The sequence below is a fragment of the Dendrobates tinctorius genome, unplaced genomic scaffold (genome assembly GCF_039654945.1).
Source record: "Dendrobates tinctorius isolate UK_male_01 unplaced genomic scaffold, ASM3965494v1 ptg000201l, whole genome shotgun sequence".
Classification (NCBI taxonomy): Eukaryota; Metazoa; Chordata; class Amphibia; order Anura; family Dendrobatidae; genus Dendrobates; species Dendrobates tinctorius.
In genome coordinates, this window is record NW_027361868.1 from 10,265,961 (window position 1) to 10,338,049 (window position 72,089).

Here is a 72,089-nt window from a genome sequence, read left to right on the forward strand (position 1 = left end):
AATATCAACTCAGGGTGCAAAAAGTAAGGTTTCACCCAGCCTAATGAGGGTTACCCCAAAATATGTGACTATTAGGAAAAGTACTTACCGGGTTGGAAGGTATGCATGGGCAAGGAATCATGGCGCTGGATGTTGATAGGCGCGCCTTCTACAGATGCTAATAGCAAACTCACGATTAGAAGAAATCGAAAGAGCATTTTAGCTTGGAGAAATATCGCTGAATGTGTTACACTCAGTGAGTCTTTTCAGACAAAGCCTCTTCCTGCAGCGTCACTCCGTATAATCACACATTCCGTGATGTCACAATGGAGATCTCATTGTGACATCACGAGGAGCGGAACACAGTGATGTCACAATGGGCCAGATAACTGCAACTACTCAACATGGAGCAGCTCCATCCATCTATCTATGATTAATATAATATTAATGTATAAGGACCAAGCCGCATTAGAGGATGTTATGAATGTATGGGGGCGACACAGAGAGACATTATTCATGGGTTGGGCCACAGTGAGACATTACTATTACTGGGCCACATAGGGTGGCAATATTAACTCATGATGAACACATAGGTGGACTGTTTTACCAGATGAGTGACACATTGGGGCCAATATTAATGTCCCTTTTTATATGGGGGCCAGGAAAGGGACAATATTACTGTATATGGGTCACATAGGAGGAAATGATTAATATTAGGGGCACATAGAGGGACAATATTAATTTATGTGGGCCACATGGGAGGACATTGTTATTAAGTGGGGTACACATATGATGAGATTTTTAATGTATGAGGGCCACAATTTGGAATGTTACTACTATATTGGGGGTCATAAAGAGGAATTCCACATCTGTATGAAGGCATAATAGTTGGACATTACTGCTGTGTGGGTGCCATGTTGGGGCAATTCTACTGTATTTGGGCAAACAGGGGACCTAATTGCTACTGAATGGGGACACAGAGGGGCATCATTGCTGTATTGTATTTTATTTTGGGGGATACTGTTACCATATAATAAAAGGGAGGTACTATTTTTGTAGAATTGGAGGAAAAGAGGCAATGGTGACCAGGAAGCAATAATCCATAGATGTCTGTGTGTTACATTCTGAAGAGACGAGCCCTGACAGGGAGAAGTCAGAGCAGTCTGCGCTGGATGAAGAAAAGAGAACATTAATTACTTCAATTGGAGACATCACTGGGGAGTATCTTGAGCTCCCTATACTATCTATACTGATACCTTCCAATATTCGGTCATTATATGGGGGTACCAGTAGTGTTAGTTAGTTGACTCTGAGCTTTCCTTTGTCCCCCACATACGATCACTGGCTCGCTCTTGTTATCTGCACCTCAAAAACATTTCTAGAATTCGACCTTTCCTTACTTTTTTTGACTCCACAAATACTCTTACTGTTTCTCTTATTCTTTCTCATCTCGACTATTGTAACTCTCTTCTAATCGGTCTCCCTCTTACCAAACTCTCCCCTCTCCAATCTGTCTTGAATGCTGCTGCCAGGATTATATTCCTCACCAATCGTTACCCCGATGCCTCTACCTTGTGCCAGTCATTACACTGGCTACCCATCCACTCCAGAATTCAGCATAAACTTATTATCCTCACCCACAAAGCCCTCCATGGCTCAGCACCACCCTACATCTCCTCCCTTGTTTCAGTATACCATCCTACCCGCGCCCTCCGTTCTGCTGATGACCTGAGGTTAGCATCCTCAATAATCAGAACCTCCCACTCAAGTCTACAAGACTATACACGTGCTGCACCAATTCTTTGGAATGCACTTCCCAGGTCAATGCAATTAGTCCCCAATCCCCACAATTTTAAGCGTGCCCTGAAAACTCATTTATTCAGACTGGCCTACCGTCTCAACACATTAACCTAATCTATCCCTGTGTGGCACAGCCAAAAGTTTTATCATAACCAGGTTCCCCGCATCATGATCCCACATGCTTTATGCATCCATTAGCCCTCTGTGTCTGTACTGTTACACACTTAACATTATGGCTGGTCCATACAATCAGGGCAACTGTTACCACCCACCTTTCGTGCCTACCTTTTTTCCTCATAGATTGTAAGCTTGCGAGCAGGGCCCTCATTCCTCTTGGTATCTGTTATGATCTATGTGATTATTGTTATGCTGTAATGTCTATTGTCTGTACAAGTCCCCTCTGAAATGTAAAGTGCTGTGGAATATGTCTGCGCTATAGAAATAAAATGTATTATTATATTATTATTATAGTGATTCCTATTAATAATCACTATAATGATATGATTTGGTCACTATTTGCTGGTCATGGTGTAGCTGCATAATTTGTTTCTTGTATGTGGTAGTATTGGTACACTGTGTGCAAAACTATTAAAGGGGTTGTTTGGGACTTTAACACTGATGGGATAGCCTTAGGATAGGTCATCAATGTTTGATGGTTGAGGGTGCATCACATGGCACCCCCGCCGATCAGCTGTTCCTCGTGTCAGTTAAGGAGCTGCGGCTGAGTACTGCACATCCACCAGCAATTCAAATCAGTAATAAAAAAGAAAATCCAACCAGCTCTCCTGATGCAGCTCGTGGTGTGTGGGAGCACGGAAAACACATAGTCCAGCGTGCCTTCAATCAGAGAAAGAAGAAAGGAAATTCCAGCTTCCAAAAAGATCCATGTTTTATTTATAAAAATAGCAAAAAAATCATGACAGCAATTCACATGAGTTATCCAGTAGCGACGCGTTTCGAACACTAAGCCTGTGTTCTATTCCAAAAAGCTATGTGTCACAAGTACATGGGAGTATTTTATGCACAAATTTAGCCAATGAACAGCAAAATACACACATGTCTTGCATGAAATTGATTAAAATTAAACAAAAAGGTGATAAAATACAAAATCATGAAACACATAAAAAAAGACATACAATAATGTACCATAAATAGAAAAAGCAGAAAAGAAAAAAATAATTACAAAAAAGACAAGATTTCTTTATATATATATAAGTTGCACACAAATAGTGATACATGATTTCTCTGCGTGCGTTAAGACCAGCTGGAGCGCACGTTCCCAGACATAACATCCAATATGCTTCACGTGTTAATAGTGTTTTTTTGATATTTCCTCCTCTTGGTTGTACAACAATTCTCTCAATGCCAATAATTTTCAACGAGTCAGTATTTCTCTGGTGATGAAAAATAAAATGCTTAGAAACAGAAGATAAATTGCGATTAGAACTACCTATAGAGATAATATCAGTTATATGTTCTGAAATTCTGATTTTCAAATGCCGGGTAGTACATCCCACATAGCAGAGATTACAGATTGTGCAGCTAATTAGATAAACTACATTTTTGGAGTTGGAATTGGTGTACTGAGATATTTTATAATGTTTCAAATTATCGCAATTTTGAAAACTGTCGGTAATGGCAGAGTGTGCACAAGTTCTACAGCGCAGAGTACCACATTTATAGAAACCATAATGATTTATCCAAGTTTTTTGTATCTTGCTTGAACTAAATAAACTAGGAGAAATCAAATTACCAGTAGTACCGTATTTTTCCGACCATAAGATGTACTTTTTTCCCTCAAAATTTTGGGGGAAAGTGGGGGGTACGTCTTATGGTCGCAATACACGGTACTAACCTGGTGGCAGCGGGCGGCGCTCTGCGGTGCAGTGGTGGCAGCAGGCTGCGCTCCGGTGCAGGGGAGGCGGCTCCGCCGTCATTTCTTCGCAGCCCGGAGGCCTCCGCACTTCCCTTGCTGGCCACCGCCATGATGCGGTGGCCTCCGGGAGCACGGACGCCGGGAATATGGCAGCCGGTCCGGGGACGGCGCATGCGCAGCTTCAGATCTCGTCCCGAGATCTCGGGGGACGAGATCTCGTTGCCGAGATTTGAATCTCGTCCCCCGAGATCTCGGGACGAGATCTGATCCCACGCATGCGACGTCCCCGGACCGGCGGCCATCTTTCCGGCGTCCATGCTCCCGGAGGCCACCGCAACATGGCGGCGGCCAGCAAGGGAAGTGTGGGGGCCTCCGGGCTGCGAAGAAATGTCGGCGGAGCAGCCGCCCCTGCACCGGAGCACAGTCCGCTGCCACCACCGCACCGCAGAGCGCCGCCTGCTGCCACCACCGCAGAGCCCACCTGCCCCAGCCCCAGCACAGCTGCCCCTGCCTCAGCACTGCTGCCCCTGCCCCAGCACTGCTGCCCCTGCCCCAGCACAGCTGCCCCTGCCTCAGCACAGCTGCCCCTACCCCAGCACAGCTGCCCCTACCCCAGCACAGCTGCCCCGCCTCAGCACAGCTGCTCCAGCAATGCTGCCCCTGCCCCAGCACAGCTGCCCCAGCCCCAGCACAGCTGCCCCACCCCAGCGCAGCTGCCCCAGCACAACCAACCTGCCCCAGCACAGAGCTGCCACCGCACGAGCCTGGACCACTGAATGACCCCTGTGACTACTTCTCCACCTGTGCCGGATCCCTTCCCAGGTAAGCTGAATTCGGACTGTAAGACGGACCCCCATTTGACACATTATTTTTTTTTCCCTATTTTCCTTCTGAAAATTGTGGTGCGTCTTGTGGTCCGGTGCGTCTTATAGTCCGAAAAATACGGTAATTGCTTTATTTTTTTGCAACAATGTGACAACCAGATGAAAGAATAGAAGATAAAATGTCATCTTCCTACAGTATGGGAAGTTGTTTCTGAATAATAGACTTAATAAATAGAAATTGAGGACTATATTGTATGGATAATACCATTTTCTGTTCAGACTTATTGTTAAAGCGATTGTTTTTAGACGCAAAAAAACGCATCTATTTTATTGCTGAACCATATGGACGTCTCTTTTCAGAGACCAATCCGGATAGCCTCCCTTTTTTTCAATTTTTTACATGTTTCCATTTCATTTTTTAGGTGTAACGGATTATTGCAATTTCTTGAAATTCTGGTTAATTCTCCAACTGGAACAGATTTAATTGTGTGATGTGAGTGACTGCTACTTGCATGCAAAATACTGTTATCAGACATAGGCTTTAAGTAAGTGGAAGTGGAAATGAATAAACCAACGTTGCCTCATAACACCAAGTCCAAAAAGGCAATTGAAAAAGGATCAAACCTATACGTAAACGGCATATTAAAATGGTTGGAATTCAAATAATCCACAAATTCTGGTATGGCAGATACCGCACCCGTCCAAATGAGGAGTGTGTCATCAATATATCTGCCATAACAGAATATGGAAGCCAAAAATGGATTACCAGAGAGTTAGGCTGGCGGAACGCACCAAATAATAAAATAATGAGGTGCGTTCGCAGCCTGGGGTCCACCGTGCAGAGATGGTATACTGCTGCTAGGTAATGGCGGAGTTCTATCTGAACACCGGCAGGTAACGACTGACCCGATGCATATAGGGGAGAACTCTGTTATTTCACAGAGCCACTGTAAGTAACGCCAGAGCCTGTTAACCTCACAGGACTCGGCTGGGGGAGCGCTGCTATACGGTCACAAGACCCTGCCCCAGAGACAAGGGAAAGGGTCCCTCCAGACCAGCAGCGCTCGGCGCCACAATTGCGGTGAGAGCGAGACATGCAAGTATGCATGGCGCCTCACTGGCATGTGCCACTATTCGCCCAAGGTTGGGTTAAACAGCGCACAACTTGCTCATGGCGCTGCACTGGCACGTGCTGACTTGGCACGATACGGCAGTGCCTTGTACAGGATGACACCACCGGACGCTAGTGTGTGACAATGCTATGAGCACAGTGGCGGAAAGATAGCCACCCGTTGGCGCTGACTCAGATACCCTAACACATGCATATCAAAGGAGGGGGGTAATATAATGAGTCATTCACCAGATTCATGCATCCATCATCACACATACATCACTAAGTTAGCAACAGAAAGAAAATGCTTACCACCCATCGACACTTCCCTGCATTGTGATGAAATTGATGCCACTTTGGTGGTGTCTGCACAAAATTTTTGGAAATATGGACACTCCTTGTTGAGTGTCCATCTGCTGATTTGGGTGTAATGAAAGACCTGTCGGTCCCTGTTCTATTTCTATTGTGGTGAAATTGATGCCAATTCTGTGGGGTAAGGCTACTTTCACACTTGCTTTGTTTTGCAGCGCGTTTTTCCCGCAAAAAAAGCATGGAAAAAACGCATACAAACGCATACAAATGCTGTGTTTTTTTCAAGCATTTTTATGAGCATGCATGAAAAAAACGCAGCGTTTTTATGTGTTTGTATGCGTTTTTAGTGCGTTTTTACCGCGTTTGCGTTTTTTTCCAACATTAGTTGGCCCCTCACACTAACCCAAACCATGACTTTACTAACCCTAACCCTTAACCAAACCATACCCTAACCCTAACCCTTAACCAAACCATACCCTAACCCTAACCCTTAACCAAACCATACTAACCCTAACCCTAACCCTTAACCAAACCCTACTAACCTTAACACAAACCCTAACCCTAAACCATAGCTAACCCTAAACCCTAACCAAACCATACTAACCCAAACCCGAACCCTAAACCCCCTTAGCTAACCCTAACTCTAACCCAAACCCCTAATTTCCATTGTCTAACCAATGGTCAACAAAAAAACGCATGCACAAAAAAACGCATACATGAGCATGCCAATGCGCACATATACACACCCATAGACTTATAATGGGTGTCTTGCTGTAAAAAAACCGCATTGCGCGCATGCGTTTTTTTGAGGCAAGTCGGACGCCCAAAAAATGCAACAGGATGCATTTTGTGCGCCCGAGCGCACACCACAAAAAAACGCATGTGCGTAAAAACGCATACAAACGCATGTGTATGCGCACATAAGCACATCCCATGCAAAATATAGGAAAAAAAATGCATGCGTTTTTTAGCGCTAAAATACAGCACAAAAAACCGCAAGTGTGAAACCAGCCTAAGGCCCCCAATTCTTTAAATGTGAATACTCCTTGTTGATTGTCCATCTGCTGGTTTGGATATTGTGAAAGACCTGTCGGTCCCTATTCTACTATTCCTAGTGTGGTGAAATTGATGCTACTTCTGTGGTGTAAGGCTCTCAATTCTTTAAATGTGAACACGCTTGTTGAGTGTCCATCTGCTGGTTTGGGTGTTGTGAAAGACCTGTTGGTCCCTATTCTACATTTCTACTGTGGTGAAATTGATGCCAGTTTGGTGGTGTCTGCCCAAAATTTTTGGAAATATGGACACTCCTTGCTGAGTGTCTATTTGCTGGTTTGGGTGTAGTGAAAGACCTGTTGGTCCCTATTAAACTATTACTACTGTGGTGAAATTGATGCCACGTCTGTGGGGTAAGGCCCTCACTTCATTAAACATGAGCACTGCTTTTAGGTTGTCCATCTGCTGGTTTGGGTGTTGTGAAAGACCTGTCGGTCCCTATTCTACCATTTCTAGTGTGATGAAATTGATGCCACTTTGGTGGGGTAAGGCCCTCAATTCTTTAAATGTGAATACTCCTTTTGAATACTCCTTGTTGATTGTCCATCTACTGTTTTGGGTGTTGTGAAAGACATGTCGGTCACTATTGTATTTCTATTGTGGTGAAGTTTGTGACACTTCTGTGGGGTAAGGCCCTCAATTCTTTAAATGTGAACATTCCTTCTTGAGTGTCCATCTACTGGATTAGGTGTAGAGAAAGATATGTGGGTCCCTATTATACTATTTCTACTGTGGTGAAATTGATGCCACTTTCTGTGGTGTAAGGCCCTCAATCCTTGAAATGTGAACCATCCTGGTTGGGTGTCTATCTGCTGGATTGGGTGTAGTGGAAGAACTGTCGGTCCCTATTCAACTATTTCTACTGTGGTGAAAATGATGCCACTTTGGTAGTGCCTGCCAATAATTTTAGGAAATGTGAACACTCCTGTTGGGATGTCCATCTGCTGGATTGGGTATAGTAAAAGACCTGTCAGTCCATATTCTACTATTTCTAGTGTTGTGAAATTGATGCATTTATTTATGCATGTTGCCTGTAGCAGTAGGCCTCTGAGACGGTCAGACCTCCACTTTCTTGCACTCAACTACCCGTGTTACTATACTTAAATTTTTCTGACAATGGTAGTCTAGAAAACTGATATTTGTGCTACCTGAGTGTGGCTCAGCATGACAGGAGGTAGAGTTGTTGTCTGTGTTATCAGGGCTCCCAGCAAAGGGGCCCTACACCGATCCCTCACTCACCTTGTCTTACTGTGACGTTCATTGGAAAGCTGTAAATGCTGTCCCAGACCGCGATACTTCATGCCTAGCTGATTGCTGCTGTTCCATGCTGCAATTTGTACTGTGGGTAAATTGAGGCCACTTTCCTGGTGTCTGGCCCTCATTTTATGTGTTTTGGCAGCATTTGGGGCCGTTCTAAGGTGTTGTGTATGCGTTTGGTTTTGCCTCCCATTGACTATAATGGCATTCGTTAATGTTCGACAAATATTTGTCGAACAATTAGGTGAATATTACAAGTTTGGCGAATATAATCCGAATCCAACATTGAAATATTCCCTCATCTTTAGTCATAAGAATTCAGACCCTTTGCTCACTATTGAGTAGAAGCACCTTTTGAGCTAGTACAGCTATGAGTCTTCTTGGGAATGATGCAACACCTTTTTCTCCCCTGGATGGGGATCCTCTGCCATTCTTCCTTGCAGATCCTCTCCAGTTCTATCAGGCTGAATGGTGAACATTGGGGAACAGCCATTTTCAGGTCTCTCCAGAGGTGCTCAATTGGGTTTTGGTCAGGGCCCTGGCTGGGCAAGTCAAGGATGGTAACAGAGTTGTTCTGAAGCCACTCCTTTGTTATTTTAGCTGTGTGTTTAGGGTCATTGTCTTGTTGGAAGGGGAACCTTTGGCCAAGTCTAAGGTCCAGAGCATCTGGAAGAGGTTTTCATCCAGGATATCTCTGTACTTGGCCGCATTCATGTGGCTAGTTTTCTCCACACATTCCGCATAGAATTAACACCAAAACGGTTTATCTTCATCTCATCAGGCCAGAGAATCTTTTTTCTCATAGTCTGGGAGTCCTTCATATGTTTTCATATGTCTTGCACTGAGAGGCTTCCGTCGGGCCACTCTGCCATAAAGAAAAAACACAAACATTGAGCTTGATTTGAGTTGGTACACATGCAGCATGCATGTTTATTTTACTTATTTATATTTCCCCTTTTCCCTGTAAAGCGCCATGGAATAAATGGCGCTATATAAATGTATAATAATAATAATAATAATAATAATAATAATAATAATAATAATGCAGCACATAATCGCATGTTCATATTAGCCATAAAACACATAAAACCTACAAGAGAAAAAATGAGCAAAAACCCTGTTGTAATTAAATAAATAAAAAGCAAAAGTGCTTTTAAATAACACAGAATTTGTAGTAATAGTTTTTGATCAAAAATAGCATAAAAGCCATCCCACCCTGACAAGGTAATTCTGATCGGGACAGTCCTACACTGTCTAATATTAAACAACTTACCATGTGTCAAAGTTGACGTCAGTGTGTGAATAATGGCAGACAAAAGGACTGGGCCCAACCAGTGAAACACCAGTCTGGGAAAGCCTTATATAAAATTTCCAGCTTAGGAGAGGGAGGCCACACCCAAGCTTGCACAGAATGCAATAATACAAAGAAAAAATAAAAAATGAGCTTGATTTTAGTTGGTACAAATGTAGCACTCTGCCATAAAGGCCCAACCGATGGAGGGCTGCAGTGATAGTTGACTTTGTGGAACTTTCTCCCATCTCCCTACTGCATCTCTGGAGCTCAGCCACAGTGATCTTCGGGTTCTTCTTTACCTCTCTCACCAAGGCTCTTCTCCCACGATTGCTCAGTTTGGCTGGACGGCCAGGTCTAGGAAGACTTTTGGTGGTCCGAAACTTCTTCTAATTAAGGATTATGGTGGCCACTGTGCTCTTAGGAACCTTGAGTACTGAAGAAACTCTTTTGTATCCTTGACCAGATCTTTACCTTGCCACAAATCAATCTTTGAGCTCCTTGGCCAGTTCCTTTGACCTCATGATTCTCATTTGGTCTGACATGCACTGTGAGCTGTGAGGTCTTATATAGACTGGTGTGCGCCTTTCCAAATCGATTCCTATCAGTTTAATTACACACAGCTGGACTCCAATGAAGGAATAGAACCATCTCAAGGAGGATCACAAAGAAATGGACAGCATATGACTTAAATATGAGTGTCTGAGCAAAGGGTCTGAATACTTATGACTATGTGATATTTTGTTTTCTCTTTTTTAATAAATTTGCAAAAATTTCTACATTTCATTTTTTTTTCGTCGATTGGGTGCAGAATGTACATTAAAATGAACTTTTTTGAATTTACCAATGGCTGCAATGAAACAAACAGTTAAAAAATTTTTTTTAAGGGGTCTGAATTCTTTCCGTACACACTGTACATGGCTCCTGCAGCATGTCATGAAGGGGTTAACGTGCGTCACTCTCAATACTAGCCCTGTCACCGTTGTATTCTCTTTAAGCACCTCTGAACGCTACATTGGCCGGATAGGGATCACCGATATTTAAAGCTAGGCCACAAGTCCTAAATATGTGAGTGCCAAAACTGTAGGAAAAAAGACATAGACCACACATTCAAAAATCATACGTTGATTTATTTCCGCTAGGCAAAGATTTACAAAACTGAGCATGAGGTTCTAAGTTTAACATTCTGATTAGACTTTATGAAGCCCACTACCATGTCACGGTGAACCTCTCAGTGGGTCCCTAGCCTAAAAGGTGCAGCATGTTGTTCAAACCACCATTGCAGCGACGATACACCAGCACGGCGGGCAACCTGGTGTCTCACAGCACCCATGCTGCGAGGCTGAGTCCCCATGACTTCAGGCCACAACACCCGACAAGCACAACACCACAGCAACAATGGCCACCACACAGCACAAACCCCAGTGATTAGCTGTAAAAAAAACTCACGTTCCACAAGCTCTCAGATTGTGGAGTAAAAATAGGCGGAACTCCTCTTGCAGTCTCCTGTTAATTTAAAAACGCCTACACTTTTGGCCTAAATATATGAGTTACTTTGTACACAGCGCACTCCTCGAACAGGCCATCTTTCTTCCATTAAGCATGACCCCTGCTCACACCCTGCACCATATGTCTGAACTGGAAGTAACGACTCAGGGTCTTCTTTTAGGAATGACAGGAGTTTTTCTCTGGACGGCGATCAACATCTGACTTTTATGGCTTGATCTACGAAGTCTGTCTTCAATGCTTTACCTAAGAAGTCGGTCTTCTGTGCTTAAACTACATAGTCGAGACATCCCCAGGATCAGACTGCTCTGAGGTACAATGAGTACAATGTCGTCTACGAGCCTGCTCTTTTGCCCTGACTTGTGCTTTGCCGTCCCGGCCTTTTATATTTAGCAACTGTGCTACAGATGTCACTTGACGCGGTGTCCCCCTCAAATTACTCCCTCTAGGGAACACACTCTCCGTCCTTCACTTCCTGCCTTTCCAGTGCAACCAGAAGATGACGACACTTACTTGCAGGTGCTGTGCAATGTTGACCGAATGCATCTTCCATTTGTCCCACTTTACAACTGAATGCAGATTTGATAGAATTTTGATTGAATTGAGATGGAAAGATCAGTCCAGGGGGAGATGTACATTTCTCTGATAAGATATATTGCATTTTCATGTGTACTATTGATTAACAAAATAAAAATTAAAATGACGGTTACTGTTTGAATACTGTGCAACTTATGTTCTAGCAACATTCAAGTGTATAATGCCACCTAGATTGATCTACATTTTGTATGCCACTTTTAAATCTTCTTTAATCATCTTTATTTTTTAACACAATACAAATGTACCCCAATTTACATCTTTGTAACAAAAGATGCTTATACACAGCCATGTGTGTAATGACTATATGAAATTACCCCTGGTCACAATACATAGGTATATTCTGGTGTGTTATAAAGATCCATAGAGACTCAAATACACTGCTACATATTATTCACTGACTTATTAACTTTATTCAAGATGTCTGAAGTAAAAGTACTCATAGAAGCCAGGGCAATATATTTAAAATGTGGCCCTGATGATGATGACAAGGGGCCCTTGACTCGAGAAGACTCAACCTTCAACACTCAGGAGAGGAAAAACCCCCAGTGGAGGAAACCTCTAGAGAACCATGGATGAAGGACTGCCTTTCCCTTAGGCTTTGGAATCTGCCTCGTTGTGCAGTGGGAATCTCGCTTGTTCAGTGAGTTCGCCTAGCTGCAAAAATGTCCAATAATGTCATATTCAGTGGTGGAGAACAGAGACCAAGTCTGGAATCTGTCTCATTGTGCAGTAGAAAATTCACTTGTTTAGTGAGTGCGACTAGCTGCGGATGTCCAGTAATGTCGTATTGAGTGGTAGAGAGCAGAGACCGGGTCTGGAATCTGCCTCATTGTGCAGTAGGAAACTCACTTGTTCAGTGAGTACTCCTTTGCTGCAGAAATGTCCTGTAACGTCATATCCAGTAATGTCATATCCAGTGGGGGAGAACAGAGACCGAGCCCGGAATCTGCCTCGTTGTGCAGTAAGAAACACACTTGCTCAGTGAATGCATCTAGCTGCTAAATGTCCAGTAATATCATATCCAGTGGTGGAGAACAGAGACCGAGTCTGGAATCTGCCTCATTGTGCAGTAACAAACTCACTTGTTCAGTGAGTCCGTCTAGCTGCAGAATATCCAGTAATGTCATATCCAGTGGTGGAGAACAGAGACCGAGTCTGGAATCTGCCTCATTGTGCTGTAGGAAACTCACTTGTTCAGTGAGTCCATCTAGCTGCAGAATATCCAGTAATGTCATATCCAGTAGTGTCATATCCAGTGGTGGAGAACAGAGACCGAGCCCGGAATCTGCCTCTTCTTGCTGATGTAAAGTCGTCACCAGCCGCTTCCCATGTTCATTATGGGTTCATAGTGAGACCCCCCTCTGCCTTACCTGCAATATAAATGTCACAACATTAGCAAAACAGTAAAAATGACTATGTGGATATGGAGACAGATTATAATGAGCAAGGCAGCTGGAAAAGTTTGTCATTCATTATTTCCAGAATATATAGCTTGTAGAGATCAACAAGTTGGCATAGGGAGACTTAAAGGCCATGCAATGCTTCTTGGGGAATTTGAATGAGTAAATAGCCTCTTCAGAGAGGAAGAGGACAAGAACGCTCTCAAATTCCCAGGGAAGAATTGCCTACAAGAAGAAACCTAAACCCATAAACTCCATGTCAGATGTCTCTCATGCAGGAAAATCAGATCTCCTGCTTTACACTGATTAGAAGCAAACACCCCAAAACACTTATCTGCAATGGGAATTTCTGCTTTGGCTTCTTATCCTAAGTTATGTGGTTCTTTAAAGAGTTGATATTGACTTTTAAAATTGCTACTTTAAATAGGTGGCACGTGGTACTACTGTTCATGTCCTCCGTCTCTCTGAGGAGGCTTCTTACATTATATTACAGCACTACTCTTTACACGTAGTGAACTGATCGGCGGCATTTATCATGGTCGTGTCAGAAACGCGTCACTAATCCCGCCAATCAGCGCGCCCATCACATGACTTCGAGGTGCCAATGGGTTAGCATGACAACCTGGGGTCTGCTAGAGACCCCTGTGGTTGTCATTGCTGATCTGCTAGGAGCGCCACCTTAAGGCCGGCGCTCGTAGCAGATGATCAGTTCTGCTGCAGATAGCAGGGCTGAAGCAAACAGATGATTGCAGCTTTAATTCTCGTAAATAGACTATTGAAGCAAGTAAAAAGTAGAAAAAAAAGTTTTTAAAGATATTAAAAGAATTAAAATAATAAAATTTCAAATCACCCCCAGAAACGCCTGATCTATCAAAATATAAAAATAATTAATCCGATCGGTAAACGGTGTAATGAGAGAAAAAAAAATCAAAACTCTAGAATTAAATTCTTGGGTCACCGCAACATTGCAATAACAGGCAATCAAAAGATCGTATCTCCACCAACATGATATCAATAAAAACATCAGGTCGGCGCCATTGTTTTTTTTCTATTTTTTCTTTTTTTACAAAGTTTAGATTTTTTTCACCAGTTACCATAAATAAAAAGAACCTAGACATGTTTGGTGTATGAAAACTCATAATGAGCTGTAGAGTCATAACGGCAGGTCAGTTTTAGCATTTAGTGAACATGGTAAAAAAAATTTGTGGAATTGCACTTTCTAATTATTGTCCTGTTTTACAGTACACCATATGGTAAAACCAAACTTGTTGATCAAAAGGACAATTTTTTTTATTTTTTGGCCAATATGGCCATGTGAGCATGGCCATATTGGCCAAAAAATTAAAAAAATTACAGCTCTGGGAAGAAGAGAAAAAACAGAAACACAAAAACAGAAAACCCCAATGTCTTAGGCTAGGTTCACATTTGCAAGGAAATAATGGATTAAAAACACATGTAACATGCACAAATGTGAACATGGTTTGGGAGATCCCCACCCCTCTCTTGTGTGGCATGCACATAAAGAGCCATCTTACACCACGTGCCCACACCAGGAAGCGCCTGTCTGAATCCTGCTCATTTAGGTACTGTTCACATGTTCATGTTTTAAATACATTAGATAGGGACTGCTCTGTTAAGGGTTACCGTGACAAGGTGGAGTAGCTTGATATACATTTTTTGCAAAAAACGTATCGACTAAATACCCTGTATTTGTTATCATCTTTTACTAGCACTAGCTGACTACTGTTATATTTTTTATTGCAGAGTATTTTTGCACGTTTGTCATTCTGTGTTCTCTTTTTGTGTTGGGTTCACATTTGCGTATGGAGGATCTGCGGCCGTCTGTGGACTTCCTCCGTGAAGCTCTGCCCATGGCCGCACCTCCTCCGGCCAGCTCCGCCTATGTCCGCATACTTCTGCATGCGGCCTCCGTACCCTATCTTTAACATTGGGTATGCAGGTCATGCGGATGTAGGCGGATCCCTCCGCATGCGTCGGGTGACCCGCGTCAAATGCATCATGTTGGAATTTTACGTGGGCGACGCATCGTCAATAGTCTTATAGAAGACTATTCACCGCAAATTTTTCCTGTTGTACTGGACACATGATGTAATATTGGCAGTAAAGTGGAATAAAAGGTTTTTTTTCTTTAAATTTGCCTCTCAGTTACGTAGATATTAGTAATCAAAATACTTGTCATTACTGAGGTAACTTTTGTGAAATCAGAGTGGGAATTGCCAGAGAGTTTTCACTAGAGGGGTGTACTTCTTTTCCCTCTATGATGCTGGCCACATCTAGAATACAGGATCCAGTTTTAGGCTGCACGTTTTAAAAAGGATATTCAGAAATTAGAGTTGATTCAAAGGCGGGAAACAAGATTATTACATGGGATGGAAGGCCTCTCAAATGACGAAAGGTGGAAAAGTTGACCTTCTTACATGAGATCTCATTAACATCTATAAATATTTGTGAGGTCAGTACAATGGTCTAGCAAATGACAGTCCTTGCAAGGACCATATTTTGGACCAATGGGCACTCATTACGGGTGGAAGAAAGGCAATTCTGGCAGCTAAATAGGAAAGGGTTCTTTACAGTTAGAGCAGTCAGACTGCGGAGTGCCCTATCACAAGAGGTAGTAATGACAGACACTATAACAGCTTTTAAAAAAGAGCTGGATGATTTCCTCAATACACATAACATTGCGGGTTATAGTTAATTAAGTGACAAAATGCACAATTGGTGGAGAAAGGTTGAATTTGATAGACCTAAGTCATTTTTCAACCTATGAAAAAAAAGCGTAAGCAAAAAGCAACATAGCAGTTAAAAACCATGACCCACAATAGCTTAGAGCCGGTTTCTCATTGTGTGAGATGTGAGGATACAGCCCTGATCTCCTGGTCTAACCTTCTGCATGAGTCAGTGTGGAGTCAGAGGCAGCACAACTGTGTTTATCTGTGTCACATTACAAACCCTTCTATCAGCTTTCATCCTTCTTTGATAGCACAGTCACCATCTCTGCTGTCCTGCCTCTTCCCCACACTGTCTGTCCAGAGATGCATCAGTCATCACACTAATGTCTGATGCAAAACTAAAAAATAACAAAATCATTTTATTTCTCTCTGAATATTGAAATTAGTTTAAAATCCCACCAAAGACATTTGCAAGGAGTTTGCGTAGGTTTCCTCGGGGTTCCTCGCACACTCCAAAGACATATTGATGGGGATATTTGATTGTTATCACTGTCCCCATTGGGGCTTGCAATGTGCAGTAAGTAAAGTTGTGGAATTAATGGCGCTACATACAGGGGGGAAAATAAGCATTTGACACACTGCCAATTTTACAAGTGTACCCATCTACAAAGAATGGAGAGGTCTGTAATTCTAAAAGCAGCACGAATAATAGGACCGAGAAGAAAACTGATGCTTGGAGCTGCCCCATAGATTAACATTCGTCCGAGTGATATGCAATTTTTTTTCTCTCATAGCACTCGTCCGTATTTCTCTCCAGTGTGACTCCAGCCTTAGTGTCAGATTGGTTAGATTGTACTTACCAATAGGTTTAGCACAAGTCTCTTTATTTCCATCAGTAGATTGTTGAGATTCATCATCGCTCCTGGGTTTATCCTTTTTCAGATGTCTTTAAAATAGTAAAATAGAAGGTATATTGTGAATTACAAAGTAACAGATCTTTATTCTATGGAATGAAATATAGACTCATATGTTTCTTCATTCATTTTGTCTTTTACACTCTGTAGAAACATTGGCAATAAGTAAAATTTTGGTAATTATCAACAATTTTTCATCTACATGAAATTTCAATATGTGTGGATCGTACTGGATTGTAGGTAATATGAAGATTAGACAGGAGTGGATTTATTTGAGTGGAATTGAATTCTGCTCATATTTACAAAACTAGGGATTTTGGAGAACACAGATTTTTTGTAATTCACTCCACGCGAATAAAGCAAAGTGGAAGCTAGCGGCAGCCGCCAGCTTGCAGAAGAGTAGAGGGCTGGTAGAAAGTTGAGCTCTCCTCTCTGACCGACTTCCGCTGCTTTATGCCCGATGGCCAGTTTTCCACACTACCATCATGCCGCACCTCTGGCCAAGTGTTCCCTTTGGGCTTAAACTTTGGCTACAAGCGGTCCCGAAAGGTCTCTGCCCATGCAAGTCCCAACCAAGAGTCAACACTGGGCCGGAATTGTGAGCAGAGATCAGTAGGGGCTTCCGGAGAGGGGCTTGGTGACATATGAACTTTATTTTCTTCTTACAACCTCCATTTATTATGATCTGGGACTGGGGAGACCCCAGAGCATAAAAGGGAACAATCAATATGTGAAGAATAATTTTGCTGTGAATTAAATCTCTCTAAGCAAAGTCTGCATGATTTGGCAGAATTTTGTCAGAGCCTCTCATCTGTAATAAAGATGTCTTTTTTTTACAGACTCCCATGCACAATATAAATCATCCTTTACAATACTTACCTACGTATGGTGTTACAGAAGACACCAATGAATGTTCCAAAGAGGAATATGGAGATGGTGAAAACTACAAAACATATGATGACTTTATTCGAAGGGATCTTTGAAGTATCAATACCATCTTCTAAAAAAACTGAAAAAGAAGAAATAATATATATATTATATACTGTATATATCCAATAACTTGTCTGTAATTCACTATGCCATTATTATCGAAGCAGTCCTATAAAGGGAATCTGTCACCAGGCTTTTGCCATCTTATCGGAGAGAACCATAATGTAGAAGCATAGACCTTTACTATAGCGATGTGTCAATTACTGGACTGTTTTAATAGAATCCATGTTTTACCAGCAATTGATTATCACTTCAGGACAACTGGTCTTGTGCCTCCTAGTCCAGCCAGGCCTCCAGCAATGTACAATGTAAACACAAAGCTGTGGCGGGGTTATACACAGCTCAAAAACCGAGCTCTGCTCAATCTGTAGCAGAGAAAACTGTGACTATTCTATATTCTATTGGACTGTAGGACCCAGCAAGACGATTAAAAATATGGGACTTTAGTTTTGCTAAATTATGTCTCAGGGATGATGTCATATTAATATATAAAAGATATAATGGACAATATAGAGATCTATCTAGTGGCTTAGGTAGAGGCTGATGTATTATGGTAAAATTTTTTGACCTGGGCTCCCACCTGAATATTTGTCAGATGTATGGTCCTTTGTAACAATCCAGATCCTATGAGGACATACTTGTTTGCCCTCTCATGTAAAATGTCCCCATCCTGTAATAAAGTCCCAATTTCTGACCCTTAATGTAATAATATCACCCATCCTGGTCCCTTCCTGTAATAATGTCCTCCATCCTAACCCATTCCTGTAAAAATGTTCCCCATCCAGGTCCTCATTTAGTAATAATATCCACCATCTTGATATAAAGTCTTTATCCTTGGCCCCTTCCTGGTATAATGTCCTCCATCCTGAGCCTCTTCCTGATATAATGTCCTCCATCTCCATCCTGGGCCCTTTCCTGTTAAGATGTCTCTTTTTCCTGGTATAATGTCCTCCATCCTGGACCTCTTACAGATATAATATCCTCCATCCTGAACCCTTTCCTGGTATAATGTCCTCAATCCTTTGCCTCTTCCTAGTATAATATCCTCCATCCCGGGCCCTTTCCTGGTATAATGTCTCCCTTTCCTGGTATAATGTCCTCAATCCTTTGCCTCTTCTTGGTATAATGTCCCCTTCCTGGTCCACTTGCAGTAATATATGTCCTCCATCCTGGTATATTTTTCTAATTTTTCTAGTAATAATATCCCTGCTCTGCAGTTCTTCTCTAACATAAGTAAAAAAAAAAAATGAAATGATTCTATTCACATTCCCCCACTCCCACTAATTTCAGCATCGTCTTCCATAGCCGGAGCAGAAGCCGGCAGTTGACTGCAGCACGTAAGCGACAGGAAGCGCATGACGTCACTCCCATGCGCCACTCGGCGGATATTTGTGTCTGGAGGTCCCACCCACCCGGGCCTGGTCGCACTCACTGTGACCTCGATCGTTACGCCCCCCGATCTATCTTTCTATATCCAGGCACATAAATATATCAAAAGGGCCTGTGTGTCTAGAGGAAGAAAGTTTAAGACATCTGGAGGCTTTTCAATAAATAACGTAACTATGTGACTTACATCCACAATCCTCAGGTCCTTCGCACTGTTCCGTGCGGAGAAGACACTTGTCCTGTCCCTGTGGGCAGCCTCTGGTTCTATAGACCAACCTGGTACCAATGCCTGAAAAAATGAGACATCAATTAGTTGTAGGAAAACTCTGTAGGAACTTTTCTCAATGTATCAGTGTAATTCTCGGTAGTCTTCTAGTGGAGGATGAGATGTCTACAGCTACTAACATATCCATTATTCACTGCACCTAACTTACTTATCCAGACCTAGGACCATTTCTTATGAGTAACTCTAGGACTGCACAGATCACAATTATAGGAAAGCCCAACATGTTGGACAAATTATTCCCCGTTAGTCATAAAACTGTATAATTTCCCCAGTGGTAATGATGGAATCACACGACTGAAGATCACAGACACAAGTGACTCCATTATTCCTTACAGGAGGATCTACATTTACTCTTATAGTGCGAGAGCCTAGAATAGGGAATACAGGATGGGAGGGAGTAACACATGAAGACTCCTCCATGAAATGTATCATGTGACCTATTAACAATGTGCGAATATTCGGTGTCTCTAATGAAGCGGAGTCTGACACCCATCATATTACGCTGGGTCCTATTAGTGATTGTCAGTAGGTTCTGGTGCCAGATGTGAAATGTTGTATGTGAAGGTTATATCTTAATTGTGAGTTACTTACCGCATGTTTTGGAGCACGGACCAAAGATCAGGTGATCAGTGTTGCCTAGAAAATAAAAGAAGACATTAAAGATGATCTCTGCTGACAAAATGAGAAGTGACATGTATTTCCTATAAATCCCTTCTGTTATATGTACAAGTTATTGTATCCAGCCCGCAGTATTACACCTCTATGTCTTATCTATAAATTATTTGACTAAATGCTTGTATCAGTCCCTGGCTGTGTATTTAGCATTATATCCTTCATGACCTTTGACGTACATGTAAGTCAAAGGTCGTGTCCTTGTCTTTAATGCCGTTCGCACGTTGAGCCTATCCACTCAACGTTGAGTTTATCCACTGCTATGTATAGCACAATCAACCACACAATTGCAGCTTCAAGTCCCTAAAGAGGACTATTGAGTGCAGCAAAAATACAGTAAAAAGTGAAAAAAGTTCATTTAAAATTAAACGCTTAAAAAAAAAAAATTCAAAATACACCTTTGTTACTGCTACATTTGTAAAAAGTTCGATCTATCAAAATCTAAACTAAATTTATCTGATCAGTAAACAGCATAACGAGAAAAAAAATCGAAATCGCCAGAATAAAATTTTTTGGCAGCAGCAACATTGCAATAAAAGGCGAAAAAAAACCCCATAGTATCTACCCCAAAATGGTATCAGTAAAAATATCAACTCAGGGTGCAAAAAGTAAGGTTTCACCCAGCCTAATGAGGGTTACCCCAAAATATGTGACTATTAGGAAAAGTACTTACCGGCTCGGATCGTATGCGTGGGCAAGGAATCATGGCGCTGGATGTTGATAGGCGCACCTTCTACAGACGCTAATAGCAAACTCACGATTAGAAGAAATCGAAAGAGCATTTTAGCTTGGAGAAATATCGCTGAATGTGTTACACTCAGTGAGTCTTTTCAGACAAAGCCTCTTCCTGCAGCGTCACTCCGTATAATCACACATTCCGTGATGTCACAATGGAGATCTCATTGTGACATCACGAGGAGCGGAACACAGTGATGTCACAATGGGCCAGATAACTGCAACTACTCAACATGGAGCAGCTCCATCCATCTATCTATGATTAACATAATATTAATGTATAAGGACCAAGCCGCATTAGAGGATGTTATGAATGTATGGGGGCGACACAGAGAGACATTATTCATGGGTTGGGCCACAGGGAGACATTACTATTACTGGGCCACATAGGGTAGCAATATTAACTCATGATGAACACATAGGTGGACTGTTTTACCAGATGAGTGACACATTGGGGCCAATATTAATGTCCCTTTTTATATGGGGGCCAGGAAAGGGACAATATTACTGTATATGGGTCACATAGGAGGAAATGATTAATATTAGGGGCACATAGAGGGACAATATTAATTTATGTGGGCCACATGGGAGGACATTGTTATTAAGTGGGGTACACATATGATGAGATTTTTAATGTATGAGGGCCACAATTTGGAATGTTACTACTATATTGGGGGTCATAAAGAGGAATTCCACATCTGTATGAAGGCATAATAGTTGGACATTACTGCTGTGTGGGTGCCATGTTGGGGCAATTCTACTGTATTTGGGCAAACAGGGGACCTAATTGCTACTGAATGGGGACACAGAGGGGCATCATTGCTGTATTGTATTTTATTTTGGGGGATACTGTTACCATATAATAAAAGGGAGGTACTATTTTTGTAGAATTGGAGGAAAAGAGGCAATGGTGACCAGGAAGCAATAATCCATAGATGTCTGTGTGTTACATTCTGAAGAGACGAGCCCTGACAGGGAGAAGTCAGAGCAGTCTGCGCTGGATGAAGAAAAGAGAACATTAATTACTTCAATTGGAGACATCACTGGGGAGTATCTTGAGCTCCCTATACTATCTATACTGATACCTTCCAATATTCGGTCATTATATGGGGGTACCAGTAGTGTTAGTTAGTTGACTCTGAGCTTTCCTTTGTCCCCCACATACGATCACTGGCTCGCTCTTGTTATCTGCACCTCAAAAACATTTCTAGAATTCGACCTTTCCTTACTTTTTTTGACTCCACAAATACTCTTACTGTTTCTCTTATTCTTTCTCATCTCGACTATTGTAACTCTCTTCTAATCGGTCTCCCTCTTACCAAACTCTCCCCTCTCCAATCTGTCTTGAATGCTGCTGCCAGGATCATATTCCTCGCCAATCGTTACAGCAATGCCTCTACCTTGTGCCAGTCATTACACTGGCTACCCATCCACTCCAGAATTCAGCATAAACTTATTATCCTCACCCACAAAGCCCTCCATGGCTCAGCACCACCCTACATCTCCTCCCTTGTTTCAGTATACCATCCTACCCGCGCCCTCCGTTCTGCTGATGACCTGAGGTTAGCATCCTCAATAATCAGAACCTCCCACTTAAGTCTACAAGACTATACACGTGCTGCACCAATTCTTTGGAATGCACTTCCCAGGTCAATGCAATTAGTCCCCAATCCCCACAATTTTAAGCGTGCCCTGAAAACTCATTTATTCAGACTGGCCTACCGTCTCAACACATTAACCTAATCTATCCCTGTGTGGCACAGCCAAAAGTTTTATCATAACCAGGTTCCCCGCATCATGATCCCACATGCTTTATGCATCCATTAGCCCTCTGTGTCTGTACTGTTGCACACTTAACATTATGGCTGGTCCATACAATCAGGGCAACTGTTACCACCCACCTTTCGTGTCTACCTTTTTCCTCATAGATTGTAAGCTTGCGAGCAGGGCCCTCATTCCTCTTGGTATCTGTTATGATCTATGTGATTATTGTTATGCTGTAATGTCTATTGTCTGTACAAGTCCCCTCTGAAATGTAAAGTGCTGCGGAATATGTCTGCGCTATAGAAATAAAATTTATTATTATATTATTATTATAGTGATTCCTATTAATAATCACTATAATGATATGATTTGGTCACTATTTGCTGGTCATGGTGTAGCTGCATAATTTGTTTCTTGTATGTGGTAGTATTGGTACACTGTGTGCAAAACTATTAAAGGGGTTGTTTGGGACTTTAACACTGATGGGATAGCCTTAGGATAGGTCATCAATGTTTGATGGTTGAGGGTGCATCACATGGCACCCCCGCCGATCAGCTGTTCCTCGTGTCAGTTAAGGAGCTGCGGCTGAGTACTGCACATCCACCAGCAATTCAAATCAGTAATAAAAAAGAAAATCCAACCAGCTCTCCTGATGCAGCTCGTGGTGTGTGGGAGCACGGAAAACACATAGTCCAGCGTGCCTTCAATCAGAGAAAGAAGAAAGGAAATTCCAGCTTCCAAAAAGATCCATGTTTTATTTATAAAAATAGCAAAAAAATCATGACAGCAATTCACATGAGTTATCCAGTAGCGACGCGTTTCGAACACTAAGCCTGTGTTCTATTCCAAAAAGCTATGTGTCACAAGTACATGGGAGTATTTTATGCACAAATTTAGGCAATGAACAGCAAAATACACACATGTCTTGCATGAAATTGATTAAAATTAAACAAAAAGGTGATAAAATACAAAATCATGAAACACATAAAAAAAGACATACAATAATGTACCATAAATAGAAAAAGCAGAAAAGAAAAAAATAATTACAAAAAAGACAAGATTTCTTTATATATATATAAGTTGCACACAAATAGTGATACATGATTTCTCTGCGTGCGTTAAGACCAGCTGGAGCGCACGTTCCCAGACATAACATCCAATATGCTTCACGTGTTAATAGTGATTTTTTGATATTTCCTCCTCTTGGTTGTACAACAATTCTCTCAATGCCAATAATTTTCAACGAGTCAGTATTTCTCTGGTGATGAAAAATAAAATGCTTAGAAACAGAAGATAAATTGCGATTAGAACTACCTATAGAGATAATATCAGTTATATGTTCTGAAATTCTGATTTTCAAATGCCGGGTAGTACATCCCACATAGCAGAGATTACAGATTGTGCAGCTAATTAGATAAACTACATTTTTGGAGTTGGAATTGGTGTACTGAGATATTTTATAATGTTTCAAATTATCGCAATTTTGAAAACTGTTGGTAATGGCAGAGTGTGCACAAGTTCTACAGCGCAGAGTACCACATTTATAGAAACCATAATGATTTATCCAAGTTTTTTTTATCTTGCTTGAACTGAATAAACTAGGAGAAATCAAATTACCAGTAGTACCGTATTTTTCCGACCATAAGATGTACTTTTTTCCCTCAAAATTTTGGGGGAAAGTGGGGGGTACGTCTTATGGTCGCAATACACGGTACTAACCTGGTGGCAGCGGGCGGCGCTCTGCGGTGCAGTGGTGGCAGCAGGCTGCGCTCCGGTGCAGGGGCGGCGGCTCCGCCGTCATTTCTTCGCAGCCCGGAGGCCTCCGCACTTCCCTTGCTGGCCACCGCCATGATGCGGTGGCCTCCGGGAGCACGGACGCCGGGAATATGGCAGCCGGTCCGGGGACGGTGCATGCACAGCTTCAGATCTCGTCCCGAGATCTCGGGGGACGAGATCTCGTTGCCGAGATTTGAATCTCGTCCCCCGAGATCTCGGGACGAGATCTGATCCCACGCATGCGACGTCCCCGGACCGGCGGCCATCTTTCCGGCGTCCATGCTCCCGGAGGCCACCGCAACATGGCGGCGGCCAGCAAGGGAAGTGCGGGGGCCTCCGGGCTGCGAAGAAATGTCGGCAGAGCAGCCGCCCCTGCACCGGAGCACAGTCCGCTGCCACCACCGCACCGCAGAGCGCCGCCTGCTGCCACCACCGCAGAGCCCACCTGCCCCAGCCCCAGCACAGCTGCCCCTGCCTCAGCACTGCTGCCCCTGCCCCAGCACAGCTGCCCCTGCCCCAGCACAGCTGCCCCTGCCTCAGCACAGCTGCCCCTACCCCAGCACAGCTGCCCCTACCCCAGCACAGCTGCCCCGCCTCAGCACAGCTGCTCCAGCACTGCTGCCCCTGCCCCAGCACAGCTGCCCCAGCCCCAGCACAGCTGTCCCACCCCAGCGCAGCTGCCCCAGCACAACCAACCTGCCCCAGCACAGAGCCGCCACCGCACGAGCCTGGACCACTGAATGACCCCTGTGACTACTTCTCCACCTGTGCCGGATCCCTTCCCAGGTAAGCTGAATTCGGACTGTAAGACGGACCCCCATTTGACACATTATTTTTTTTCCCTATTTTCCTTCTGAAAATTGTGGTGCGTCTCGTGGTCCGGTGCGTCTTATAGTCCGAAAAATACGGTAATTGCTTTATTTTTTTGCAATAATGTGACAACCAGATGAAAGAATAGAAGATAAAATGTCATCTTCATATAGTATGGGAAGATGTTTCTGAATAATAGACTTAATAAATTGAAATTGAGGACTATATTGTATGGATAATACCATTTTCTGTTCAGACTTATTGTTAAAGCGATTGTTTTTAGACGCAAAAAAACGCATCTATTTTATTGCTGAACAATATGGACGTCTCTTTTCAGAGACCAATCCGGATAGCCTCCCTTTTTTTCAATTTTTTACATGTTTCCATTTCATTTTTTAGGTGTAACGGATTATTGCAATTTCTTGAAATTCTGGTTAATTCTCCAACTGGAACAGATTTAATTGTGTGATGTGAGTGACTGCTACTTGCATGCAAAATACTGTTATCAGACATAGGCTTTAAGTAAGTGGAAGTGGAAATGAATAAACCAACGTTGCCTCATAACACCAAGTCCAAAAAGGCAATTGAAAAAGGATCAAACCTATACGTAAACGGCATATTAAAATGGTTGGAATTCAAATAATCCACAAATTCTGGTATGGCAGATACCGCACCCGTCCAAATGAGGAGTGTGTCATCAATATATCTGCCATAACAGAATATGGAAGCCAAAAATGGATTACCAGAGAGTTAGGCTGGCGGAACGCACCAAATAATAAAATAATGAGGTGCGTTCGCAGCCTGGGGTCCACCGTGCAGAGATGGTATACTGCTGCTAGGTAATGGCGGAGTTCTATCTGAACACCGGCGGGTAACGACTGACCCGATGCATATAGGGGAGAACTCTGTTATTTCACAGAGCCACTGTAAGTAACGCCAGAGCCTGTTAACCTCACAGGACTCGGCGCGGGGAGCGCTGCTATACGGTCACAAGACCCTGCCCCAGAGACAAGGGAAAGGGTCCCTCCAGAAAAGCAGCGCTCGGCGCCACAATTGCGGTGAGAGCGAGACATGCAAGTATGCACGGCGCCTCACTGGCATGTGCCACTATTCGCCCAAGGTTGGGTTAAACAGCGCACAACTTGCTCATGGCGCTGCACTGGCACGTGCTGACTTGGCACGATACGGCAGTGCCTTGTACAGGATGACACCACCGGACGCTAGTGTGTGACAATGCTATGAGCACAGTGGCGGAAAGATAGCCACCCGTTGGCGCTGACTCATTCACCAGATTCATGCATCCATCATCACACATACCAATCACATAATGAGTCTATACTAGCGCATGGCCGAGTCGCCATGCGAACCTTTTATAGCGGGGTCCTTCCGGGACCTTCCTGATGGACCAATCCGAGCTGGAGAAGGACCTGAGCGTGTGACCTCCGATCTCCAATGAGAGTTCGTCCCACGGGCATGCTCAGTGGACCAAAAAGAGGACTTAGCCCCTGGAGTAGCTCGCTGCTGACCAGCAGGCGTTGTTATAGCTGGACCAGAGGTGGCAGCAGCAACCAAACCCACAGTGCTAGTCTGAGCAGCCTCCTCTGCGGCCGGAGAGGAATGGGAAGAACGCCGAAGGCAAGGCTCGGGATTCCTGCTGTGCAGCGACAGAAACCCGACGCTTAGCATACAGGAATAGAGAAATTTCTCCTCCCAATAAGACATCACTAAGTTAGCAACAGAAAGAAAATGCTTACCACCCATCGACACTTCCCTGCATTGTGATGAAATTGATGCCACTTTGGTGGTGTCTGCACAAAATTTTTGGAAATATGGACACTCCTTGTTGAGTGTCCATCTGCTGATTTGGGTGTAATGAAAGACCTGTCGGTCCCTATTCTATTTCTATTGTGGTGAAATTGATGCCAATTCTGTGGGGTAAGGCTACTTTCACACTTGCTTTGTTTTGCAGCGCATTTTTCCCGCAAAAAAAGCATGGAAAAAACGCATACAAATGCATACAAATGCTGTGTTTTTTTCAAGCATTTTTATGAGCATGCATGAAAAAAACGCAGCGTTTTTATGTGTTTGTATGTGTTTTTAGTGCGTTTTTACCGCGTTTGCGTTTTTTTCCAACATTAGTTGGCCCCTCACACTAACCCAAACCATGACTTTACTAACCCTAACCCTTAACCAAACCATACCCTAACCCTAACCCTTAACCAAACCATACCCTAACCCTTAACCAAACCATACCCTAACCCTAACCCTTAACCAAACCATACTAACCCTAACCCTAACCCTTAACCAAACCCTACTAACCTTAACACAAACCCTAACCCTAAACCCTAGCTAACCCTAAACCCTAACCAAACCATACTAACCCAAACCCTAACCCGAACCCTAAACCCCCTTAGCTAACCCTAACTCTAACCCAAACCCCTAATTTCCATTGTCTAACCAATGGTCAACAAAAAAACGCATGCACAAAAAAACGCATACATGAGCATGCCAATGCGCACATATACACACCCATAGACTTATAATGGGTGTCTTGCTGTAAAAAAACCGCATTGCGCGCATGCGTTTTTTTGAGGCAAGTCGGACGCCCAAAAAATGCAACAGGATGCATTTTGTGCGCCCGAGCGCACACCACAAAAAAACGCATGTGCGTAAAAACGCATACAAACGCATGTGTATGCGCACATAAGCACATCCCATGCAAAATATAGGAAAAAAAATGCATGCGTTTTTTAGCGCTAAAATATAGCACAAAAAACCGCAAGTGTGAAACCAGCCTAAGGCCCCCAATTCTTTAAATGTGAACACGCTTGTTGAGTGTCCATCTGCTGGTTTGGGTGTTGTGAAAGACCTGTTGGTCCCTATTCTACATTTCTACTGTGGTGAAATTGATGCCAGTTTGGTGGTGTCTGCCCAAAATTTTTGGAAATATGGACACTCCTTGCTGAGTGTCTATTTGCTGGTTTGGGTGTAGTGAAAGACCTGTTGGTCCCTATTAAACTATTTCTACTGTGGTGAAATTGATGCCACGTCTGTGGGGTAAGGCCCTCACTTCATTAAACATGAACACTGCTTTTAGGTTGTCCATCTGCTGGTTTGGGTGTTGTGAAAGACCGGTCGGTCCCTATTCTACCATTTCTAGTGTGATGAAATTGATGCCACTTTGGTGGGGTAAGGCCCTCAATTCTTTAAATGTGAATACTCCTTTTGAATACTCCTTGTTGATTGTCCATCTACTGTTTTGGGTGTTGTGAAAGACATGTCGGTCACTATTGTATTTCTATTGTGGTGAAGTTCGTGACACTTCTGTGGGGTAAGGCCCTCAATTCTTTAAATGTGAACATTCCTTCTTGAGTGTCCATCTACTGGATTAGGTGTAGAGAAAGATATGTTGGTCCCTATTATACTATTTCTACTGTGGTGAAATTGATGCCACTTTCTGTGGTGTAAGGCCCTCAATCCTTGAAATGTGAACCATCCTGGTTGGGCGTCCATCTGCTGGATTGGGTGTAGTGGAAGAACTGTCGGTCCCTATTCAACTATTTCTACAGTGTTGAAAATGATGCCACTTTTGTGGTGTCTGCCAATAATTTTTGGAAATGTGAACACTCCTGGTTAGGTCTCCTTTATGCATGTTGCCTGTAGCAGTAGGCCTCTGAGACGGTCAGACCTCCATTTTCTTGCACTCAACTACCCGTGTCACTATACTTAAATTTTTCTGACAATGGTAGTCTAGAAAACTGATATTTGTGCTACCTGAGTGTGGCTCAGCATGACAGGAGGTAGAGTTGTTGTCTGTGTTATCAGGGCTCCCAGCAAAGGGGCCCTACACCGATCCCTCACTCACCTCGTCTTACTGTGACGTTCATTGGAAAGCTGTAAATGCTGTCCCAGACCGCGATACTTCATGCCTAGCTGATTGCTGCAGTTCCATGCTGCAATTTGTACTATGGGTAAATTGAGGCCACTTTCCGGGTGTCTGGCCCTCATTTTATGTGCTTTGGCAGCATTTGGGGCCGTTCTAAGGTGTTGTGTATGCGTTTGGTTTTGCCTCCCATTGACTATAATGGCATTCGTTAATGTTCGACAAATATTTGTCGAACAATTAGGTGAATATTACAAATTTGGCGAATATAATCCGAATCCAACATTGAAATATTCCCTCATCTTTAGTCATAAGAATTCAGAACCTTTGCTCACTATTGAGTAGAAGCACCTTTTGAGCTAGTACAGCTATGAGTCTTCTTGGGAATGATGCAACACTTTTTTCTCCCCTGGATTTGGGGATCCTCTGCCATTCTTCCTTGCAGATCCTCTCCAGTTCTATCAGGTTGAATGGTGAACATTGGGGAACAGCCATTTTCAGGTCTCTCCAGAGGTGCTCAATTGGGTTTTGGTCAGGGCTCTGGCTGGGCCAGTCAAGGATGGTAACAGAGTTGTTCTGAAGCCACTCCTTTGTTATTTTAGCTGTGTGTTTAGGGTCATTGTCTTGTTGGAAGGGGAACCTTTGGCCAAGTCTAAGGTCCAGAGCATCTGGAAGAGGTTTTCATCCAGGATATCTCTGTACTTGGCTGCATTCATGTGGCTAGTTTTCTCCACACATTCCGCATAGAATTATCACCAAAACGGTCTATCTTCATCTCATCAGGCCAGAGAATCTTATTTCTCATAGTCTGGGAGTCCTTCATGTGTTTTTTAGCAAACTCTATGTGGGTTTTCATATGTCTTGCACTGAGAGGCTTCCGTCGGGCCACTCTGCCATAAAGAAAAAACACAAAAATTGAGCTTGATTTGAGTTGCTACACATGCAGCATGCATGTTTATTTTACTTATTTATATTTCCCCTTTTCCCTGTAAAGCGCCATGGAATAAATGGCGCTATATAAATGTATAATAATAATAATAATGCAGCAGCACATAATCGCATGTTCATATTAGCCATAAAACACATAAAACCTACAAGAGAAAAAATGAGCAAAAACCCTGTTGTAATTAAATAAATAAAAAGCAAAAGTGCTTTTAAATAACACAGAATTTGTAGTAATAGTTTTTGATCAAAAATAGCATAAAAGCCATCCCACCCTGACAAGGTAATTCTGATCGGGACAGTCCTACACTGTCTAATATTAAACACCTTACCATGTGTCAAAGTTGACGTCAGTGTGTGAATAAGGGCAGACAAAAGGACTGGGCCCAACCAGTGAAACACCAGTCTGGGAAAGCCTTATATAAAATTTCCAGCTTAGGAGAGGGAGGCCACACCCAAGCTTGCACAGAATGCAATAATACAAAGGAAAAACAAAAAATGAGCTTGATTTTAGTTGGTACAAATGTAGCACTCTGCCATAAAGGCCCAACCGATGGAGGGCTGCAGTGATAGTTGACTTCGTGGAACTTTCTCCCATCTCCCTACTGCATCTCTGGAGCTCAGCCACAGTGATCTTCGGGTTCTTCTTTACCTCTCTCACCAAGGCTCTTCTCCCACGATTGCTCAGTCTGGCTGGACGGCCAGGTCTAGGAAGACTTTTGGTGGTCCGAAACTTCTTCTAATTAAGGATTATGGAGGCCACTGTGCTCTTAGGAACCTTGACTACTGAAGAAACTCTTTTGTATCCTTGACCAGATCTTTACCTTGCTACAAATCAATCTTTGAGCTCCTTGGCCAGTTCCTTTGACCTCATGATTCTCATTTGGTCTGACATGCACTGTGAGCTGTGAGGTCTTATATAGACTGGTGTGCGCATTTACAAATCAAGTCCTATCAGTTTAATTACACACAGCTGGACTCCAGTGAAGGAGTAGAACCATCTCAAGGAGGATCACAAAGAAATGGACAGCATATGACTTAAATATGAGTGTCTGAGCAAAGGGTCTGAATACTTATGACTATGTGATATTTTGTTTTCTCTTTTTTAATAAATTTGCAAAAATTTCTACATTTCATTTTTTTTTCGTCGATTGGGTGCAGAATGTACATTAAAATGAACTTTTTTGAATTTACCAATGGCTGCAATGAAACAAACAGTTAAAAAATTTTTTTTAAGGGGTCTGAATTCTTTCCGTACACACTGTACATGGCTCCTGCAGCATGTCATGAAGGGGTTAACGTGCGTCACTCTCAATACTAGCCCTGTCACCGTTGTTTTCTCTTTAAGCACCTCTGAACGCTACATTGGCCGGATAGGGATCACCGATATTTAAAGCTAGGCCACAAGTCCTAAATATGTGAGTGCCAAAACTGTAGGAAAAAAGACATAGACCACACATTCAAAAATCATACGTTGATTTATTTCCGCTAGGCAAAGATTTACAAAACTGAGCATGAGGTTCTAAGTTTAACATTCTGATTAGACTTTAGGAAGCCCACTACCATGTCACGGTGAACCTCTCAGTGGGTCCCTAGCCTAAAAGGTGCAGCATGTTGTTCAAACCACCATTGCAGCGACGATACACCAGCACGGCGGGCAACCTGGTGTCTCACAGCACCCATGCTGCGAGGCTGAGTCCCTATGACTTCAGGCCACAACACCCGACAAGCACAACAACACAGCAACAATGGCCACCACACAGCACAAACCCCAGTGATTAGCTGTAAAAAAACCTCACGTTCCACAAGCTCTCAGATTGTGGAGTAAAAATAGGCGGAACTCCTCTTGCAGTCTCCTGTTAATTTAAAAACGCCTACACTTTTGGCCTAAATATATGAGTTACTTTGTACACAGCGCACTCCTCGAACAGGCCATCTTTCTTCCATTAAGCATGACCCCTGCTCACACCCTGCACCATATGTCTGAACTGGAAGTAACGACTCAGGGTCTTCTTTTAGGAATGACAGGAGTTTTTCTCTGGACGGCGATCAACACCTGACTTTTATGGCTTGATCTACGAAGTCTGTCTTCAATGCTTTACCTAAGAAGTCGGTCTTCTGTGCTTAAACTACATAGTTGAGACATCCCCAGGATCAGACTGCTCTGAGGTACAATGAGCTTGATGTCGTCTACGAGCCTGCTCTTTTGCCCTGACTTGTGCTTTGCCGTCCCGGCCTTTTATATTTAGCAACTGTGCTACAGATGTCACTTGACGCGGTGTCCCCCTCAAATTACTCCCTCTAGGGAACACACTCTCCGTCCTTCACTTCCTGCCTTTCCAGTGCAACCAGAAGATGACGACATTTACTTGCAGGTGCTGTGCAATGTTGACCGAATGCATCTTCCATTTATCCCACTTTACAACTGAATGCAGATTTGATAGAATTGAGATGGAAAGATCAGTCCAGGGGGAGATGTACATTTCTCTGATAAGATATATTGCATTTTCATGTGTACTATTGATTAACAAAATAAAAATTAAAATGACGGTTACTGTTTGAATACTGTGCAACTTATGTTCTAGCAACATTCAAGTGTATAATGCCACCTAGATTGATCTACATTTTGTATGCCACTTTTAAATCTTCTTTAATCATCTTTATTTTTTAACACAATACAAATGTACCCCAATTTACATCTTTGTAACAAAAGATGCTTATACACAGCCATGTGTGTAATGACTATATGAAATTACCCCTGGTCACAATACATAGGTATATTCTGGTGTGTTATAAAGATCCATAGAGACTCAAATACACTGCTACATATTATTCACTGACTTATTAACTTTATTCAAGATGTCTGAAGTAAAAGTACTCATAGAAGCCAGGGCAATATATTTAAAATGTGGCCCTGATGATGATGACAAGGGGCCCTTGACTCGAGAAGACTCAACCTTCAACACTCAGGAGAGGAAAAACCCCCAGTGGAGGAAACCTCTAGAGAACCATGGATGAAGGACTGCCTTTCCCTTAGGCTTTGGAATCTGCCTCGTTGTGCAGTGGGAATCTCGCTTGTTCAGTGAGTTTGCCTAGCTGCAAAAATGTCCAATAATGTCATATTCAGTGGTGGAGAACAGAGACCAAGTCTGGAATCTGTCTCATTGTGCAGTAGAAAATTCACTTGTTTAGTGAGTGCGACTAGCTGCGGATGTCCAGTAATGTCGTATTGAGTGGTAGAGAGCAGAGACCGGGTCTGGAATCTACCTCATTGTGCAGTAGGAAACTCACTTGTTCAGTGAGTGCTCCTTTGCTGCAGAAATGTCCTGTAATGTCATATCCAGTAATGTCATATCCAGTGGGGGAGAACAGAGACCGAGCCCGGAATCTGCCTCGTTGTGCAGTAAGAAACACACTTGCTCAGTGAATGCATCTAGCTGCTAAATGTCCAGTAATATCATATCCAGTGGTGGAGAACAGAGACCGAGTCTGGAATCTGCCTCATTGTGCAGTAGGAAACTCACTTGTTCAGTGAGTCCGTCTAGCTGCAGAATATCCAGTAATGTCATATCCAGTAGTGTCATATCCAGTGGTGGAGAACAGAGACCGAGTCTGGAATCTGCCTCATTGTGCAGTAGGAAACTCACTTGTTCAGTGAGTCCATCTAGCTTCAGAATATCCAGTAATGTCATAGCCAGTAGTGTCATATCCAGTGGTGGAGAACAGAGACCGAGCCCGGAATCTGCCTCTTCTTGCTGATGTAAAGTCGTCACCAGCCGCTTCCCATGTTCATTATGGGTTCATAGTGAGACCCCCCTCTGCCTTACCTGCAATATAAATGTCACAACATTAGCAAAACAGTAAAAATGACTATATGGATATGGAGACAGATTATAATGAGCAAGGCAGCTGGAAAAGTTTGTCATTCATTATTTCCAGAATATATAGCTTGTAGAGATCAACAAGTTGGCATAGGGAGACTTAAAGGCCATGCAATGCTTCTTGGGGAATTTGAATGAGTAAATAGCCTCTTCAGAGAGGAAGAGGACAAGAACGCTCTCAAATTCCCAGGGAAGAATTGCCTACAAGAAGAAACCTAAACCCATAAACTCCATGTCAGATGTCTCTCATGCAGGAAAATCAGATCTCCTGCTTTACACTGATTAGAAGCAAACACCCCAAAACACTTATCTGCAATGGGAATTTCTGCTTTGGCTTCTTATCCTAAGTTATGTGGTTCTTTAAAGAGTTGATATTGACTTTTAAAATTGCTACTTTAAATAGGTGGCACGTGGTACTACTGTTCATGTCCTCCGTCTCTCTGAGGAGGCTTCTTACATTATATTACAGCACTACTCTTTACACGTAGTGAACTGATCGGCGGCATTTATCATGGTCGTGTCAGAAACGCGTCACTAATCCCGCCAATCAGCGCGCCCATCACATGACTTTGAGGTGCCAATGGGTTAGCATGACAACCTGGGGTCTGCTAGAGACCCCTGTGGTTGTCATTGCTGATCTGCTAGGAGCGCCACCTTAAGGCCGGCGCTCGTAGCAGATGATCAGTTCTGCTGCAGATAGCAGGGCTGAAGCAAACAGATGATTGCAGCTTTAATTCTCGTAAATAGACTATTGAAGCAAGTAAAAAGTAGAAAAAAGTTTTTAAAGATATTAAAAGAATTAAAATAATAAAATTTCAAATCACCCCCAGAAACGCCTGATCTATCAAAATATAAAAATAATTAATCCGATCGGTAAACGGTGTAATGAGAGAAAAAATATCAAAACTCTAGAATTAAATTCTTGGGTCACCGCAACATTGCAATAACAGGCGATCAAAAGATCGTATCTCCACCAACATGATATCAATAAAAACATCAGGTCGGCGCCATTGTTTTTTTCTATTTTTTCTTTTTTTACAAAGTTTAGATTTTTTTCACCAGTTACCATAAATAAAAAGAACCTAGACATGTTTGGTGTATGAAAACTCATAATGAGCTGTAGAGTCATAACGGCAGGTCAATTTTAGCATTTAGTGAACATGGTAAAAAAAATTTGTGGAATTGCACTTTCTAATTATTGTCCTGTTTTACAGTACACCATATGGTAAAACCAAACTTGTTGATCAAAAGGACAATTTTTTTTATTTTTTGGCCAATATGGCCATGTGAGCATGGCCATATTGGCCACAAAATTAAAAAAAATTACAGCTCTGGGAAGAAGAGAAAAAACAGAAACACAAAAACAGAAAACCCCAATGTCTTAGGCTAGGTTCACATTTGCAAGGAAATAATGGATTAAAAACACATGTAACATGCACAAATGTGAACATGGTTTGGGAGATCCCCACCCCTCTCTTGTGTGGCATGCACATAAAGAGCCATCTTACATCACGTGCCCACACCAGGAAGCGCCTGTCTGAATCCTGCTCATTTAGGTACTGTTCACATGTTCATGTTTTAAATACATTAGATAGGGACTGCTCTGTTAAGGGTTACCGTGACAAGGTGGAGTAGCCTGGTATACATTTTTTGCAAAAAACGTATCGACTAAATACCCTGTATTTGTTATCATCTTTTACTAGCACTTGCTGACTACTGGTTATATTTTTTATTGCAGAGTATTTTTGCACGTTTGTCATTCTGTGTTCTCTTTTTGTGTTGGGTTCACATTTGCGTATGGAGGATCTGCGGCCGTCTGTGGACTTCCTCCGTGAAGCTCTGCCCATGGCCGCACCTCCTCCGGCCAGCTCCGCCTATGTCCGCATACTTCTGCATGCGGCCTCCGTACCCTATCTTTAACATTGGGTATGCAGGTCATGTGGATGTAGGCTGATCCCTCCGCATGCGTCGTTTTGACGAAGCGGTGACCCGCGTCAAACGCATCATGTTGGAATTTTAAGTGGGCGCCGCATCGTCAATAGTCTTATAGAAGACTATTCACCGCAAATTTTTCCTGTTGTACTGGACACATGATGTAATATTGGCAGTAAAGTGGAATAAAAGTTTTTTTTTCTTTAAATTTGCCTCTCAGTTACGTAGATATTTAGTAATCAAAATACTTGTCGTTACTGAGGTAACTTTTGTGAAATCAGAGTGGGAATTGCCAGAGAGTTTTCACTAGAGGGGTGTACTTCTTTTCCCTCTATGATGCTGGCCACATCTAGAATACAGGATCCAGTTTTAGGCTGCACGTTTTAAAAAGGATATTCAGAAATTAGAGTTGATTCAAAGGCGGGAAACAAGATTATTACATGGGACGGAAGGCCTCTCAAATGACGAGAGGTGGAAAAGTTGATCTTCTTACATGAGATCTCATTAACATCTATAAATATTTGTGAGGTCAGTACAATGGTCTAGCAAATGACTTAGTCCTTGCAAGGACCATATTTAGGACCAATGGGCACTCATTACGGGTGGAAGAAAGGCAATTCTGGCAGCTAAATAGGAAAGGGTTCTTTACAGTTAGAGCAGTCAGACTGCGGAGTGCCCTATCACAAGAGGTAGTAATGGCAGACACTATAACAGCTTTTAAAAAAGAGCTGGATGATTTCCTCAATACACATAACATTGCGGGTTATAGTTAATTAAGTGACAAAATGCACAATTGGTGGAGAAAGGTTGAATTTGATAGACCTAAGTCATTTTTCAACCTATGAAAAAAAAGCGTAAGCAAAAAGCAACATAGCAGTTAAAAACCATGACCCACAATAGCTTAGAGCAGGTTTCTCAATGTGTGAGATGTGAGGATACAGCCCTGATCTCCTGGTCTAACCTTCTGCATGAGTCAGTGTGGAGTCAGAGGCAGCACAACTGTGTTTATCTGTGTCACATTACAAACCCTTCTATCAGCTTTCATCCTTCTTTGATAGCACAGTCACCATCTCTGCTGTCCTGCCTCTTCCCCACACTGTCTGTCCAGAGATGCATCAGTCATCACACTAATGTCTGATGCAAAACTAAAAAATAACAAAATCATTTTATTTCTCTCTGAATATTGAAATTAGGTTAAAATCCCACCAAAGACATTTGCAAGGAGTTTGCGTAGATTTCCTCGGGGTTCCTCGCACACTCCAAAGACATATTGATGGGGATATTTGATTGTTATCACTGTCCCCATTGGGGCTTACAATGTGCAGTAAGTAAAGTTGTGGAATTAATGGCGCTACATACAGGGGGGAAAATAAGCATTTGACACACTGCCAATTTTACAAGTGTACCCATCTACAAAGAATGGAGAGGTCTGTAATTCTAATCGCAGCACGAATAATAGGACCGAGAAGAAAACTGATGCTGGGAGCTGCCCCATAGATTAACATTGGTCCGAGTGATATGCAATTTTTTTTCTCTCATAGCACTCGTCCGTATTTCTCTCCAGTGTGACTCCAGCCTTAGTGTCAGATTGGTTAGGTTGTACTTACCAATAGGTTTAGCACAAGTCTCTTTATTTCCATCAGTAGATTGTTGAGATTCATCATCGCTCCTGGGTTTATCCTTTTTCAGATGTCTTTAAAATAGTAAAATAGAAGGTATATTGTGAATTACAAAGTAACAGATCTTTATTCTATGGAAAGAAATATAGACTCATATGTGTCTTCATTCATTTTGTCTTTTACACTCTGTAGAAACATTGGCAATAAGTAAAATTTTGGTAATTATCAACAATTTTTCATGTACGTGAAATTTCAATATGTGTGGATCGTACTGGATTGTAAGGTAATATGAAGATTAGACAGGAGTGGATTTATTTGAGTGGAATTGAATTCTGCTCATATTTACAAAACTAGGGATTTTGGAGAACACAGATTTTTTGTAATTCACTCCACGCGAATAAAGCAAAGTGGAAGCTAGCGGCAGCCGCCAGCTTGCAGAAGAGTAGAGGGCTGGTAGAAAGTTGAGCTCTCCTCTCTGACCGACTTCCGCTGCTTTATGCCCGATGGACAGTTTTCCACACTACCATCATGCCGCACCTCTGGCCAAGTGTTCCCTTTGGGCTGAAACTTTGGCTACAAGCGGCCCCGAAAGGTCTCTGCCCATGCAAGACCCAACCAAGAGTCAACACTGGGCCGGAGTTGTGGGCAGAGATCAGTAGGGGCTTCCGGAGAGGGGCTTGGTGACATATGAACTTTATTTTCTTCTTACAACCTCCATTTATTATGATCTGGGACTGGGGAGACCCCAGAGCATAAAAGGGAACAATCTATATGTGAAGAATAATTTTGCTGTGAATTAAATCTCTCTAAGCAAAGTCTGCATGATTTGGCAGAATTTTGTCAGAGCCTCTCATCTGTAATAAAGATGTCTTTTTTTTACAGACTCCCATGTACAATATAAATCATCCTTTACAATACTTACCTACGTATGGTGTTACAGAAGACACCAATGAATGTTCCAAAGAGGAATAGGGTGATGGTGAAAACTACAAAACATATGATGACTTTATTCGAAGGGATCTTTGAAGTATCAATACCATCTTCTAAAAAAACTGAAAAAGAAGATATAATATATATATTATATACTGTATACATCCAATAACTTGTCTGTAATTCACTGCCATTATTATCAAAGCAGTCCTATAAAGGGAATCTATCACCAGGCTTTTGCCATCTTATCGGAGAGAACCATAATGTAGAAGCATAGACCTTTACTATAGCGATGTGTCAATTACTGGACTGTTTTAATAGAATCACTGTTTTACCAGCAATTGATTATCACTTCAGGACAACTGGTCTTGTGCCTCCTAGTCCAGCCAGGTCTCCAGCAATATACAATGTAAACATAAAGCTGTGGCGGGGTTATACACAGCTCAAAAACCGAGCTCTGCTCAATCTGTAGCAGAGAAAACTGTGACTATTCTATATTCTATTGGACTGTAGGACCCAGCAAGACGATTAAAAATATGGGACTTTAGCTTTGCTAAATTATGTCTCAGGGATGATGTCATATTAATATATAAAAGATATAATGGACAATATAGAGATCTATCTAGTGGCTTAGGTAGAGGCTGATGTGTTATGGTAAAATTTTTTGACCTGGGCCCCCACCTGAATATTTGTCAGATGTATGGTCCTTTGTAACATTCCAGATCCTATGAAGACATACTTGTTTGCCCTCTCATGTAAAATGTCCCCATCCTGTAATAAAGTCCCAATTTCTGACCCTTAATGTAATAATATCACCCATCCTGGTCCCTTCCTGTAATAATGTCCTCCATCCTAACCCATTCCTGTAAAAATGTTCCCCATCCAGGTCCTCATTTAGTAATAATATCCACCATCTTGATATAAAGTCTTTATCCTTGGCCCCTTCCTGGTATAATGTCCTCCATCCTGAGCCTCTTCCTGATATAATGTCCTCCATCTCCATCCTGGGCCCTTTCCTGTTAAGATGTCTCTTTTTCCTGGTATAATGTCTTCCATCCTGGACCTCTTACAGATATAATATCCTCCATCCTGAACCCTTTCCTGGTATAATGTCCTCAATCCTTTGCCTCTTCCTAGTATAATATCCTCCATCCCGGGCCCTTTCCTGGTATAATGTCTCCCTTTCCTGGTATAATGTCCTCAATCCTTTGCCTCTTCTTGGTATAATGTCCCCTTCCTGGTCCACTTGCAGTAATATATGTCCTCCATCCTGGTATATTTTTCTAATTTTTCTAGTAATAATATCCCTGCTCTGCAGTTCTTCTCTAACATAAGTAAAAAAAAAAATGAAATGATTCTATTCACATTCCCCCACTCCCACTAATTGCAGCATCGTCTTCCATAGCCGGAGCAGAAGCCGGCAGTTGACTGCAGCACGTAAGCGACAGGAAGCGCATGACGTCACTCCCATGCGCCACTCGGCGGATATTTGTGTCTGGAGGTCCAACCCACCCGGGCCTGGTCGCACTCACTGTGACCTCGATCGTTATGCCCCCCGATCTATCTTTCTATATCCAGGCACGTAAATATATCAAAAGGGCCTGTGTGTCTAGAGGAAGAAAGTTTAAGACATCTGGAGGCTTTTCAATAAATAACGTAACTATGTGACTTACATCCACAATCCTCAGGTCCTTCGCACTGTTCCGTGCGGAGAAGACACTTGTCCTGTCCCTGTGGGCAGCCTCTGGTGCTATAGACCAACCTGGTACCAATGCCTGAAAAAATGAGACATCAATTAGTTGTAGGAAAACTCTGTAGGAACTTTTCTCAATGTATCAGTGTAATTCTCGGTAGTCTTCTAGTGGAGGATGAGATGTCTACAGCTACTAACATATACATTATTCACTGCACCTAACTTACTTATCCAGACCTAGGACCATTTCTTATGAGTAACTCTAGGACTGCACAGATCACAATTATAGGAAAGCCCAACATGTTGGACAAATTATTCCCCGTTAGTCATAAAACTGTATAATTTCCCCAGTGGTAATGATGGAATCACACGACTGAAGATCACAGACACAAGTGACTCCATTATTCCTTACAGGAAGATCTACATTTACTCTTATAGTGCGAGAGCCTAGAATAGGGAATACAGGATGGGAGGGAGTAACACATGAAGACTCCTCCATGAAATGTATCATGTGACCTATTAACAATCTGCGAATATTCGGTGTCTCTAATGAAGCGGAGTCTGACACCCATCATATTACGCTGGGTCCTATTAGTGATTGTCAGTAGGTTCTGGTGCCAGATGTGAAATGTTGTATGTGAAGGTTATATCTTAATTGTGAGTTACTTACCGCATGTTTTGGAGCACGGACCAAAGATCAGGTGACCAGTGTTGCCTAGAAAATAAAAGTAGACATTAAAGATGATCTCTGCTGACAAAATGAGAAGTGACATGTATTTCCTATATCTCCCTTCTGTTATATGTACGTTATTGTATCCAGCCCGCAGTATTACACCTCTATGTCTTATCTATATATTATTTGACTAAATGCTTGTATCAGTCCCTGGCTGTGTATTTAGCATTATATCCTTCATGACCTTTGACGTACATGTAAGTCAAAGGTCGTGTCCTTGTCTTTAATGCCGTTCGCACGTTGAGCCTATCCACTCAACGTTGAGTTTATCCACTGCTATGTATAGCACAATCAACCAGACAATTGCAGCTTCAAGTCCCTAAAGAGGACTATTGAGTGCAGCAAAAATACAGTAAAAAGTGAAAAAAGTTCATTTAAAATTAAACGCTTAAAAAAAAAAAATTCAAAATACACCTTTGTTACTGCTACATTTGTAAAAAGTTCGATCTATCAAAATCTAAACTAAATTTATCTGATCAGTAAACAGCATAACGAGAAAAAAAATCGAAATCGCCAGAATAAAATTTTTTGGCAGCAGCAACATTGCAATAAAAGGCGAAAAAAACCCCCATAGTATCTACCCCAAAATGGTATCAGTAAAAATATCAACTCAGGGTGCAAAAAGTAAGGTTTCACCCAGCCTAATGAGGGTTACCCCAAAATATGTGACTATTAGGAAAAGTACTTACCGGGTCGGAAGGTATGCGTGGGCAAGGAATCATGGCGCTGGATGTTGATAGGCGCGCCTTCTACAGACGCTAATAGCAAACTCACGATTAGAAGAAATCGAAAGAGCATTTTAGCTTGGAGAAATATCGCTGAATGTGTAACACACAGGGAGTTATCGCTGAATGTGTAGCACACAGGGAGTTATCGCTGAATGTGTAACACACAGGGAGTTATCGCTGAATGTGTTACACTCAGTGAGTCTTTTCAGACAAAGCCTCTTCCTGCAGCGTCACTCCGTATAATCACACATTCCGTGATGTCACAATGGAGATCTCACTGTGACATCACGAGGAGCGGAACACAGTGATGTCACAATGGGTCAGATAACTGCAACTACTCAACATGGAGCAGCTCCATCCATCTATCTATGATTAATATAATATTAATGTATAAGGACCAAGCCGCATTAGAGGATGTTATGAATGTATGGGGGCGACACAGAGAGACATTATTCATGGGTTGGGCCACAGGGAGACATTACTATTACTGGGCCACATAGGGTAGCAATATTAACTCATGATGAACACATAGGTGGACTGTTTTACCAGATGAGTGACACATTGGGGCCAATATTAATGTCCCTTTTTATATGGGGGCCAGGAAAGGGACAATATTACTGTATATGGGTCACATAGGAGGAAATGATTAATATTAGGGGCACATAGAGGGACAATATTAATTTATGTGGGCCACATGGGAGGACATTGTTATTAAGTGGGGTACACATATGATGAGATTTTTAATGTATGAGGGCCACAATTTGGAATGTTACTACTATATTGGGGGTCATAAAGAGGAATTCCACATCTGTATGAAGGCATAATAGTTGGACATTACTGCTGTGTGGGTGCCATGTTGGGGCAATTCTACTGTATTTGAGCAAACAGGGGACCTAATTGCTACTGAATGGGGACACAGAGGGGCATCATTGCTGTATTGTATTTTATTTTGGGGGATACTGTTACCATATAATAAAAGGGAGGTACTATTTTTGTAGAATTGGAGGAAAAGAGGCAATGGTGACCAGGAAGCAATAATCCATAGATGTCTGTGTGTTACATTCTGAAGAGACGAGCCCTGACAGGGAGAAGTCAGAGCAGTCTGCGCTGGATGAAGAAAAGAGAACATTAATTACTTCAATTGGAGACATCACTAGGGAGTATCTTGAGCTCCCTATACTATCTATACTGATACCTTCCAATATTCGGTCATTATATGGGGGTACCAGTAGTGTTAGTTAGTTGACTCTGAGCTTTCCTTTGTCCCCCACATACGATCACTGGCTCGCTCTTGTTATCTGCACCTCAAAAACATTTCTAGAATTCGACCTTTCCTTACTTTTTTTGACTCCACAAATACTCTTACTGTTTCTCTTATTCTTTCTCATCTCGACTATTGTAACTCTCTTCTAATCGGTCTCCCTCTTACCAAACTCTCCCCTCTCCAATCTGTCTTGAATGCTGCTGCCAGGATCATATTCCTCGCCAATCGTTACAGCAATGCCTCTACCTTGTGCCAGTCATTACACTGGCTACCCATCCACTCCAGAATTCAGCATAAACTTATTATCCTCACCCACAAAGCCCTCCATGGCTCAGCACCACCCTACATCTCCTCCCTTGTTTCAGTATACCATCCTACCCGCGCCCTCCGTTCTGCTGATGACCTGAGGTTAGCATCCTCAATAATCAGAACCTCCCACTTAAGTCTACAAGACTATACACGTGCTGCACCAATTCTTTGGAATGCACTTCCCAGGTCAATGCAATTAGTCCCCAATCCCCACAATTTTAAGCGTGCCCTGAAAACTCATTTATTCAGACTGGCCTACCGTCTCAACACATTAACCTAATCTATCCCTGTGTGGCACAGCCAAAAGTTTTATCATAACCAGGTTCCCCGCATCATGATCCCACATGCTTTATGCATCCATTAGCGCTCTGTGTCTGTACTGTTGCACACTTAACATTATGGCTGGTCCATACAATCAGGGCAACTGTTACCACCCACCTTTCGTGCCTACCCTTTTTCCTCATAGATTGTAAGCTTGCGAGCAGGGCCCTCATTCCTCTTGGTATCTGTTATGATCTATGTGATTATTGTTATGCTGTAATGTCTATTGTCTGTACAAGTCCCCTCTGAAATGTAAAGTGCTGCGGAATATGTCTGCGCTATAGAAATAAAATTTATTATTATATTATTATTATAGTGATTCCTATTAATAATCACTATAATGATATGATTTGGTCACTATTTGCTGGTCATGGTGTAGCTGCATAATTTGTTTCTTGTATGTGGTAGTATTGGTACACTGTGTGCAAAACTATTAAAGGGGTTGTTTGGGACTTTAACACTGATGGGATAGCCTTAGGATAGGTCATCAATGTTTGATGGTTGAGGGTGCATCACATGGCACCCCCGCCGATCAGCTGTTCCTCGTGTCAGTTAAGGAGCTGCGGCTGAGTACTGCACATCCACCAGCAATTCAAATCAGTAATAAAAAAGAAAATCCAACCAGCTCTCCTGATGCAGCTCGTGGTGTGTTGGAGCATGGAAAACACATAGTCCAGCGTGCCTTCAATCAGAGAAAGAAGAAAGGAAATTCCAGCTTCCAAAAAGATCCATGTTTTATTTATAAAAATAGCAAAAAAATCATGACAGCAATTCACATGAGTTATCCAGTAGCGACGCGTTTCGAACACTAAGCCTGTGTTCTATTCCAAAAAGCTATGTGTCACAAGTACATGGGAGTATTTTATGCACAAATTTAGCCAATGAACAGCAAAATACACACATGTCTTGCATGAAATTGATTAAAATTAAACAAAAAGGTGATAAAATACAAAATCATGAAACACATAAAAAAAGACATACAATAATGTACCATAAATAGAAAAAGCAGAAAAGAAAAAAATAATTACAAAAAAGACAAGATTTCTTTATATATATATAAGTTGCACACAAATAGTGATACATGATTTCTCTGCGTGCGTTAAGACCAGCTGGAGCGCACGTTCCCAGACATAACATCCAATATGCTTCACGTGTTAATAGTGTTTTTTTGATATTTCCTCCTCTTGGTTGTACAACAATTCTCTCAATGCCAATAATTTTCAACGAGTCAGTATTTCTCTGGTGATGAAAAATAAAATGCTTAGAAACAGAAGATAAATTGCGATTAGAACTACCTATAGAGATAATATCAGTTACATGTTCTGAAATTCTGATTTTCAAATGCCGGGTAGTACATCCTACATAGCAGAGATTACAGATTGTGCAGCTAATTAGATAAACTACATTTTTGGAGTTGGAATTGATGTACTGAGATATTTTATAATGTTTCAAATTATCGCAATTTTGAAAACTGTCGGTAATGGCAGAGTGTGCACAAGTTCTACAGCGCAGAGTACCACATTTATAGAAACCATAATGATTTAACCAAGTTTTTTGTATCTTGCTTGAACGAAATAAACTAGGAGAAATCAAATTACCAGTAGTACCGTATTTTTCCGACCGTAAGATGCACTTTTTTCCCCCAAAATTTTTGGGGAAAGTGGGGGGTGCGTCTTATGGTCGCAATACACGGTACTAACCTGGTGGCAGCAGGCGGCGCTCTGCGGTGCGGTGGTGGAAGCGGGCTGCGCTCCGGTGCAGGGGCAGCGGCTCCGCCGGCATTTCTTCGCAGCCCGGAGGCCTCCACACTTCCCTTGCTGGCCGCCGCCATGTTGCGGTGGCCTCCGGGAGCACGGACGCCGGGAATATGGCCGCCGGTCCGGGGACGGCGCATGCACAGCTTCAGATCTCGTCCCGAGATCTCGGGGGGCGAGATCTCGTTGACGAGATTTGAATCTCGTCCCTCGAGATCTCGGGACGAGATCTGATCCCGCGCATGCGCCGTCCCCGGACCGGCGGCCATCTTTCCGGCGTCCATGCTCCTGGAGGCCACCACAACATGGCGGCGGCCGGCAAGGGAAGTGCGGGGGCCTCCGGGCTGCGAAGAAATGCCGGCGGAGCAGCCGCCCCTCCATCGGAGCACAACCCGCTGCCATCACCGCACCGCAGAGCGCCGCCCGCTGCCACCACCGCAGAGCCCACCTGCCCCAGCCCCAGCACAGCTGCCCCTGCCTCAGCACTGCTGCCCCTGCCCCAGCACTGCTGCCCCTGCCCCAGCACAGCTGCCCCTGCCTCAGCACAGCTTCCCCTGCCCCAGCACAGCTGCCCCTGCCCCAGCACAGCTGCCCCTTCCCCAGCACAGCTGCCCCGCCTCAGCACAGCTGCCCCAGCACTGCTGCCCCTGTCCCAGCACAGCTGCCCCAGCCCCAGCACAGCTGCCCCAGCACAACCAACCTGCCCCAGCACAGAGCCGCCACCGCACGAGCCTGGACCACTGAATGACCCCTGTGACTACTTCTCCACCTATGCCGGATCCCTTCCCAGGTAAGCTAAATTCGGACTGTAAGACGGACCCCCATTTGACACATTATTTTTTTTCCCCTATTTTCCTACTGAAAATTGTGGTGCGTCTTATGGTCCGGTGCGTCTTATAGTCCGAAAAATACTGTAATTGCTTTATTTTTTTGCAACAATGTGACAACCAGATGAAAGAATAGAAGATAAAATGTCATCTTCCTATAGTATGGGAAGATGTTTCTGAATAATAGACTTAATAAATTGAAATTGAGGACTATATTGTATGGATAATACCATTTTCTGTTCAGACTTATTGTTAAAGCGATTGTTTTTAGACGCAAAAAAATCGCATCTATTTTATTGCTGAACCATATGGACGTCTCTTTTCAGAGACCAATCCGGATAGCCTCCCTTTTTTTCAATTTTTTACATGTTTCCATTTCATTTTTTAGGTGTAACGGATTATTGCAATTTCTTGAAATTCTGGTTAATTCTCCAACTGGAACAGATTTAATTGTGTGATGTGAGTGACTGCTTCTTGCATGCAAAATACTGTTATCAGACATAGGCTTTAAGTAAGTGGAAGTGGAAATGAATAAACCAACGTTGCCTCATAACACCAAGTCCAAAAAGGAAATTGAAAAAATATCAAACCTATACGTAAACGGCATATTAAAATGGTTGGAATTCAAATAATCCACAAATTCTGGTATGGCAGATACCGCACCCGTCCAAATGAGGAGTGTGTCATCAATATATCTGCCATAACAGAATATGGAAGCCAAAAATGGATTACCAGAGAGTTAGACTGGCGGAACGCACTAAATAATAAAATAATGAGGTGCGTTCGCAGCCTGTGGTCCACCGTGCAGAGATGGTATACTGCTGCTAGGTAATGGCGGAGTTCTATCTGAACACCGGCGGGTAACGACTGACCCGATGCATATAGGGGAGAACTCTGTTATTTCATAGAGCCACTGTAAGTAACGCCAGAGCCTGTTAACCTCACAGGACTCGGCTGGGGGAGCGCTGCTATACGGTCACAAGACCCTGCCCCAGAGACAAGGGAAAGGGTCCCTCCAGACCAGCAGCGCTCAGCGCCGCAATTGCGGTGAGAGCGAGACATGCAAGTATGCACGGCGCCTCACTGGCATGTGCCACTATTCGCCCAAGGTTGGGTTAAACAGCGCACAACTTGCTCATGGCGCTGCACTGGCACGTGCTGACTTGGCACGATACGGCAGTGCCTTGTACAGGATGACACCACCGGACGCTAGTGTGTGACAATGCTATGAGCACAGTGGCGGAAAGATAGCCACCCGTTGGCGCTGACTCAGATACCCTAACACATGCATATCAAAGGAGGGAGGTAATATAATGAGTCATTCACCAGATTCATGCATCCATCATCACACATACCAATCACATAATGAGTCTATACTAGCGCATGGCCGAGTCGCCATGCGAACCTTTTATAGCGGGGTCCTTCCGGGACCTTCCTGATGGACCAATCCGAGCTGGAGAAGGACCTGAGCGTGTGACCTCCGATCTCCAATGAGAGTTCGTCCCACGGGCATGCTCAGTGGACCGAAAAGAGGACTTAGCCTCTGGAGTAGCTCGCTGCTGACCAGCAGGCGTTGCTATAGCTGGACCAGAGGTGGCAGCAGCAACCAAACCCACAGTGCTAGTCTGAGCAGCCTCCTCTGCGGCCGGAGAGGAATGGGAAGAACGCCGAAGGCAAGGCTCGGGATTCCTGCTGTGCAGCGACAGAAACCCGACGCTTAGCATACAGGAATAGAGAAATTTCTCCTCCCAATAAGACATCACTAAGTTAGCAACAGAAAGAAAATGCTTACCACCCATCGACACTTCCCTGCATTGTGGTGAAATTGATGCCACTTTGGTGGTGTCTGCACAAAATTTTTGGAAATATGGACACTCCTTGTTGAGTGTCCATCTGCTGATTTGGGTGTAATGAAAGACCTGTCGGTCCCTATTCTATTTCTATTGTGGTGAAATTGATGCCAATTCTGTGGGGTAAGGCTACTTTCACACTTGCTTTGTTTTGCAGCGCGTTTTTCCCGCAAAAAAAGCATTGAAAAAACGCATACAAATGCTGCGTTTTTTTCAAGCATTTTTATGAGCATGCATGAAAAAAACGCAGCGTTTTTATGTTTGTATGCGGTTTTAGTGCGTTTTTACCGCGTTTGCGGTTTTTTTCCAACATTAGTTGGCCCCTCACACTAACCCAAACCATGACTTTACTAACCCTAACCCTTAACCAAACCATACCCTAACCCTAACCCTTAACCAAACCATACCCTAACCCTTAACCAAACCATACCCTAACCCTGACCCTAACCCTAACCCTTAACCAAACCATACTAACCCTAACCCTAACCCTTAACCAAACCCTACTAACCCTAACCCAAACCCTAACCCTAAACCCTAACTAACCCTAACCAAACCATACTAACCCTAACCCAAACCCTAACCCTAACCCTAAACCCCCTTAACTAACCCTAACTCTAACCCAAACCCCTAATTTCCATTGTCTAACCAATGGTCAACAAAAAAACGCATGCGCAAAAAACCGCATACATGAGCATGCCAATGCGCACATATGCGCACCCATAGACTTATAATGGGTGTCTTGCTGTAAAAAAAAAATGCATTGCGCGCATGCGTTTTTTTGAGGCAAGTCGGACGCCCAAAAAATGCAACAGGATGCATTTTGTGCGCCCGAGCGCACACCACAAAAAAACGCATGTGCGTAAAAACGCATACAAATGCATGTGTATGCGCACATAAGCGCATCCCATGCAAAATATAGGAAAAAAAACGCATGCGTTTTTTAGCGCTAAAATACGGCGCAAAAAAACACAAGTGTGAAACCAGCCTAAGGCCCCCAATTCTTTAAATGTGAATACTCCTTGTTGATTGTCCATCTGCTGGTTTGGATATTGTGAAAGACCTGTCGGTCCCTATTCTACTATTCCTAGTGTGGTGAAATTGATGCTACTTCTGTGGGGTAAGGCTCTCAATTCTTTAAATGTGAACACTCAATGTTGAGTGGCCATCTGCTGGTTTGGGTGTTGTGAAAGAACTGTCGGTCCCTATTCTACATTTCTACTGTGGTGAAATTGATGCCAATTCTGTGGGGTAAGGCCCTCAATTCTTTAAATTTGAACACTACTTGTTGAGTGTCCATCTGCTGGTTTGAGTCTTATGAAAGACCTGTTGGTTCCTATTCTACTATTTCTAGTGTGATGAAATTGATGCCACTTTGGTGGTGTCTGGCCAAAATTTTTGGAAATATGGACATTCCTTGTTGAGTGTCCATCTGCTGGTTTGGGTGTTGTGAAAGACCTGTCGGTCCCTATTCTACTATTCCTAGTGTGGTGAAATTAATGCCACTTCTGTGGGGTAAGGCCCTCAATTCTTTAAATGTGAATACTCCTTGTGAATACTCCTTGTTGATTGTCCATCTACTGTTTTGGGTGTTATGAAAGACATGTCGGTCACTATTGTATTTCTAGTGTGGTGAAATTCATGCCACTTATGTGGGGTAAGGCCCTCAATTCTTTAAATGTGAATATTCCTTCTTGAGTGTCCATCTGCTGAATAAGGTGTAGAAAAAGACATGTCGGTCCCTATTATACTAATTCTACTGTGGTGAAATTGATGCCACTTCTGTGGTTTAAGGCCCTCAAATCCTTGAAATGTGAACTCTCCTGGTTGGGTGTCCATCTGTTGGTTTGGGTGTAGTGGAAGAACTGTCGGTCCCTATTGTATTATTTCTACTGTGGTGAAAATGATGCCACTTTGGTGGTGTCTGACAATAATTTTTGGAAATGTGAACACTCCTATTGGGGTGTCGATCTGCTGGATTGGGTATAGTGAAAGACCTGTCAGTCCCTATTCTACTATTTCTACTGTGGTGAAAATGATGCCACTTTGGTGGTGTCTGACAATAATTTTTGGAAATGTGAACACTCCTGGTTAGGTCTCCTTTATACATGTTGCCTGTAGCAGTAGGCCTCTGAGACGGTCAGGCCTCCACTTTCTTGCACTCAACTACCCGTGTCACTATACTTAAATTTTTCTGACAATGGTAGTCTAGAAAACTGATATTTGTGCTACCTGGGTGTGGCTCAGCATGACAGGAGGTAGAGTTGTTGCATGTCTACACCAGCAAGCTAGAAAAATACTTGAAATAAAACTAATCTACTTTATTCAAAATTAGATTTAAAAAGGACTTAGTCCATTCATAAAATATGCACATGTACAAAAAGACAAACACTTACAAGAAAAAACCGCTCAGTCAGATGCGGTAAGACCAAACTTTCAAACACCTTTCCGGTATACCCTTAGTGTCGTTATCCAACTATACATAGACACCCCCTCAGAGTATCCGCTTAGTGTAAATTTCTTTTGAAAAAGCACACTCTCATGGTGCTAAAAAATGTCTTTTACAGATCCATTGTTCTAAATTTATGTGCCACTACTGTGTAACATACATCATCATCACTAACAATGATCCTAGACAAATTTCATAGTAACAGCCTAATTTCAATAATCACCTAAAAATAAAGAATGGCATAGTATACAGTCTGTAATTATGAAACCAGGGTGTGAACCTAAACATTCCTCTTTAGATCATGCAGTTCACCACCTTTACAGATTTTTTATGTCATCTTGTATATCATGGAAAGATCTCACCCAAATCTTTACATTCATGGGTTCCTCCATGTGACGCTCCCTTCTCCCTACGCGTTTCACCAACCAGATCATCAGGGGAGTACTGAGTACAGCGTTATGCCTACATGAGAAAAATGCCATCACTGGGCTGTTCATTTACCCGCTTTTTATAGCATGCACTCTTTAGTGTGTTCCCGCCTCATAAAGATGGGCGGGTGTATGCCCGTGACCACTTCCTGTTTCTATGTTACTATAGTGACAAGCCCGTTACTCATATATTCCTTCACATCACTTACTAACTTACTCACAACGCATATTAATAGTATGTGATTACACATGATCGTGCGCGCTCTTTTCTCCTTCATTCAATTTATCGGGTTGCATAGTAACGCACTGACGTCACCTTTCTTTAACGCATGCGCATTCTTCTATGTCACGTCCAACCCTCTTTCTTACGTCAAGGCGCCTATTCCCTTCCATCATTATATCAGCATCAGGGGAATTCCCGCGCCTGCGCACTCCAAACCATAGCCGCTTCTTTGCAGGCTTTAACTTCTAAATGCACGCAGTCCCATACCGCGCCTGCGCACTCCACAAACAGCCGCTTCTTTGCAAGCTATAATTTCTAAATGCACAAAAGTCCCTCCTATCACAGGATTATCTTATGGGAGCACTTATAAATTTATATCCCCTTAACATGCACGTCTTTTAACAGTTCTTTCTCATCTGTCAAATGAATGGGATTAGTATTATTTTACAGGACGATGATGCATAGGGGCTTTAGTGTTTTTTTAAAAAAATTTTAGCTGATCAATATCAATCTATACACACATATAGTTATGATTAATATCTACCGCCATCAGATGATAAATGGCATATAAATACTTCACATTGTAGTCACTAGTTGTAACTGAAATGCTCACTATCCAATCCTCAAGTATACATGTGGGCATAAATCTTACCCTTGTACAAGAATAGGTTTCACAGTCATTTTGGGCATATTTCAATATTTACTATCCAGTTTTGGGACTTTTAGGATACTAAAAATATTCAACTCCATTAAGTATTCCTTAAAAAAATCCTCTCAACTATCCCGAGCGATCACTTAAGACAATGTACAGTGCTTGACTCAGACTCGATACATTCTCTTTATCTTCTTCTATTTTATTCTAAGGTTTTAACTCCGCATTTAGACAAACAAAAAAAGGGGGGAATAACCCATTAGAGAAGTATAACTCCTTTGGATTCCCTCCTGAGTAACCACACTACCCTTTAACCCCTATACAGGGATCTGGTTTTACGTGGGGCACAATGGAGCTTGTCCTCCGGGGCTCACATCTCATTGCATATGGGTCAGTAAATTACAAAAAAGCCGTAAAAGATAGTTGGTCATTCAGGCCTGTTGGTTGGAGTGTTCTCAGCCAGAAAATCCATCTACATTCCCTTTGGAGGATCGCTTTGTCCCAATCTCCCCCTCTATGGGGGTAAGGAACTTTCTCGATCCCAACAAATTGAATTTTGCTATGATCACCCTGATGTATCCTATTGATGTGGTTCGCTATAGCTGTGTCTCTTCGGTTCACCACATCACCAACATGTTCGCGTATTCTCTTCCTGAATTCCCTTCTTGTTTTCCCTATGTATTCAATCCCACATATGCACGTTGCCTTATAAATCACTCCAGTAGTACGACAATTTATAAACTGTCTGATGGTGTAAACTTTCTTGTTGTTCGTACTCCTAAAGGTTTTCCCTTGTGTTACTGACTGACATGCTATACAGTTACCGCACCTATAGCAGCCTTTTACCTCTCCTTCTAGCCAGGTACGTGCTTGAGTCTCTCTAAAGTGACTGTGCATAAGTCTATCTTTTAGAGATTTGTTCTTTTTGTATGTCACTTGTGGTTTAGAACCTAAAATTTTCTCTATGTCCATATCCATTTTGAGAATTGGCCAATGTCTTTCTAAAATTTCTTTAAATTTTACTGATCCATTCGAAAACCTAGTAATGAAACGTGTGACCTCTTTATCTTCTTTTCTTTCTACTTTCCTTAATAGTTCTTTTCGATCTCTTTTTATAGATTCCTCATAGGCGGCTCTTAAAACATGATCTGGGTATCCTCTCTCCTGAAACCTTTCCCTCATATCATCAGCTTGTTCTTTGAATTTCTGAGGGTTCGAGCAATTACGGCGTAACCTCAAATATTGTCCTTTGGGTATCCCTCTTTTTTGTGGAAGGGGATGACTACTCTCCCATCTTAAAAGTGAGTTAGTAGCTGTTGGTTTCCTATAATTGCTCGTTTCTAAGGTTCCATCAATTCCCTTTTTGACAAGCACATCTAAAAATCTCATTTCTGATGCATGTACCTCATACGTAAATCTCAGGCCTAAATCATTGCAATTGAGGTCATTTACAAAGGAAATAAACTCAGATTCTGTACTTTTCCAAATCACGAAAATATCATCAATATAGCGTAGCCATAGGGCTACGCTATCATGTCGAGAATTCGTGTCATTGAACACGATCATGTGTAATCGCATACTATTAATATGCGATGTGAGTAAGTTAGTAAGTGATGTGAAGGAATATATGAGTAACGGGCTTGTCACTATAGTAACATAGAAACAGGAAGTGGTCACGGGCATACACCCGCCCATCTTTATGAGGCGGGAACACACTAAAGAGTGCATGTTATAAAAAGCGGGTAAATGAACAGCCCAGTGATGGCATTTTTCTCATGTAGGCATAACGCTGTACTCAGTACTCCCCTGATGATCTGGTTGGTGAAACGCGTAGGGAGAAGGGAGCGTCACATGGATGAACCCATGAATGTAAAGATTTGGGTGAGATCTTTCCATGATATACAAGATGACATAAAAAATCTGTAAAGGTGGTGAACTGCATGATCTAAAGAGGAATGTTTAGGTTCACACCCTGGTTTCATAATTACAGACTGTATACTATGCCATTCTTTATTTTTAGGTGATTATTGAAATTAGGCTGTTACTATGAAATTTGTCTAGGATCATTGTTAGTGATGATGATGTATGTTACACAGTAGTGGCACATAAATTTAGAACAATGGATCTGTAAAAGACATTTTTTAGCACCATGAGAGTGTGCTTTTTCAAAAGAAATTTACACTAAGCGGATACTCTGAGGGGGTGTCTATGTATAGTTGGATAACGACACTAAGGGTATACCGGAAAGGTGTTTGAAAGTTTGGTCTTACCGCATCTGACTGAGCGGTTTTTTCTTGTAAGTGTTTGTCTTTTTGTACATGTGCATATTTTATGAATGGACTAAGTCCTTTTTAAATCTAATTTTGAATAAAGTAGATTAGTTTTATTTCAAGTATTTTTCTAGCTTGCTGGTGTAGATATAGTCTTCTAGCTAGTGGATCACTCGCTGTAACCGTCCAGAGTTGTTGCCTGTGTTATCAGAGCTCCCAGAAAGAGACCCTACACTGATCCCTCTCTCACCTCTTCTTACTGTGATGTTCATTGGAAAGCTGTAAATGCTGTCCCAGACCGCGATACTTCATGCCTAGCTGATTGCTGCAGTTCCATGCTGCAATTTGTACTGTGGTTGAATTGAGGCCAGCATTTGTGGCCGTTCTAACTGACTTTTATGGCTTGATCTATGAGGTCTGTCTTCAATGCTTTACCTAAGAATTCGGTCTTTGGTGCTTGAACTGCATAATTGCGAGGTCCCCAGGATCAGACTGCTCTGAGGTACAATGAGCACAATGTCATCTGCGAGCACATTCTTTTGCCCTGACGTGCTTTGCCGTCCCGGCCTTTTATATTTAGCAACTGTGCCACACATGTCACTTGACCCGGTGTCCACCTCAAATTATTCCCTCTAGGGAACACACTCTCTGTCCTTCAGTTCCTGCCTATCCGGTGCAACCAGCAGATGGCAGCATTTACTTACTGAATGCATCTTCCGTTTGCCCCCCCCTTTACAACTGAATACAGATTTGATAGAATTTTGATTGAATTGAGATTGAAAGATCAGTCCAGGGGGAGATGTACATTTCTCTGATAAGATATATTGCATTTTCATTTGTACTATTGATTAACAAAATAAAAATTAAAATGATAGTTACTGTTTGAATACTGTGCAACTTATGTTCTAGCAACATTCAAGTATATAACGCCACCTAGATTGATCTACAAGCAGTTCCACATTTTGTGTGACACTTTTAAGTCATCTTCAATCATCTTTATTTTTTTACACAACACAGATATACCCCAATTTACATCTTTGTAACAAAAGATGTTTATAGCAGCCATGTGTGCAATGACTATATGAAATAATCCCTCATCACAATACATAGGTATATTCTGCTGGGCTATAAAGATCCATAGAGGCTCAAATACACTGCTACATATTATTCACTGACTTCTTTATTCAAGGTGTTTGATGTAAAAGTTCTCATAGAAGCCAGGGCAATATACTATACTTATAATGTGGCCCTGATGATGGTGACAAGGGGCCGTTGATTGGCAAAGACTCAACCTTCAGCACTCAGGAAAGCAAAAACCCACAGTGGAGGAAACTTCTAGGAAACCATGGCTGATGGACTGCCTTTCCCTTAGGCTTTGGGCGTTCATTGATGAGAATAGAAACCAAGCCCAGAATCTGCCTCGTCGTGCTGTAGGAAGCTCACTTGTTTAGTGAGTGTGTCTAGCTGCAAAATGTCCAGTAATGTCATATCAGTGGTGGAGAACAGAGACTGAGCCCGGAATCTGCCTCATTGTATTGTAGAAAACTCACTGGTTTTGTGAGTGCGTCTAACTGCTGAATGTCCAGTAATGTCATATCCAGTGGTTGAGAGCAGGGACTGAGCCCAGAATCTGCCTCTTTTTGCTGTCATAAAGTTGTCTCCAGCTGGATCTCATGTTCATTGTGGGTTCACAGAGAGAACCCGCTCTGCCTCACCTGCAATATAAATGTCACCACATTAGCAAAACAGTAAAGATGACTATATGAATATGGAGACAGATTCTATGGAGCACCTTATGGGGCAGCATATGGGGGGTATTCCATGGAGCACCTTATGGGGCAGCATATGGGGGGTATTCTATGGAGCACCTTATGGGGCAGCATATGGGGAGGGTATTCTATGGAGCATCTTATGGGGCAGCATATGGGGGGAATTCTATGGAGCACCTTATGGGGCACCATATGGGGGGTATTCTATGGAGCATCTTATGGGGCAGCATATGGGGAGTATTCTATGGAGCATCTTATGGGGCAGCATATGGGGAGTATTCTATGGAACATCTTATGGAGCAGCATATGGGGGCATAAACTATGGGGCATCTTACAGGGCAGCATATGGGGGCATAATCTATGGAGCAGCATATGGGGGCATAATCTATGGAGCATCTTATGGGGCCATAACCTTTATGGAGCAGCATATGGGGCATGTTATTCTATGGAGCATCTTATGGGGTCATTATTAACCTTTGTGCAGCATAATATGGGGCGTATTTTGTATGGAGCATCTTATGGGGCCATCATGAACTGTATGAAGCATTATATGGGGCTCATAATTAATATGGATATTCAAAAACATTTAACCTACTGATGTCTCAATTAATTTTACTTTTATTTGTATCTTTTTTATTTTTCAAATTTACCAGTAGCTGCTGCATTTTGCACCCTAGGCTTTTATGCGAGTCAATAAGTTTTCCCAGTTTTTTTGTGGCAAAATTAGGGGGGGTCGGCTTATACACGAGTCGGCTTATACACGAGTATACACGGTATTTGGAATTGATGCATTCAGAAACGCCTGATCTATCAAAATATAAAAATAATTATTCCGATCGGTAAACAATGTAATGAGAGAAAAAAATCAAAACTCTAGAATTAAGTTTCTTTGGTCGCCGCAACATTGCAATAACAGGTGATCAAAAGATCGTATCTGCACCAACATGGTATCAATAAAAACATCAACTCAGCGCGCAAAAAATAAGCCCTCACCTAACCCAAGATCCTAAAAATTGGAAACACTACGGGTCTAGGAAAATGGCGCCATTGTTTTGTTCTCTTTTCTTTTTTTTATACAAACTTTAGATTTTTTTTCACCACTTACCATAAATAAAAAAGAACCTAGACACGTTTGGTATATGAGAACACATAATGAGCTGTAGAGTCATAACGGCAGATCAGTTTTAGCATTTAGTGAACACGAGTGATTGTGAGCCCTTCGGGTGCGCGCTGAGATTACGAACCACGCAATGGGGTGTAACCACGCAACAGACTGGCCTCGCAATGGGGTGTAACCACACACCAGACTGGCGTATGTGCAGACTAACAGCAAACATAAATACCTGGTGTACCTCTCTTGCCACTCCTACCTTGTGTATGAAAAAGCTCTGTTGTTAATATTGTTCGGGTAGAGCTGTTCTATAGCGCTATCCTTGAAGAAAGTGCACGGGTAGAGCAGCTATCCCATAGCTCTATTCCTAAAGGAAATGAACAGGTAGAGCTATCTGATAGCGCTATCCCCCAATGTTCCTGAGTGTAAGCTATTTCACATGGTTGAGCACACTTGGGATCTGCCCCCAAGGCCCTGCCCATGCCCAATGTTTGGTCCGTAGACCGCGGCTAGGAGTTAGTCCCGCTTTTGTGTGCAAAAGTTTTGGGCTTTTACAATTGTTAAAAATCTTAATAAAAGACTTCTTTGTACACACAGTTACTGCGTCCTCATCTGGCCCATGTTGATTGCTTCATCACCGGCATCAGGCATAAGGATCATGGTGCTTTTGAGGATATCTCTCTCTTTTCCACCATGGGTGCGTGAGGACGGAGTGACATCAGTCACAGTTTTTGTTTTGTCCTCATGCTTTCCTGTAATGTAGAATATTGAAATTAGGTTAAAATCCCACCAAAGACATTTGCAAGGAGTTTGTGTGGGTTACCTACGGATTCCTCCCACACTCCAAAGACATACTGATGGGGAATTTTGATTGTAAGCGGCCCCACAGTGATAAGTAAGTAAAGTTGTGGAATTAATGGCGCTAGATACAGTGGGGAAAATAAGCCTTTGACAAACTGCCAATTTTGCAAGTTTACCCACCTACAAAGAATGGAGAGGTCTGTAATTTTTATTGTAGGTACACTTAAAAAAAAAACAAAAACAGAAAATCACATTGTATGATTTTTACATAACTAATTTGCATTTTATTGCATGAAATAAGTATTTGATACAATTCCCAAGTTTACACACACTGCAGCAAGGATTTTGTCCCACTCCTCCATAAAGATCTGTCAGGTTTCGGGGCTGTCGCTGTGTATCATTGAGTTCAGCTCCCTCCAAACGTTTCCTTTTGGGTTTAGGTCTGCAGACTGGCTAGGTTACTCCAGGAAATTAAAATGCATCTCATGGAGCCTCTCCTCAGTTGCCCTGGCTGTGTGTTTTGGATCATTGTCATGCCAGAAGAACCAGCTATGACCCATCTTTAATGTTCTTACTGAAGGAAGGAGGTTGTTGGCTAAAATGGAATGAATGAACAGTTGTCATATGCCGGTCTTCGGTGAATGACAACTTACTGTAGAGACTGGTACATAGAGATGAATCTCCGCCATTGCTACTTTATCACCCTGAGGAATGTTGATCTCATGGTTTCTAAGAGTATCATGGCACTTATAGTTTAATGCATTTGCAATTAAGGACATACCTGGTCGCTTTACAAGTTATATGTTGGTACTGCATACATTGTCTATTTCTATATTAAGGGCAGCGCAGGGTGTCGCAGGGTCAGCCGTCATGGAGTGGCAGCGTCTTTCTCGCCAACATAGGATGATGTTTGGTTGCTTATGTGGTGGAGCATTTCTCTGCTCATGAATCTATTTGTTTCTCGCCCCTCTTGCTCCTAATTGTCTATATATGTCTGTGTATTCGGTGGAGCACACTAAAATCTATACAGTATAATTTGTGTGGCACTATACAGTGCCTACAAGTAGTATTCAACCCCCTGCAGATTTAGCAGGTTTGATAAGATGCAAATAAGTTAGAGCCTTCAAACTTCACACAAGAGCAGGATTTATTAACAGATGCATAAATCTTACAAACCAAAAAGTTATGTTGCTCAGTTAAATTTTAATAAATTTTAAACATAAAAGTGTGGGTCAATTATTATTCAACCCCTAGGTTTAATATTTTGTGGAATAACCCTTGTTTGCAATTACAGCTAATAATCGTCTTTTATAAGACCTGATCAGGCCGGTACAGGTCTCTGGAGTTATCTTGGCCCACTCCTCCATGCAGATCTTCTCCAAGTTATCTAGGTTCTTTGGGTGTCTCATGTGGACTTTAATCTTGAGCTCCTTCCACAAGTTTTCAATTGGGTTAAGGTCAGGAGACTGACTAGGCCACTCCAACACCTTGATTTTTTGCCTCTTGAACCAGGCCTTGGTTTTCTTGGCTGTGTGCTTTGGGTCGTTGTCTTGTTGGAAGATGAAATGACGACCCATCTTAAGATCCTTGATGGAGGAGCGGAGGTTCTTGGCCAAAATCTCCAGGTAGGCCGTGCTATCCATCTTCCCATGGATGCGGACCAGATGGCCAGGCCCCTTGGCTGAGAAACAGCCCCACAGCATGATGCTGCCACCACCATGCTTGACTGTAGGGATGGTATTCTTGGGGTCGTATGCAGTGCCATCCAGTCTCCAAACGTCACGTGTGTGGTTGGCACCAAAGATCTCGATCTTGGTCTCATCAGACCAGAGAACCTTGAACCAGTCTGTCTCAGAGTCCTCCAAGTGATCATGAGCAAACTGTAGACGAGCCTTGACATGACGCTTTGAAAGTAAAGGTACCTTATGGGCTCGTCAGGACCGGAGACCATTGCGGTGGAGTACGTTACTTATGGTATTGACTGAAACCAATGTCCCCACTGCCATGAGATCTTCCCGGAGCTCCTTCCTTGTTGTCCTTGGGTTAGCCTTGACTCTTCGGACAAGCCTGGCCTCGGCACGGGAGGAAACTTTCAAAGGCGGTCCAGGCCGTGGAAGGCTAACAGTAGTTCCATAAGCCTTCCACTTCCGGATGATGCTCCCAACAGTGGAGACAGGTAGGCCCAACTCCTTGGAAAGGGTTTTGTACCCCTTGTCAGCCTTGTGACCCTCCACGATCTTGTCTCTGATGGCCTTGGAATGCTCCTTTGTCTTTCCCATGTTGACCATGTATGAGTGTTGTTCACAAGTTTGGGGAGGGTCTTAAATAGTCAGAAAAGGCTGGAAAAAGAGATAATTAATCCAAACATGTGAAGCTCATTGTTCTTTGTGCCTGAAATACTTCTTAATACTTTAGGGGAACCAAACAGAATTCTGGTGGTTTGAGGGGTTGAATAATAAATGACCCTCTGAATAAACTTTTCACAATTTAAAAAAAAATTAAACAAAGAAATAACATTCTTTTTTGCTGCAGTGCATTTCACACTTCCAGGCTGATCTACAGTCCATATGTCACAATGCCAAGTTAATTCCGAATGTGTAAACCTGCTAAATCTGCAGGGGGTTGAATACTACTTGTAGGCACTGTATATTGATGATTAAACGAGCACTGAATAGCGCATACTAGGGAATTGGGGAGAGCCGCCGAGGAGCAAGGGCACCATTGTCATATCACAAGGGTGCCAAGCTCCGCTGTTAGGCAGGTGGACAGGAAAGGGGATTACACAGGGGCTCTCCAGGATCATCTATTTATCTCTTCAATTTGTCACATTTCAGCATTTTAAGTGTGTGTCTTGTATGTTGTTAGTCCTTTTATAAATGGTTAATAAAGGTTTATATTTTAATTAATGGGGTCTTCATATGTGAGCTGATTCCTGAACTTTCTCAGAATCATCCTTACCACATGAGGCAAGATCACGTACAGAGCTCCAGACCGAGCAAGATTGACAGTCATCTTGTGTTTCCTCCATTTTCTAATAATTGTGCCAACAGCTGTTGCCTTCTCACCAATTGCCTATTGTGCTGTAGCCCATCCCAGCCTTGTACTGGTCTACAATTTTGTCGCTGATGTCCTTTAGACTTAATTTTGGTCTTGGCCATGGTGGAGAGGTTGGAGTGTGACTGATTGAGTGTGTGGATAGGTGTCTTTTATACAGGTAACGAGTTCTAACAGGAGCAGTTAGCACAAGTAATGAGGGCAGAGTAGGAGGGCTTCTTAAAGAAAAACTAACAGGTCTGTGAGAGCCAGAAATCTATCTCGCTAGAAGGTGATCAAATACTTACTTATTTCATGCAATAAAATGCAAATCAATTATGTAAAAATCATAAAATAAATCCAGAAAACCACATTGTAAGTGTTAGGCATCTGGTTCCAAGCGCTGCACAGCAGGAATCCCGAGCCTTGCCATCATCGGTCTCCCATTGCTCTCCGGCCGCAGTGGAGCCTGCTCAGCAGACTCCACGATCCCGGTGTCCTGTCCACACCAGTATTGTGGGTTCGGTTGCTGCTGCCACCTCTGGTCCAGTCATGGCAATGCAGTCTGGCCAGCAGCAAAAGACTCCAGAGTCTAAGTCCTTCCTTCAGTCCACTGAGCATGCTCATGAGACGATCTCCCACTGGGGATCGGGAGTCACATGCTCAGGTCCTTCTTCAGTGCTGATTGGTCCATCAGGAGGATCAGGAAGGTCCCGGAAGGGCATGGCTATAAAAGGCTTGCATGGCCTCCCCGCCGCCATGCGCTATGATAGACTCTGAGGCTATAGTACTAAGTGCATGTGTGATGATGGATGAATGAGTCTGGTGACTGACGCATTATAATTCCCCCCTCCTTGGATATTACGCATGGGTTAGGGATAGGAATTGGAGTCAGCACAGCAGCTCTGACACTGCATACCGCCGCAGTGTTCCTCATCGTTTGCCTCTTACGCCTTGGGCGTCGGCCAGTATAGGCCTCTTGGATCACTGCTGCCGCAGCGTCCGCCTAAGTAGCGCCGTGCGATTTAGGAGCGCTTTCCAGCTCAGTTGTTAGGCTGGTTAGTGGCGTCCGTCAGGGCGGACAGCGCACCTGTACTAAGCGGTGGTTCATACTACCGTGACCTGTGACGTTAACAGGTTGCGGCTGTTCGCCGGCTGGTACGTCCCTCGTGAAGTAACGAGGTTTGTGCCTGCTAGCACCGGCTCAGTGGTTACCCACTGATGTCTGGCTTTCCTCCTACACGCCTTCCCTCATTGTTCAGCAGCGGTTGGTCACCTTTGCACGGTGGGCCCGGGCTGCGAACGCACTTCTTATATTATTTCATCTTTATTTATTGGGTGCGTTCCGCCAGTCCGTAACAGTAAGATTCTGTCTCTCACAGGTGAAGTGTACCTACAATAAAAATTACAGACCTCTCCATTCTTTGTAGGGGGGAAAACTTGCAAAATTGGCAGCGTATCAAATACTTATTTTCCCCACTGTAAGTGAGATAAATGTATAAAATAAACATCATATAAATGTTATAACCTCTAAATGGTACAGTGATGTATAAAAAAGATGGACCAAACCACTAGAGTTACCTCTATGTCTAGGGTTTATTCAATGAAAAATGAGGGTGAATGAACTCATGGAGATCAACATCCAACACTGCGGAGACACCATCACATGTTTCTCAACGCAGTGATTTAGGGTTTATTCAATGACAGTTTCCTTTAAGAGACTTCTTTTATAAGGGTGTTTTTCCATTACATTTATGTCATAAAAACTCTGTGTACTTACTGTCAGAGTTGATGATCACGTTCTGATGTGCCTGGTGTCATGGAGGATCCGATCTGCTGTGATGTTCTGCATCGGGTCCTCGCATCGCTGTATCCAACAGAAAACAGGAAAACACATAAATATTGTGAGACAGAAAGAGACAGAACACCAGGATACAATGAGATTCACCACCATGTCTGACAGGAATCCTGACCTTCTTCCCCTCAGAAACCAATCAGAATGCAGCTTTCATTCTACCACAACTGATAAGGACTGTAAGCTGAGCTCTGACTGGTTGCTATATACACAGATTATCAGATGAGAAGACGTTGTATTAACCCTGTAACTAGGAACTTACATGATATAGGGTAAAACAAAAAGTAAAAACAATGAAAATCAGATGCCCCCAATAATGGCAGCACGCCCCCCATCATATTTACACATTAATAATAATAATAATAATAATAATAACAATAATCTTTATTTATATAGCGCCAACATATTCCGCAGCGCTTTACACTATTTTGAGGGTATTTTGGAAAGTCCATGGTTACTTACTGGTGTAGATTGGTCTGTGGCCCCGGGTCGTGTCCGGTTGAAGGTCGGAGCGATCTCTTGGACCGTCATAGACTCTACATGCCATTTAGAGACATGGATTCACTTCCTGACCTTTTTGGGAAATCCGCTGATTCTGTTTTTCTGCAGGCAGGATATTAGATGAGTCCTCATCTTCTGATGCTGGAAATTAGCTGTGGGTTCACCGTCATCTGCCATAAGCTCGTAGGCAAACGCTATAGCATATAAGCCACAGTCATAGCTGTTCTTCTGCTGATCCACATCGATAAACCTCAGATGTTTACAGGGATTGTCGACCACTTCACTGTATATATTGATAATCTGCTGACAGATGGATGGAGGCAGATTCCTAGTGCTGATGCTGTCGGCCACAAAGATTTGACCATTTTTATAGCAGGTTGTCAGCCAGTGCTCCTTTGTCCTCATCATAGTGGATTTGTACAGCATTCTTCAGTACACTGTACCCTGGTACCATAAGAGTGCAGGGGGGCTGCAGGCCATCAAAACCCTTAAACTGACTGCAGCAGGTCCTTGGCCATGATGATGATATCGTCATCCAGGAAGCCGTCCTCTCCTTTGTTGTGAAAGATGATTAAGATCTCTGGAGGCAGGTTGTTCTCTTGGTTCCCGATATTGGGCATCTCCACTTGTGGGGTCCCTATCTCCGGGGTCACTTCTCTAAGTAGATCAGTAATGTTTTCTGTAGCCGCTCTCTTGGCTGGTGGCAGCATCTCAGGCTTACTGTTAGAGGAGATAGCCACATCCTTATCTGTTTCAATATCGATGATGGCATAATCTGGACCCGGAGAAGAAATGTTGGTGTTCTCAAGGTCATCTGTCTTTTTGACCATTGGTCCATCCTCATTTTTTCCTGTTAAAGAGATCAAAGAAATAATTTTTAAAATAAAATATTCTCCATATTCTCATGGATTATTACGTCTACTGCTCCTTTACTTCACAACCGCCCACTGTAGATAAACGTTGGCGCTTGCTGGGCTCTATGCAGCGCCGACGTTTGTCATGACATGGTCGGTGGTCTTGCAGCGCTCACGACCCCCAGGGTCCTGCAAGCACTGCGATTCCAGTGCAGAGTGATAGCTCTGACAGGTGTTATCATTCCCGTGAAGCACCTGAATGGTTGGTAAACTTTTTGAATTTGGTTTTGAGCACTTTGAGGGGTGCAGTTTTTAGAATGGTGTCACTTTTGGGTATTGTCTGTATTAAATGGTCCTCAAAGTAACTTCAAATGTGATGTGGTCCCTAAAAAAATTGTTTTTGCAAATTTATTTGGAAAAATGAGAAATCTCTGATCAACTTTTAACCCTTGTAATTTCTTAAGAAAAAAACAATTGTGTTTCAAAAATTGTGTTGATGATAGACATGTGGGAAATATTTAATAAATATTTTGTGTGACAACACAATGGTTTAAAGACTTACTGTATTTTCCGCTTTGTAAGACGCACTTTTTTCCCACAAAATTTGAGGGGAAAATGGGGGTGCGTCTTACAAAGAGGATATACCTTTCTGTGCTGCCGCTGAGTGTGTCCGGTACTTGCCGCGGCGCTGTCCCCCGGTGCTGCTGCCGCGCTGTCCTCCGGTTCTTACCGCCGCGCTCTGTCCCCCGGTGGTTGCCGCCACCGCCGCGCTCTGTCCCGTTCAGCGTGGGGGGTCTCTGCCGCTCCATGCCTGTTTTCCTGTGGATTTCTTCCTGGAAAATGGCCGCCGCGCATGCACAGATGGAGATCTTGGCACTGAAATCTTGGGAGATGAGATTTCAGCGCTGATTGTCGACCACTACACTATACATATTGATAATCTGCTGATGGATGGATGGAGTCAGATTTCTAGTGCTGATGCTGTCAGCCACAAAGATGTCACCATTTTTATAGCAGGTTGTCAGCCAGTGCTCCCTTGTCCGCATCATAGTGGATTTGTACAGCATTCTTCAGTGCGCTGTACCCTGGTACCATAAGAGTGCAGGGGGGCTGCAGGCCATCAAAACCCTTAAACTGACTGCAGCAGGTCCTTGGCCATGATGATGATATCGTCATCCAGGAAGCCGTCCTCTCCTTTGCTGTGAAAGATGATTAAGATCTCTGGAGGCAGGTTGTTCTCTTGGATCCCGATATTGGGCATCTCCACTTGTGGGGTCCCTATCTCCGGGATTACTTCCCTAAGTAGATCAGTAATGTTTTCTGTAGCCGCTCTCTTGGCTGGTGGCAGCATCTCAGGCTTACTGTTAGAGGAGATGGCCACATCCTTATCTGTTTCAATATCGATGACGACATCATCTGGACCGGGAGAAGAAATGTTGGTGTTCTCAAGGTCATCTGTCTTTTTGACCATTGGTCCATCATCATTTTTTCCTGTTAAAGAGATCAAAGAAATAATTTTTAAAATAAAATATTCTCCATATTTCTTATGGATTATTACGTCTACTGCTCCTTTACTTCACAACCGCCCACTGTAGAGAAACGTTGGCGCTTGCTGGGCTCTATGCAGCGCCGACGTTTGTCATGACATGGTCGGTGGTCTTGCAGCACTGACGACCCCCAGGGTCCTGCAAGCACTGTGATTCCAGTGCAGAGTGATAGCTCTGACAGGTGTTATTATTCCCGTGAAGCACCTGAATGGTTGATAAACTTTTTGAATTTGGTTTTGAGCACTTTGAGGGGTGCAGTTTTTAGAATGGTGTCACTTTTGGGTATTGTCTGTATTAAATGCTCCTCAAAGTAACTTCAAATGTGATGTGGTCGCTAAAAAAATTGTTTTTGCAAATTTATTTGGAAAAATGAGAAATCGCTGATCAACTTTTAACCCTTGTAACTTCTTAAGAAAAAAACAATTGTGTTTCAAAAATTGTGTTGATGATAGACATGTGGGAAATATTATTTAATAACTATTTTGTGTGACAACACTCTGGTTTAAAGACTTACCGTATTTTCCGCTTTGTAAGATGCACTTTTTTCCCCCAAAATTTGAGGGGAAAATGGGGGTGCGTCTTACAAAGAGGATATACCTTTCTGTGCTGCGCTGAGGGTGTCCAGTACTTGCCGCGGCGCTGTCCCCAGGTGCTGCCGCCGCACTGCCCTACGGTTCTTACCACCACCGCCGCGCTCTGTCCCGTTCAGCGTGGGGGGGTCTCTGACGCTCCATGCCTGTTTTCCTGTGGATTTCTTCCTGGAAAATGGCCGCAGCGCATGCGCAGATGGAGATCTTGGCACTGAAATCTCGGGAGATGAGATTTCAGCGTTGAAATCTCATTTCCCGAGATTTCAGTGCCGAGATCTCTATCTGCGCATGCGCGGTGGCCATTTTCCAGGAAGAAATCCACAGGAAAGCAGGCATGTAGCGGCAGAGACCCCCCTCGCTGAATGGGACAGAGTGCGGCGGTGGCTGTAAGAACCGGGGGACAGAGTGCGGCAGTGGTGGTAAGAACCGGGGGACAGAGCGCGGCAGTGGTGGCAAGCACCATGGACAGAGCACTGCAGCGGCAAGCACTGGGGGACAGAGCACGGCAGTGGTGGCAGGCACCGGGGGACAGAGCACGGCGGTGGTGGCAAGCATCGAGGGACAGCGCTGGGGCAGCAAGCATCAGGGGACAGAGGGCGGCAACAGTATCAGACACCGGCAGCGGCACGCTGCACATCAAAACACCCCCTCATCCCAGCAGCAATGTTCCACTCCGGCCTCCTCCATCTCACCAATAAGACGCATGGATTATAAGATGCACCACCATTTTATTAAAAAAAAGTTTTTTTCCTATTTTTCTCCTCAAAATTTGGGGTGCGTCTTATAATCCGGAGCGTCTTATAAAGTGAAAAATAAGGTAAATATAAAAAAATTAAAAATTGCAAAATTTTCAGAATTTTCGTCACATTTACGATATTTTCAGACATAAACGCAAGTTATATTGAACAAATTTTACCACTGTTACATGTTACGAAAAAACTGTCTCAGAATCAGTGTGATCCGTTGTAGCGTTTGAGAGCTTTAACCACATAAAGGGACACTGGTCAGAATTGGCTTGGTCATGAGGGCGAAAAAAGGCTCTGGCACGAAAGGTTTAAGAGACAATTTTTAAAAGGCTGTTCTTCTATTGCCGCATATACTCGTGTATAAGCTGAGTTTTTCAGGACAATTGTCCCAGAAAGTCGGCGGGGGAGGGGGAGCAGCAGAACAGCTGTCAAAGAGGCACGAGCCTGCGGCTGTGGTGAAAGCCTGTGCCACTGCTAAAGAGAAATTAATATTTATTTCTCTTATAGCGCACACAGTGACAGCTGCAGCCGCGAGGGCACGCTGGAGGAGGGTGAGTAGGATGTTTTTTTCTTTGTTATAGGAAGCATGAATACAAGGATGGGAGGGGGTAGCCACGTTTACCAGGACAGGACGGGGGAGCCACGCAAACCAGGACAGGGATGAGGGGACAATGCATACCCGGCTTATACTCGAGTCAATAAGCTTACCCAGTTTTCCGTGGCAAACTTAGGTGCCTCGGCTTATACTCTGGTCAGCTTATACTAAGTATATGTGGTAATTACATACCAACTGTCCCCAGAGTAAGTCTATTACCAAGTTAGAAAAAAACATAAAAATAACTACTTTATTTTACGGATTATAAGATCCACTGTTTTCCCCCAAATTTATAATGCGTATATACCTTATCGGTAACAATGCTGGCCGCAGGCTGGGATGAGCGGGTGCCCAGCTGTGCTGCGGGTGCCGATGGTGCTGCGGTTGCCCGACGGTGCTGCGCGATGATTTCATGTTCCTCTGCGAGGCTCTCCGTTGCTACGGGGGGCTCTGCTGACATTTTGTGAAAAGCCAGAGCCCCTGGCAGTTCCATGGTTTCCTGTGCGGTGGACTCCAGGAAAATGGCTGCCGGGGGCGGCGCATGCGCAGATGGAGATCTCGGCACCAAGATCTCGGGAGATGAGATCTCAGCGCTGAAATATCATCTTGCGAGATCTTGGTACCGAGATCTCCATTTGCGCATGTGCCTCCCCCCACCTCGGCCATCTTCCCGGAGTTCACCGCACAGGAAACCATGTAACTGCCAGGGGCTCTGACCTTTCACAAAAGGTCAGCAGAGCCCCCAGCAGCACGGAGCCCCCCACAGTACAGAACACTCCACAGCACAGAGCACCTTGCAGCACGGAGCACCCCACAGCACAGAGTCCCCCACAGCACAGAGCATGCCACAGCTCGGAGTCCCCCACAGCATGTAGCACCCCGCAGCACGGAGCACCCCGCAGCACGGAGCACCCCGCAGCACGGAGCACCCCGCAGCACAGAACCCGCCTGCCTGTCCCTGCCTGCCTGACGTGGCCCATAACTTTGTAGTTATGTCACTGTATTTTGATCCAACCTTCGGAGATGTTTCTGTGATTTTCCACAAATTGCTGTTTCCGTAAGAAATCACAGACTTGTGAATGGTCCCATAGACTATCACATGTACGAGTGCTATCCGTGAATATGGAAGAGACTCCCTGAATGCTGGCAGTGCTCTGGTCCAGTGGCCACAAAGTTCCCAGGGCGCTGGACCAGGTTCCTGCTAGACATTTTGCTCAACTCTAAATATATACATAGTATGTGTGTGCATGTCTGCGTATTGTATGTGTACATGTCTGCGAATGCGTGTGTGCGTACTGTATGTGTATATCATGTCTGCACATTGTGTGGGTACGTTATTACAGCATGCTCATGTTGTAGTGAGTGATGATTAACAGCTCCTTGCGCTGACCCTATAACAGGACGCGAATGGCTGCAAGAAAAATAAAACTTAATTTTTGCCATGTGGCCAACACTATTTGCCTGCAGATCAACCCTATATCTGAAGATAAATAGCACTTCTCAAGGTAACAAATTTCCTTTAAAGAGATGCCCAGTACAGTTGTTGGATTTCACTCTGAGTCCTAACATTGCGTAATGTACTATTAGGATTCGGCTATTTTCATACTGCCTGAAATAAGAGAAAAGACACATGGAAAAAGTATGGGGCACATGAAGAAAAAGAGGTGAAAAAAGCTATGGAAATTCATGACACCGGTTGAAATCTATCAGTAATTAAAATAATATCAGCTGGTTCAACTGATGGACTATAAAAAAGGTGCCTCTACCAAGGTGCAACACAAAAAAAACATCTCATGATGGGTAAAACCTGTTAGCTGTCTCAAGTCCTTTGCAACCTTATTGTTGCAAAACATACTGATGACATTAGTTATAGAAGAATTTCTAAGCTATTGATGGCTCCAGCAAACAGTGTCGGGGCCATAATCCAGAAGTTGAAAGAACATCATTTCACCATAAACTGGCCACGGCACGTGCTCCCCATAAGATTTCCAACAGAGGAGTGAAAAGAATTATCAGAAGAGTTGTCGCAAAGCCAGTGACCACCTGTCGAGAGCTGCTCGTGCACCTTTTTCTGCAACACTTTTTCATTTCACTCAACTATTCCATTAATATGCTTGGATACTGCACAGACTAAGGAACCTTTATAAACGCTTAGGAAGCCTTTGCAGGTGCCTTTTTGTTAATTATGCTAATTTACTGAGATAATGACTTTTGGGTTTTCATTGGCTGTACTGTTGGGGATATCAAATTGAAGATTTCCAGGCAGGAGAATGAGGGAAAAGGAAAATAATGGTACTGTGTGCCGTCTCTATATTTTATTTTCTTCTTTCCTTTTAACACTTTGATGACTTTGACTCCCATATTGTACCAAGCCCAGGCTGACAGTTTGTTGTGATTGTACAGTAGTTAGTGTATAATGGCAGCATTTATAAGTAACTGGAACGTAAAAAGTGAGTGTACACATTTCTATTCAGTAGGCTGCTTTCATTTGAGATCTTTATCAGGAATGCTCATACTGTCACTTGAGGTCATGCTGTGAGAACACTCAATGTGTCTGTAGACGGTGATCTTCTCGGGTGGTTCTCCGTATCTTGAAATCCATTCATTTATCTTTTTCACGAACCGTATTAAGCTGCTACTTGGCCCATATATCAATCCACTAAGTAGCAGTGAAATTCCGGTATTTAGACCTATATATCTAGTTACAAAGAGACCGGAGCACTTCTCTATGCAGGACCACTATTCTATCTCTATGTGTATTGTTTATAAACTCTACTTGTGGGATTTATTGTACAAATGGCATTTTTCATCTGTCCATTGGTTGAATAGTGTATGATTGCTGAGGGTCCATCTGTTAGGACCTCCTTTTTTCCCTGTAAACTAAGGATTCTGGCTTCAAACTCAACCACATTCCAAAAAAATTGTGTGTGCGCTTTTAGGTAAAATAGACTGTGCCACGTTGGGGCAATCAGTGATGACAAGCTGTGTACAGAAGGGCTACGCCTTGGGACTATCTGGCTTATTTTGGAAAATTTGGGAGGCATGATGCTAACCAAATACAGTATTGCATTGTGCTGTTGCGTTGCTGCGCAATAAGGTTTGCTTTTTAGAAATTTGTCATGTTTCTCTCCCTATCTCTAATATCAGTAACCCATCCCGTCTTCTTCTCCAGATAGTGTATGTCAGCCATCTCTCTGGTTCAGAATTATCTTTTTTTTACCTGCTGTAATTGTGCATGACGACATGAATTCAGCTTGAAAATAAATCTTCGTCTGAAATTTTCATACGTGCCTCTGCAGTCGAGTCAAGCTATCTGATGAAATCTCTTCGTGTGAGTACTAGTACGTAGCGATATCCATAGAAACGGAGTTTCGCCCCACACTCACAGCCTAGTTATGGAATCAGAATGTATAATTTAAAAAGTCTGTTAGACCTAATAATATAATTCTTAGTTGTGCAAATTCTTGAAAAAAAAAAAAAAGGAGCAGCGATGTTTCTATTTTTCAAAATAGAAGCCGGGCAGTATTCATGACTTTTAACTGGGCACCCTGAGTCTCCCAGTGAGCACCACTTTGAACCGTATTGACATCAATATGGTGCCCGTGTTAAAGCAGGGAGCAATGGACTCTACCAGTCACTCTGTCCTGTAGGTCGGAAGCTGCTATAGGGTTTTGCCTACACGATGGCAATGACTTCACTGCATTGCACCACCTATGCTAGCTGCTCTGCATATCGTGGTGAGGAGGACTTGATGGCTTGGATTTAGTGATGGGAAAGTAGCATTGTTGCTCGGGTCTCCCTGAACATGCTCGGGTGATCTCCGAGTATTTTGGCGTGCTCGGAAATCTAGTTTTTGTTAGTCTCAGCTGCATGATTTGTGGCTGCTAGATAGGCTGAATACATGTGGGAATTCCCTAACAAACAGGCATTCCACATGTATTCAGCCTGTCTAGCAGCCACAAATCATACCGACTGAAAACTACATCTCAGAGCACTGCAAAATACTTGGAGGACACCTGAGCATGCTCGGGGAAACCCAAGCAACGAGTATACTCGTTCATCACTACTTGGGTTATGTGAGTATACACTTTATTTTTTTTTTCTTAGGGGTGGTACAAAATGGGCATTATTACTTTTGGAAGAAGCACTTGAGAGATATAATTACTTGTTAATGGGGCTCTAAGATGGCATTAATATTTTCTAAAGAGGGAACTCAAAGAGTTTGATTACCAGGTTAGGCGGCACAACGCTTGTTTTGCATCGTGCGCTGGCAACCCACGCTAAGTGACTAATTTTTGTTGATTTTTTGGGGGGCTGTCATGTGGATGTAACTACAATAACTAGTTCAACTTTGTCATGACTTTGTCCAGATACTCTGACCTGATCAATGGCGGACACAGACTGATAATGGCCCTTGGGCAAACACAATACATGGGCCCTTCGCAGTCCAAAAGCTTTGGAGGCGGTAGTGGCCCCCTTACCTCTTGGGCCCCTGCACAGGTTGCATCAATGATATGTCCACCTCTGAGCCTAATGTCTTGCTCTATGGTGGTATAACCAGAGGTAGCTTTCCGCTTTGCATGGGTCGTTGTGAGAGTCTTGTGGACTCGTTGTGTAGCCCACTCTTGAACCGATAAGCATGGCGTACATGAAAATAATAAGTAACCCAATAAGAAACCACTTCTTCAACATGTCATGTAATGTATAAAATAAGATTTATTTGCTCTTATTTGCAGATCTTTATACATTTGTACATATTCTTCATGCTTAAGACCAGTCTTCAGTGTTCAAGTCATATCCAATAATACACAAGCAGCTTTAGTGTATAAAATATTTTATTACTATCATAAATAAAATTAAACTCTTTTTTTTCCAATAATTTTTTTTTTTTTTTTTGTAACAAATGTTCATTGTGCTTCTTTAAAAATATCATTATGGAAATTTTAGACATAAACACGCGTGAACCTCCAGAG